The 56,500-nt window shown below is 32.2% G+C and overlaps 7 protein-coding genes across 9 annotated transcripts; 2 read left to right on the top strand and 5 right to left on the bottom strand.

The window, feature by feature from the left end:
* Positions 1 to 6,084: 6,084 nt before the first annotated feature.
* On the top strand, positions 6,085 to 9,176 carry LOC105161670 (protein MANNAN SYNTHESIS-RELATED 1). Its single transcript, XM_011079443.3, has 6 exons — positions 6,085 to 6,524; positions 7,221 to 7,365; positions 7,640 to 7,710; positions 7,824 to 7,909; positions 8,110 to 8,686; positions 8,787 to 9,176. The coding sequence occupies exons 1-6, from the start codon at positions 6,423 to 6,425 to the stop codon at positions 9,057 to 9,059; spliced, it is 1,254 nt and encodes a 417-aa protein (XP_011077745.1). The 5' UTR covers positions 6,085 to 6,422; the 3' UTR covers positions 9,060 to 9,176.
* Positions 9,177 to 12,260: 3,084 nt separating this feature from the next.
* LOC105161669 (nucleolar/coiled-body phosphoprotein) lies at positions 12,261 to 17,214 on the bottom strand. 2 transcript variants are annotated; one of them, XM_011079442.3, is made up of 7 exons: positions 16,773 to 17,205; positions 16,334 to 16,398; positions 15,344 to 15,384; positions 14,429 to 15,243; positions 13,623 to 13,712; positions 13,307 to 13,368; positions 12,261 to 12,585 (listed from the first exon to the last, which is right to left on the bottom strand). In XM_011079442.3, the coding sequence occupies exons 1-7, from the start codon at positions 17,010 to 17,012 to the stop codon at positions 12,480 to 12,482; spliced, it is 1,419 nt and encodes a 472-aa protein (XP_011077744.1). In that variant the 5' UTR covers positions 17,013 to 17,205; the 3' UTR covers positions 12,261 to 12,479. The 2 variants fall into 2 exon arrangements, 1 of the variants encoding a protein (XP_011077744.1); XR_016065595.1 differs by having other exon boundaries at positions 12,508 to 12,585; positions 13,623 to 13,737; positions 16,773 to 17,214.
* A 4,339-nt stretch (positions 17,215 to 21,553) lies between these two features.
* LOC105161667 (large ribosomal subunit protein uL30y) lies at positions 21,554 to 23,823 on the top strand. Of its 2 annotated transcripts, none has more exons than XM_011079439.3 (7): positions 21,554 to 21,709; positions 22,380 to 22,566; positions 22,650 to 22,747; positions 22,832 to 22,889; positions 23,073 to 23,152; positions 23,229 to 23,331; positions 23,419 to 23,823. In XM_011079439.3, exons 2-7 carry the CDS (start codon positions 22,384 to 22,386, stop codon positions 23,632 to 23,634), a joined length of 738 nt encoding a protein of 245 aa, XP_011077741.1. In that variant the 5' UTR covers positions 21,554 to 21,709; positions 22,380 to 22,383; the 3' UTR covers positions 23,635 to 23,823. The 2 variants fall into 2 exon arrangements, with proteins under 2 accessions (XP_011077741.1, XP_011077742.1); XM_011079440.3 differs by having other exon boundaries at positions 21,646 to 21,695.
* A 5,890-nt stretch (positions 23,824 to 29,713) lies between these two features.
* LOC148788201 (uncharacterized) lies at positions 29,714 to 30,114 on the bottom strand. Its single transcript, XM_088880810.1, has one exon. The coding sequence runs from the start codon at positions 30,007 to 30,009 to the stop codon at positions 29,824 to 29,826; it is 186 nt and encodes a 61-aa protein (XP_088736936.1). The 5' UTR covers positions 30,010 to 30,114; the 3' UTR covers positions 29,714 to 29,823.
* A 3,081-nt stretch (positions 30,115 to 33,195) lies between these two features.
* On the bottom strand, positions 33,196 to 33,832 carry LOC105161666 (uncharacterized). The gene has a single exon (XM_011079438.3). The coding sequence runs from the start codon at positions 33,649 to 33,651 to the stop codon at positions 33,451 to 33,453; it is 201 nt and encodes a 66-aa protein (XP_011077740.1). The 5' UTR covers positions 33,652 to 33,832; the 3' UTR covers positions 33,196 to 33,450.
* Positions 33,833 to 39,908: 6,076 nt separating this feature from the next.
* Positions 39,909 to 40,614, bottom strand: LOC105161792 (uncharacterized). The gene has a single exon (XM_011079606.3). It carries the CDS (start codon positions 40,510 to 40,512, stop codon positions 40,303 to 40,305), a length of 210 nt encoding a protein of 69 aa, XP_011077908.1. The 5' UTR covers positions 40,513 to 40,614; the 3' UTR covers positions 39,909 to 40,302.
* Positions 40,615 to 44,997: 4,383 nt separating this feature from the next.
* On the bottom strand, positions 44,998 to 48,998 carry LOC105161665 (protein SMAX1-LIKE 4). The gene is made up of 3 exons (XM_011079437.3): positions 47,339 to 48,998; positions 46,703 to 46,946; positions 44,998 to 46,611 (listed from the first exon to the last, which is right to left on the bottom strand). The coding sequence occupies exons 1-3, from the start codon at positions 48,589 to 48,591 to the stop codon at positions 45,082 to 45,084; spliced, it is 3,027 nt and encodes a 1,008-aa protein (XP_011077739.1). The 5' UTR covers positions 48,592 to 48,998; the 3' UTR covers positions 44,998 to 45,081.
* Positions 48,999 to 56,500: the final 7,502 nt, after the last annotated feature.

Below are 56,500 nucleotides of genomic sequence, written 5' to 3'. Positions count from 1 at the left end.
GTATGTGTGTTGGGAGGGGATGTGTGTGTGTGGAGGGGGGGGGTGTGTGGTGTGTGGGTGTGTGTGTGTGTGGTGTGTGGGTGTATGTATTGTGGGGGGGGGGGGTTGTGTGTGTGTGTGGGGGGTGTGGGTGCGTGGGTTGGTGTGTGTGTGTTCGCGTGTGGGGTGTGTGTGTGTGTGTGTGTGTGTGTGTGGTGTGTGAGTATATGTGTGTGTGTGGGTAAGTGTGTGTGTTTATGTGTGTGTGTGTGAGTGTGTGTGTGCGAGTGTGGGGTGTGTGTGTCACTATAGAACATATTTTACTTCCATTTTGAACATAGAAGAAGTGAGATGTTGCTTTTATCTTCTGCACCAACGAATGTCATCTGCGTCTTGTTACATTTGTCACTCTTCTTCAATTTATAAGTCTTCATTTCTATCTTCACAATCGTTTTTCTCGTGTAAGATGTCACCATAGTTTCATAATATTTTATGCTCATTATGGGTATTGTGTGTCTTTGTGGTCTATTTATGTCATTTGTAATATTTTTGTGTGCTTGCATAGATGTGTATTCTCATTTTTGTTTACTTAATATGAAAGAGTATTTATTAAAACGAACTGTAATAACAGGATGGGAGAGAGTGCATTGTCCCTTTTTCTTTTTCCTTTCAATATATCTCGTTAGCAAGAGTGGTCCTGGGTTGATTTACTTAATAGAGGGGATAAGATTTGGTGAATGATGCCCCCTCCTTATTTCGGCTTTTTCATTTACTTGTTTGTGCGTCTTTTTTTTTGTGTGTTTGTGTGTGTTGTGTGGGTGTATGTGTGTGGGGGGGGGGGGGGATATGTGTGTGTGTGGGGGGGGAGGGGTGTGTGCGTGGGTGTATGTGTGTGGGGTGTGTGTGTGTGTGTGTGTGTGTGTGGTGTGTGGGTGTACGTGTGTGTGGGGGGAATGTGTGTGTGTGTGTGGTGTGTGAGGGGGGTGTGTATATCACGGTAAAACATGTTTTACTTCCATTTTGAACATAGAAGAAGTGACGTGTTGCTTTTATCTTCTGCGCCAACGAATGCCATCTGCGTCTTGTTACATTTGCCATTCTTCTTTAATTTATAAGTCTTCATTTCTATCTTCACAACCCTTTTTCTCATGTAGGATGGTCCCCATAGCTTCACAATATTTTATGCTTATTACAGTTATGTGTGTTTATGGGGTGTGTGTGTGTGTGTGTGTGGTGTGGGTGTATGTGTGTGTGGGGGGGGGGGGGGGGATGTGTGTGTGTGTGTGTGTGCGTGTGGGGTATGTGTGCATGGGTGTGTGTGTGTGTGTGTGGGATGGGTGTGTGTGTGTGTGTGTGCGCGCGTGTGGGGTGTGTGTGTGGGGGGGGTGTGTGTCACGGTAGAACATGTTTTACTTCCATTTTAAACATAGAAGAAGTGAGATGTTGCTTTTATCTTCTGCGCCAACAAATGTCATCTGCGTCTTGTTACACAACCTTTTTTCTCGTGTAGGATGTGACCATAGTTTCACAATATTTTATGCTCATTATGGGTATTGTGTCTTTGTGGTCTATTTATGTCATTTGTAATATTTTTGTTTGCTTGCATAGATGTGTATTCTCATTTTTGTTTACCTGATATGAAAGAGTATTTATTGAAACGAACAATAATAACAGGACAGGAGAGAGTGCATTATCCCTTTTTCTTTTTCCTTTCAATATATCTCGTTAGCAAGAGTGGTCTTGGATTGATTTACTTAATAGAGGGGATATAGTGAGAGAAAAAGAGTGGAGGATTAATAAAATCTGATAACTGCCTTGGGTGGTTATGATATGAGGAAAACCACTTTAGCATAGTGGACAATGCATTAGTTTGGTGCATTTGCTGTTTTTCAGTTTGATGTAATGTATCGTTTTAATTGCTTTGTTCTTCTAGTTGTAATAATTTTGATATTTACGGAGTATGCTATGTGTGATTCAAACATGTGATCGACCCTATTAGTTGAAATATTGATGTAATGCTTTGAAATTTTATTAAGTTTATAGTTATTTTAATTGTTGGTTGCTATTCGATGCTTTGGGGGAAGCCTACCTGTAGGCATCAACAAGAGCTTAACTATTGCTGCTCTTTTGAACCCAGTGCTGTTATTGGAGCATAAAAGATTGCATCATTTTTCAGTGTATTTTATATATATAATTGTATTAGAGCAATGATTTTTTGATTAATATTATCTAGTTTCTGGATCAACCTCTCTGAAAATCATGATCTGGTGTAGCAGGTTTCTGTTGAAATCATGATGTCGTGGAATAAATTTTTGTATGTGCTAATCAGCTACTGTGTTTCTTTTTCAATTTCATCGTCTAAAAACTTGATAAGTTTTGTTGAATGATACCCCCTCCTTATTTCGGCTTTTTCATTTCCTTGTTTGTGCGTCTTTTTTTTTGTGTGCGGGGGAGGGGGGGCATTGTGTGTGTGTGTGTGTGTGCAGTGTGTGAGCGTAGGGGGGTGTGTGTGTGCGCGCGCGTGTGTGGGGTGTGTGTGTGTTGGGGGGGGGGTGTCACAATAAAACATGTTTTACTTCCATTTTGAACATAGAAGAAGTGAGATGTTGCTTTTATCTTCTGCGACAACGAATGCCATCTGCGTATTGATGTGTATTCTCATTTTTGTTTACTTGATATAAAAGAGTATTTATTGAAACGAAGAGCAATAACAGGACATGAGAGAGTGCATTGTCCCTTTTCCTTTTTCCTTTCAATATATCTCGTTAGTAAGAGTGGTCTTGAATTGATTTACTTTACTAGAGGGGATATAGTGAAAGAAAAAGAGTGGAGGATTGATAACATCTGATAAATGCCTTGGGTGGTTATAATCTGCTAACCAATTCTTGAATTGGTTACCAGTGACCACTACAAAATATTGTAGTTTTGAACCCTTACATTGGTGTGTTTAGCCAGTTTGATTTTCTTCCTGCTAATAGTGGTCTCTACGATTTTCACCCTTGAATCACATGGTAAATTCTGTAGCATCACCTCAATTTTTGGGTACTCGCATGGAAGAGGGAGAATGGTCCTTTTGCTCAGGAACAATTAATCAGTTATATACGTTGTAGCTGATGTTTGACTCATGCTTGTGCTTACATTTGGCTTACTGTTTATTAGGTAAAGAACTAATTATTCACCTCCCAAGTTTCTGTTATTTTTCTGCCTTCAGATACTTGTGGGCAGTTTCATACATATTTCACTGGTAAGAGTATCCTAGTAATGTGATTTTGGTATTGGAGAAACTAGGATATTAGGCCTATAAGTTGTTGAATTTGTGGTGTTGCTTGATAAATGGCACAGCTGTTCCTGTGGCTGAGACACTGGCTTTAACTTTTTGTAAGAGAGGTAAGTTTAATGAAGTAATCAAAATCCATTACAAGTTTTTATGCTAACTTTGTTAAAGGTTGAGGCGTCTTGTGTGATTTATGTTTTTTTTCGCTTGGGTTTTTGCTGAAATGCCTTAGTAATACAAAGCTAACCCAATGCCAATTGCTTTCTGTTAACCATCTCTTCATAGCATTTTGGATTTTGGTTTAATTTCTGATCTCATGTTGCTTTTGAGCAGTATGGATAGTTGGGTTACCTTGAAGGTACTCTTCTATTTCTTTTTTGTTTTCTTTTTAAGTAATTGAAGACACTTTTCTGAATCAGGAAAATTACAGGTATAAATTGCAGGAATTGAAGCGCAGGCGAAGAAAGAGGAAGAGTAGGAAGGAGAAGAGGAGGAGGAGGCGTCACCATCATTTAGATGATGATTTTTCTAATGATTCTGCTGATCTGCGACATAAAAAGAGGAGCAGGAAGGCATATTCAGACTCTGATTCTGACGTTAGTGCTTAAGATGATTCGCGAGTGGGTAGGGACAAGAAGCGGTCTGAGAAGAAGAGCAGCAAACATCGCCATGAAGAGAACTAGCTTCTACCACAATGATTGTTGTATGTGGTTTTTGCAAATATAGCAAAAACAGTTGTCATGGCTAAAAAATATGATAAAAATATTTGTCATGGTTATAAGTCATGGCAAAAAAGTTTTTATAGTGGATATTTTTATTTAGCTATAAATAATAATCATTATTTATTATGATTTTAGTCCATAGCCAATAAAATTATGGATTAAAGGCAAATTTGGTCCACTGACAATATATAAATTTTATTATAGTCCTTTAACTTTTTAGGATTTCAAAAAGGTTCTCTAACTTTTGAAATTGCTTAATTTTGGGACACCAATCGCCGAATTTTGTCCAAAGTCGCCGAAAAAAGACACCTAAATCAGACATGGCATTTCAAATTGGAGGAAGCGATCCTATTAGCTAATTATGTTTGATGTGGCAATTACATGGCTTTAATTAAAAATAAATAAAATGTGACATATTACTAAATTAAAGTTTTTCTTTTTATTATTTTTATATTGTCTAAAGATTAATCATTTTACTTTATTTTTTTAAATTTTATTTAAAATATACTTTGATAATGTTTATTATAAAATATATTAATTATGTATCAAATAGAAAAAGTAGATTAACTATATATTAAATTATATTATTTAATATAAATAATATTTACCTTATAAGTATTTAAGATAATTTTTTCACGAATTTTAGATTTTAAAATAATTAAATACTTTTATATAAGTTTTAAGAAAATAAAAATTATTATATATAATTGTATATACATAATTACATATATATACTGTATATATATATACATAATTGTATTTATTGCAATTATAAAACTATGAGATTATTAATATTGTAATAGAAACACAAAATAGTTTAAAATCATATGTTAATTTAATGATAATGCATAACAATAGTGATGGATTAGGATGATGTATGAGTAACAATATTATTTATAAAGTATAAAGACTAATTCAAATTGATTCTAAGATCATTTTTGGTAAGAAAGTGCAAACTTTACTAGATATTTCTAAATTAATTTAATTCAAGATCAAGCTCAAAAACTTTCAAAGATTCAACCCATTTTTGTACCCTTAACCCCATATGTTCAATATTAATTTCAATGATAACAATAAAACAAAAATAATAAATAAGATTCGTTTGTTGGCCGTTGCATTTATTTTGGCGGTATATTTACTGTTCATTTAAGATGAAAGAAAAAAATCATTGTGCGAAAAATGACGTGTCATGTTCATGCAGGAAATATAAAATATAGATGACATGCGTCCACCAGACCACAGTTCCGTTCGAATGTATATTACTCTGAGGGGAGTTGCTAAAGACTTCCGAGTGTGCGATACAGATGTGACAGACCACTTATTCTACAAACGCGTGTTCTGTTTATCGAAAAGGTAAGATCAGTTAATCATCTTAATTAGTAGTTGTTAAGAACAACAACAAATTAATTATGTGCATAATGTCAAATATACATTTCTCATAAACCCTAATATTATGCAACTTGCTAGACCTACTTTTGTGTATTCCAATGATTGTTAGAAAATGCTAGTAAAACCAAATTAATATAGTACCACATGATACTTTTTCTTTCATTTATATTTAGTACTATATATATATGTGTGTGTGTTCATTTTCAAAAATGATTACAAAACACAAAACATGTAAACAATAAGGACATGATGAATATTTAAAAAGTATAAATAAATTTATGTACATGACAGTGAAACTTAAATACAATAATAAAACAAACCAAGTCAAAATCCAAATTCATATGATTTTGTGAAAATACATGCTGTGAACAAATACATTCACAAAATGTTTGAAAACTTATAAACACGTCTAATAATACAAGCATATATACACACAATTAAGAACAAGAATCGCCAACTTACCAAAAATAGCTTAAACCATTATATCTATTGCAGAAGTTTTCATTCTCATAAATCAACCAAAGAAAACAGTAAAAAGTAACAGTCCTATGAATGTGCATAATCTGATTAATAAGTATGACATCATGCATAAACAAACACATGGAATTACAAAACTAAGTAAGCAACTACGTAGGTAGATAGGGTGCGCAAGTGAGAGTAGCATTTCCCTCAAAAAGACCAAAGCTTCCAATGAACATATATACCCAAACCGCTCAGAAATTAAGCGGCTAAATCATCAAGAAAAGGAAAAACAAAAAGAAAAGGAAAAAGGGTTTTAGTGCATCATGGTGCAGCTGGCTTTTGGCTGTCACTTTACTCAAAATTAAGCCAATTTCTGGTGTTTTCTGCACTCCCTCATACTCTCTCAGTCGGTGTGGTGTTGCGCTTTTGTAATATTGGCTGATGTCCGGACAAAGATCGAGTTGAAAGAGAGCCAAAGCTGTTGGTGTGTGTATTTATATAGAGTCTGAGGATACTATACTGCTACTATTACTATATGCAATAATAAGCTTGAGAAGTTAAGAGAGAGAAGAGCTAGTACTGAGGTAGAGAGAAGAATGGCTGTTGATCTGAGGCAAGTAATGGCTGCTGTTCTTACATTCTCCATGTTCATAATGCTCGGAAACATGATCAAGAGAGACCACATCGATCCATTTCTGGTAAGGTTTCCGTTTTTTAAGGTTTTACTAGCTCGAGTTTGATTTTATGTCAATTGTTCTATTTTAGGTTTGTGTTTGTAACAATTGTTTCAAATTGTTGAAACAAATTTTGTAGAGTGAGTGACGACATATGGTTCAAGTTCTAGAAATGGAAAATGGAGAGTAACAGTTGAAAGACAAAGATGTGTTAATGATCATCTTAATCATCACAATTTATATGATGATTTCTAAGTTTCTACTTATTAAGTTTACAAATTACTTATTTTCAATTAATAATTCCATGGAGTAATAAATTTGAGGAAGCAAAGAGGGCATTTAATGTTTTTTTGCGACTCAAAGTAAATGTCTATTTTCTTCGCTAGTATGTTTTAATTTTTTTTTTTTTTGGTAGTTTATATATTCTAAAAATTCATTTTTATTAAGAAACTTTTACCATAAAATACAAAGAAAATCACAAAATTTAACTAGCAAAAATAAAATATCATGTTCTGGTAAGTTGTTATTATATGCTATATAATTTCGCGTCCTAATTATTCAAGCTGCAGAAAGAATTTTACATCCAAATAAATTGTTTGCTTGTGTGTATGTGCATGCATACATCATAACTTGATCTCACCTAATTATGACGATAGCACAGTAAATGCATATTCCTGATAGTAAGTTTTGATCATTTTTCATTCTTACTTTTTTCCCAAGGAACCGTTGCCGGTATCACCTGATGTCCAATACCATGCTCTCAAGGTCTCAAAACCAGGCATGGTGAAATTAATTGAAACCAGATATGGTCCTTGGATGGAAAACAACGATTCCATGAATCCTTGCTGGACAACCCCCTTATCAAGTAAGTTTTTCAATTCAGTCGCTTATAAGTCTCAAGATCTCATTTTCCTAGCAAAGCGTCTTTTCAGGCCAAAACCCTCAAGGTTCTTATGAAGTCAAAAGAGGACATATCTCACGCAATGGGGCACCATTTGAATATCAAGCCGCATCAATATATATATATATATAGAGAGAGAGAGAGAGAGAGGGAGAGAGATGTTGATATTAAGCCTTATTAAAAAAACAAGATTCTTGTGCTTCATTAATTCTTGGTCATTTTGTTTTCTTTGTTGCAGAAGGGAAGGTGCAGTCCAATGGTTACATCTTTTTCTCATTGACTCATGGCCCTGAATATCATGCTTCACAGGTTACTTATACTTGAATTTTCCTTGATCTAATTAGTACTAATACTACTTCAAAACCATATACTCCAATTAATTTGATCATGGAGATAAAATCCTTCATTTTATGTCATCTCAGTTGGCTAATGCTGTGGCGGTAGCCAAGCATCTTGGAGCAACACTTGCACTTCCAGATATTCGAGGAAGCAAACTGGGAGAGAAAAGGTGATTATTACATCTCAACATAGTATAAAACCAAACTGTGTTCTCAACAGTTAATTGCTTGCCAGAGATTCTTGGATTTTCTTCTGCTATCTCCTTCAAGAAAACTCAAGAATCTCCCAAATTCTGTTATACTGGAACCCTTCTCCTTGGGAATTCGGATAACAAATGACATCTTGAAATTCATCGCGGATTATTTTCAGACGCTTTGGAGAAATATATGACGTCAACAACTTCATAAGAAGCCTGAATGGAGTAGTCCAAGTCGACAAGAATCCACCTGCTGAATTATCAAATGGGAGGCTCCCAATTGTGAGGGTGCCCAACAGAGTTTCTGAGGACTTCATAGCTTCGAAAGTTGAGCCCGTGTTTAAGAGCAAACGAAATTTGAAGATCGTTACTTATTTCAATCCATCAGCTGTGACTAAAGCGAAAGTAGACAAGTCGCAAAATGCATATCAGTGCCTGGCAATGTTTGAAAGCCTCAAGTTGCAGACAGACTTACAGGAACTGGCTGATTCAATGGTCGGGACGCTGAGAAGCATGAGCCAGAGCTCACGTGGCCGTTTTATTGCAGTGGACTTGAGGGTTGAGATGTTGGGGAAAAAGAGCTGCAGAGAGACTGATGAAACGAGTAAACAGTGTCAGAACGCTGAAGAAATCGGCGTGTTTCTTGAGAAGATCGGGTTTCATACAGACACAACTATATATTTAACTCAGACGGGGTGGCATAGCAGTCTGAATGCACTGAGAGATGTTTTCCCCAACACTTTTACTAAGGTAACATTTCCTACAACTTAAATATTTCAACATACAATTCAATTGATATATTCGTCCTATGCATACAGAAGATCACTAAATTATGCAATTATGCTACCAGGAAGCAATAATACCTGCTGATGAGAAGGCGAAATTTATGGACTCAGAAAGTCATGAATATGAAAAATTCATTGACTTCTACATGTGCACAGTGGGAGATGTCTTTGTTCCAGCCTTCAGGAGCAGATTTTATGCCAGCATTGTCGGGAAGAGAATTGGTGATGGCAACACACAGATACTTCTCCCAGCAATGAACACTACTACTTCTGCAGCAGACTATATATCCCCTTATATAGCTAAGAAAAGCCACTTTGCGTACTCATGCTTCTGCTGAAATCTTAAATGAACTCTAAACTGTATGTATAAGGTTGTTGGCTGGGATCCTCTGTCTAAGTATAAATATTTTATTTTCGCACTATAAATAAAACGCTCCAGAAGTTTCGTCTATAAATCCACTCTTCCAACAGTAAATTGTTTATCCATTATCTGCTCAAACTTGTTTCTATTCACCTTTTCTCAATTGTGACGGTTCGAAAATGCTTGATGTTAATAATTAAAGAATAGAATGTATCCAAAAAGCACATCCAAGGTATCATTTTATAGATTGCGATTATTCAAATTTCAACTTATGGGACAAATAATATAAAAAATCTAATTACTTGAACAAAGTGACTTTTAACAAAGTGTTGGCTCAGCTACGGAACAAATTTGAATTATCACTAGAATATTGGGATAGACAATGTCCTTGCTAGGGGTGTGCGTCAGGTTGGGTTAATCGGGTTCGGGTACCTAGGGTAGTATATAATACTATCCGATCCTGAACCCAAGTAGGGTAGGTACCCGACTGTTGGGTCCAGGTAATTTCTGCAAGTTTGAATTTTTCTTTTCTATTATTATTTTTATTATAAAGCAATGGAATTTTATTCATAAAATAAATTACAATGGCAAAGAATCACAAGAGACATTCAATTTTTGCAAACAACATCAACAAAATAATCTATGAACAATTTTTTTGCATTAGCAAACAACATTAACAAAATAATCCATCAAGACATTACATTCTAATCATCAATTTACAATTACAAATAGTCCAGTCAAATATCAATGATGGTCGAATCAACTCCGAATTTTGTCAACTCTACAAGAAATCAAAAAAAAAATTGAGATTGATATAAATAAAAATATAAAGAATTTAAAATAAAACAAAAGAAAAGAAAAATAAAAAGTACCTTGCTTAAACATTTCAATTTCACTTAAATCTTTTTCTACGCTTATTGGCTTGGAATCTTTACGGATCCAATTTGAGTACAAATAATGGCTTGAACAACTTTAGGAGATAGTGAGCTCCTAAATGCATCAAGAACACGACCACCAGTGCTAAATGCGGCCTCTGAAGCAACAGTTGAGATAGGAATTGTCAATATATCTCGAGCCATCTTTGAGAGAATCGAAAATCTCTGAGTGCTCAGTTTCCCCTATTTTAATATATCAAACTTTTGCATATACTTTTCGACATCCTTATTGAGATACTTCTCTAACTCTGATTTCATGTGATCTTTTCCCCCTGTCATGTACATTATGTACTCTTATTGTAAAGAAAACCCGCGAGTCTCGTTCTTTTCATCATGCATAAACATTTCCAAGTATATGTAGTAATACAAACCCTTTGCGCATGATTTTTAATAAATAACTTCAACTTTGCTCTTTAACATACATATAAAAAATGACTTTTGTTATTGTCCTTTTTGATGGAATAGCAAACATTGGACAAGTATCGTCTTCATTAATATTTAGTATCACATGTGACGGTCTAATGACAATAAATAGTTATTACTACTGTATTTGCATCGACAACATAATGGCCACTTTTAATACGGGAAGGTTGTTCCCATATGAATTGTAGTACTGCTAATAGTATGTTGTTAAGACGCTTCAAAAACTTATTTAACTCTTAATTCTTATAAACTCCAAAACATATCACATGATTATAAGCTCAGCCAAACACCCCCATAGACAACTAATCCGAAGTCTGCGGAAATGGCCTGCGCATGCCCACTGTGTAAGTCTCAAACTGCTTCCACCGGGAAACATCCCTGCATTCAAATGGAGCGGTGCCAACACTGAAGGACGCAGCAGCCACCACATTTGTTCAGCCGCTAAAACGTTTCCAATAAATGGTATGTTATCAGGACAAAAACCCTCTCCTCATAATCAATGTTAACAGCATCATTCTTCTTTACACAAGCAATAAAGCAGTTGGCTATTACAGACGTCCACTGCCTGGAAAAACTACTCATTTATTCCCAATCTGAGCAGTGAGAACCGTATCACCGATCAACTGAAGCACAGTGCAAAGAGACGGACAAAATAAACTTCAACAGCTGAAGCTCCGGTGCCGTCTGATCAATTCTTCCATTTTCACTGGAGTTTCAGATCGAACGATGTGTGGGTTTCACAGGGGAGAGGGCATGGGCAAACAGCATCCAAGAAACTTTGTTTTGGAAGATGGAAGATGAAGGATGAGAGAAGGGAAACAAGAATTTGGGTTTTTGGAATAGGAATTGGATGAGTGCTGAAATGGTTTTTCCATCCATAGTGCGTTATATAGGACGCTTGGACACAGTATGGATTCATGCATACTGGGAGAAGCCTGCCTGCTTGTTTCGTATAATATGAGTGCTCTCTTTCGGCGCTCCTCTTGTCCGTTTACACAAAGCTGCAGCCTTAACAGCACAGAAGCTACAAGTTGTAAAGGTGCTTCCTTACCCATGGATCACATATCAACTTAGTGATGCAAGTAAATAAATCAGAATTTTTATGTCCACCCGCCTGAGAGGTGCTATTAGTCATTCCATTTGTGTGTAAACCATATTATAAACCGAAATACCAACATCATCATGCATATAACCCTATTATTAAGTGTACAGCGTCCCCAAATCAAAAGCTCAAGTACAATTGATCAAGTCAGTTTTGATACAGAATTTGATGTTTAGTTTCAAGTGATCTTTGCAAATTTTAAGACTATGATACAGAATTTGATGTTTAGTTTCAAGTGATCTTTGCAAATTTTAAGACTATGCTACTGTTATCGTCAATAGCACCTTCTAATCGTTCGCCACATGCATGCAACACAGGATCTTAAGGAAACGCTGATGACCTCTTTTCTAGTTAATTCCCACTCAATACTTCAACTGCTTCCAAAGGTAAATTAAGGCATTTCGTTTACTGACACCCAGAATCCAAACAATAGATGATACGTGATGCTAATAGTAATGCTTCACATACGAGTTTCTTTTCTTTTCCGCACTCACCCATGTTCGAGACTTCAGCGGAAAGTACATTTCTTTGTTATTTCTTTTCCTTAATAGGAGTCACCCATGGTAACAAATAAACCGTTTTCTAGCGACATAACAAAAAAAAAAAAAAAAAAAACAGAGAATCAGCTTGACATGCAAACTCAGTGGCATGAGATACGTTGAAAACTCTAGTAAGTGACTGCAGGTAGCATAAGAAAAGAAACAAGACGGCACCAGCAGACAATAATCGTAACCAAGCATATCCAAGAATGGTCCATACAGAAAATTGACTAATTTTGAATCAGGGATGTAGTTCATCGAGTCGCATTAATGATATAGGACAAAAATTATACCAAAACTTTATAATCTCAGAGCCATTGTTGCAGAAAGCAGAAGCAGGCATCCAGACGCATCCTTGCAGAAAGCAGTGAGGTATGTTTCTAATTTGTAAGTTTCCATCACTCATCATCTGAATAGTTAAACTTTACAGAGTGGGATTGCAGGTCAATTTGTCCTCCTCTATAGCTACCGCGCTTTTTCTTTGTTTTTTCATGTCGGAAATCCCTGCATATGACAGAGAAGGAAAGGCAGGAAAGATAAGAAACCTGGAAAAGTAAATTGCAGGGATCCTTCAAGGCAAAAAGAAAAAACTGAAGGCTGGGCACTATTGCTCAATCCATATTGACCAATTATAAGTTAACAAAGATTGAGGACGAATTTCAACAAGTTTGGCATCATATATAGAGGACAAATATTGCAACCACTCCCTAGGAAAGTACAACAGATTGAGTCAGATCACTTTTCTATAACAAATTGGAACCATCCTTATTCGATACATAAATATGTTAGAAAATTTGAAAATAGTTGGGTAAAGTTTTGATTGCCCTGTGAAATAATGCAATAGGAGAGAAGAAATTCAGTACTTCTGTTTCAGGATTTTGCTACACAATCCGGGAAAATAAATGAAAAACAATTTGCATAGATGATATGCAGAACGGTTTCGAAAGAAAGAAAAAGCAGACACCCAGATCTCTGATGACTGACATCTACATGTGCTATATGATTTAACTGAAAATCATTCATGTCAAGTATGAGGACCAAAGAAAAGTACTTCTCTCACAGATTATATGTTGGTGACTGGAAGCAAGTTCATTCACCAAATTAACTTCTAATTTTAGCATTATAATATATCATTCCTGTAAACTTCTTCTTGTCAATCCAGTTCTTTATTCCAGAACTTCCAAAATTATAGATGGTCAATCTTTAGCAACACACGGAAACAGACCTTCCTTTGACTTGTCCCAAAACTTCTTGAGCTTTTGCGCCATAACCAGTATCTGCACCATCCTGAAACAAACAGAACACCAGAAATAAATATCATACCAGAACCACAACGGATATCAAGCTTAAACTTTTCCAGTGATTAAAAAAAGTCAATTTTGTGACACTTCCTTCTTAAACTACCCTTATTTATTAGAACTTCAGTAACACTCATGTAATGAGAGGTTCTCGCTACTTGCGCTACCATATATAACTCATGTATACATGCACAACCAAATATGAAACCCAAATAGAAAATAAAACAAGGAAAGGCAGCAAACCTTTGCCCAGTAAGAATTATCTTGGAGCCTGTCATCAACAAACTCCACCTCTTCAACTTTCACTCTTTGAAATGCATTCACCGTTTTTGGCTGCAAAAGACCAGCAAAGTTGTCCCTTGAAGAAAAATTTAGCAGTTGATATATTCCCAGCATGACGGAAAAGAAAACATTTTCATCTATTATGGGACGAGACTTATTTTTACATCCTAAACAAAGAATAAAGAAAAAAAAGAATGAACACAACAAGAAGTCATCAGCAAACCTAAAGGACCTGAGAAGAAAGAGAGATTGCACATGCTAAATTCTGAACATGCATGAGCTAATTTGCTCAAAAATACATGTAAAAAGAAGCACATCTACTATTCAGGATTAGGTCAAATGTTATTTTACTAGTTCTACCACAGGCTGCTAAGGATAAATGCCACTTTCCTTTCCTTTCGTCCCTTTTCCAAAATCTAAGAATAAATTAATATGCAAAAATAGTTTTGCATCGTGACAGATAATTTATTGTTAGTATTACTCCAATCTATCATACAACCTTAAACAAAAGGTGATTGAAATGAGCAACCAAAACAAACCTATAATCTAAACCAGCATGACCTTCAATTTAGATTATGCCTAATATGCAAGTTGTATTCACTTGCTTTTAGTACAGGAAACGTAAACCTTTGAATCAAAAATGCAAATGCCTTGCTAATATGAGATCCATTTAGCATAACCAGTAATGCCCACTTTAAGTAGCACAGATCAAGATACAATAAAGGCTGTAAATTACGAGGATACTGATAAACAAAGATACAACATACCTCAGCAGAATTTTTGGGCTGTTTCCTTGCAGATTTCGGCTGATTTGATTTATCCACCCCATTGTTGTTAAGAGTAGATTTAGTGTTTTCATCAGCTTGTTTATCTTTGCAATTCTCGGAACCTGCTTGACCAGCTTGGAACTTTTCCTCTTTATTTTGTCCACCAGCATTTTCATTGGCTCCGGATGGATTAATCTGCTTTAGAACATCTTCGCCTTCTTCCAGACTTTTAGTCTTTTTAGGCTTTGATTCTTCAACAGCTACTTCCTGATCAAGCTTATTTTCATTTTCATCATGAGCCATTCTTTTTCTTTTCTTGGAAGACTTTTTAGATTCATTAACCTCATCTTCTGCAGCTTCAACTGATCGCTTTCTAGATTTCTTATCCACAGTGGTTTCTCTTTTATGTTTCGACTCAGTCACCTCAGGCATTACATCTGTTTGGTTTTCATTGACATCCAATGGCTCTGACATCAACTTGTTTTTCTTTTTCTTCTTGTCTTTCTGTTTCTTAGTTGAAAGATCCATTGTTGTGTCACAAACTTTTTCATCATTAAATTCCTTCGGTACTTTAGATTTCTGGTCACTGAGACTGAGAGCATCAGATGTTTTGTATCTCTGATCCTCATCCTCTTTGCCATTCACATATGATTCATTCACCTTTCCACTCGTGGCTATATCTTCAGGCGTTCTTCCAGTGTCGGTCACTGCCATGTCCCCTTTATTTTTTTTATTCTTCTTCTTACTCCCAATTTCTTCGGATGCTGTACCAATTGTACCTCCATTTGTTCCTCTTGCACTAACCACCTGTACATCTGTCAAAACAAGTCTCCAGTGTTGAATGAAACTCCATCAACCATAACCAGGTAGCACAAGCAGTAAATGATTGGGGGGGGGGGGGGTTATATTGTTTACCTTGCTTCTTTTGGAATTTTAAGTCTTCATGAGCACCAGTACTGCATAAAAGAGGAGGTCAACACCATAAGAATCAAATATGAAATTCAATCATCAAAAATATAAGCACCAAGTCTCACATAGAAACAAGGCCTGGCTATGTTTGTTCTCACATTTTGGATATTCCAGATAGCCAATAACATTCCAAACATTTGTCTATGTCTTTACAAAATGCAAAGTTCAGTGTGTTTTAATTTATTTTTTATTTGCACTACACTAATACAAACATCTCAAAAACTCTAAAATGCACATACATATCTCCATCTTTTTCTCTCAATCCTCCAGAATTATGGAAAAAAGACTTAAAAATAAAGCCAAACAAAGATTTTGGAGGACAGGACGATGAAAGCACAAAAGAGAAAAAAGAGTCAGTTTAACAATCAAAAGGGTCCAGCCACAAACCCCTTGTGGGAACATGGACCTTGTTGAAGTTTCTCTTAAGTCACTTGATATGAAATTCAAGTTTTCATGCGTCAGCACAATCATATGCTGTTCACTGTAAACCAGAAGTAGCAAAGCATCAACCTTGACAGCAAGTATATTTGAAGTACAAAAACATAAACGAGATTTCATATCAATCAAGCATAACATACACCAATCCATTGCCAAATAATTCCATTATAATAGATGTTGCGCACGAGTATCATCCTACACAAGACCTGAGAATGTCTAAATTAATCTCGAACAACTTTCAGTGTAACATAATCTGTAATTACATAAATAGACTCTACACAAGACAGTGTTCTCATATTCAAACTTCAGAATATTACCAGGAACGAACATGAAGAACTATTATCACTCAAACTTCTGGCTCTCTGTTGTTGGAAAAGGAGTCCACACATCAACAAAACACTCAATCACTGAGGAACTGCTTGGTATTAAGCTATACTTTATACTAATATATATTTAATATGCTCGGAATCTAAAATGTAAACTTGCTAAATAGCTTACCAAATTTCCTGATATTTGGAGAAAATCTCATTCAAGTTAAGCGCTCTAGCCTTCCAACTGTCATCCTGAACATACAAAGTATCAACTCAGAACTCTGGCGAAACAAAATTTGCGGGGGGAAAAAAAAGGAAAAGGGGAAAAAAAGCAAACGGGAAAAACAAGCTCGATATCCAAAATTACGCATCAAAGATTTAATTTTTTCTGCTTAATTTTTTAAAATCCTGGAAACAAAAAAAAAAAAAAAAATCGCCAGAGCGTCCGCAACCATTCAACAAGGCACAACCAGCGATGCACTCCGTACAACGTTAGCCTTACTAGCCGCATTTTGCTCAAGGTATCAAATTGAATCTCACTTTTATCATGCTATACCATAACAAACACACGCACACACATAGATGCCCACACATACAAACAGAGACACACGCCACTATATACAGACCTCAATTTGAGCTGCGGTGAGGAAGCGTTTGAGGACTTTGGAAAAGCCCTTATTTTCGAGCCACAGCGCGACGGAACAGACTAGAATTGACTCGTCTTCAGGCTTCAATTCGACCGCTTTCTTCGCCATTGGTTTCTGTACTGCTAGGTTTCTCTGCTGCTGCTCCAAAAGCAGAACTTGACGAGGCTTAAACGCAGTAAGGAAGGACGAGCTAGGGCCTACGTCACTGCTCCCACGCATAAAATACACTTTATATGCACGCCTGGAGAACCCTGAGCCTTCTTCCTTCGAGCAGAGGGGGAAGGGTTTTGGAAATTGGAAGGTTTATAAATTACCACCGTATATAAGTGAGACTTGTTAGGGTTTTGACCTGCATTATATGCTGTTCCCTCTGCTTTGGGTGTGGTACCTTTTCGTTGCAGCCTGTGGCACTGGCGGAGCCGCGGAATTGGGCAAAATTATTTAAATGATATCAAAAAAAGAAAAATACAAAAGTGACGTTGTTTTGAAATTCTTAAAGAATTAGCAAATCGCGGTGCCTGCCATTTTATTAAAAAAAAAAACAAAATGTTTGAGGCACCGCGATTTCACCTTTTTTTATTTTAAAAAACAAAAATTCAGTGCCATTTTCTATATATATAAAAAAAAATTGGATGTTTTTTTCCCAAAAAATTATGTCTATTTCGTTTTCACATTAATAATATACATAGTTTATCAATTAATATAATTAAGATGATATATCAATTTAGATAGTTAATAATATGGGTAAACTACATTAAATTTTTCGAGATTAGATTAAATTACACAAATACCGTTAATAATAATTTTTTACTCGGTATCGTTGCTTCAATTAAGTCACACGATATAATTGCTGTAAGTTTTAATTTTATTTTTTTTAAAATATAAGTTGCGTATAAATTGGCTCTTAAATATTTTAATTGGTTATTTACCTTCTTATTATATTACGTCGTTTTGAATAATAATTTAATTGTGTATGTATATTATCATCTTTCATTTCTTCTTTTGTTTTTTTTAGTAAATTACAACGAATTCCATTAAAATTTGATATAATTATAAATACCCTTTTATTGATTGAAAATTGTCACTAACACCCCCTGATTATAACAGCCGTATAACAATTAGCTTAATTCATTAATTTTCAACCATGTAAATTCCTATTTATATTTTAAAAGAAATAAAATTAAAACTGACAGCAATTATATTGCGTAACTTAATTGGAGTAACGATACCGAACAAAAAATTATTTATTATTATCAGAATATATTTTTAAAGAAAAAAATAATTTTAATTTAATACAAAAATACAAATAGTATTTATGTAATTGGATCTAATCTCGAAAAATATTATTATAGTTTACTCATATTATTAACCATTTAAATTGATAAACTATCTAAATTAATTGATAAATTATGTATATTATTAATTTAAAGATGAAATAGACCCAATTTTTAAGGACAAAAAAATCTAAAAAAAAAATTTATACATAGAAAATGGCAACTGAATTTTTATTTTTTTTTAAATAAAAAAAGGCACCCCGCGATACGAAATCGCGGTGCCTCTAAAATTTTGTGTTATTTTTTTTTTAATAAAATGGCAGGCACCGCGATTCTAATTCTTTAAGAATTTCACAACAACATTAGTTTTGTATTTATTTATTTTTTTGGATATTATTTAAATAATTTTGCCGCGGAATTGCTCTCTCTTGTGCGCAATCCAGCAAATATCATACACGATGGCGCACTCACATGCGCATAGAAATTACAATAAAAATTTCAATATTTATATGCGCGATTTTAATTATATATTTATGAAACAATACAAAATATTAAATAGAACTTTATATTTAAAATAAATTACAACGAGCACCCTCCAGATTTGACATAATCATAAATATTCCTCGTTATTTAAATTAGAGAATATTGATAATTCTCAAAAAACGATGAGGTATTTATAATTATATCAAATCTTGAAGGAGCTCGTTGTAATTTATCCATAAAATTAAAAAATAGCTAAGAATTTTTTGATATTAAATATTAGATTTAATGATGAATGAAAAACAAAATAGATCCACAATAAACTTAGAAAAAGAAACTTGTGAAAGCGTTAGTACTGTATTGGATGCTAGTGAATTGCAGTAAAACGTATTTATTATTAATGAAGCATAATAATGAATGCATTTATAGAGCTAAATTGCATCCACTTGGTTCAAATGGCATCATCTCTAGTTGGGTACTGCACAATCAAATAATCGACGATCCTTGTTCTACGGCCTCCTGATATAGTCGGATCATTGGAGCGGGTAGCACAAATTAATCGAGTCGACTCGACGTCGAGGCACTGATCCTATAACATGATTGGTATTTTCTTTAAATAAAAGGGTATTTATGTTCTTTTTATGAAAAATTATTATTATATCCTTATCACAAATAATTCTCATTTTTGCTTAAAAAGATTACATAAAATGAAAAACACATACATTTCCCGTTCATGCATAAACAAACAAGTATTTGTTTAATTAAATCTAATTTTAAGAAACATCAGTAAAATTTTTGAGGCTGGGTATAACCACATAAACACTTTTGCCTCGTTTACCTATTAAATGAATTGTAGGATTATCCCTTATTAAATAAATGATAAAAGGCCTATATAATTAGTTTGGTGTTTACTTATATGTATTATGGAAACACAATAAATTCTATCAAGTATTTACGTTGATGGATCCACATACTTTTGGTAGGAAAATTGCCTTTAATCCCTTGTTTACAAAATTTAATAGATAACAAAATATTATTATTATTATTATTTTTATTCTTTTACTGTTATTATTATTCAATCAAATTTTGAAGGGTTTAATGGCCATTCACATTTGATGCAATCTTGAGACTAGTTATTCAAGTGTAACAGTAATTAATATAAAATTTTAGTTTAATACCGAATTCCATACAACAAATTAAATACTTTATTAGCTTATACTAATTTTTTCATACAAAATTATTATATCAAAGTAAACGAGACGTTTATGTACATGTAAAATAACAAATACAACTTAAATTTATAATTTGTAATTACAGTACTACTGGTATCCACCAATAGAACTTTTCACAAATACTGCCCGAATTTTATTACACAGTACTCGTACAAAATTACCCTTATCCTAATATCAATCATGTAATAATTTTTCGTGTGCTACATTGTCTACTTTTGATTCGCTACGAGAGATATACCACTCTCTCAAAGCTACGTGTAGCCTAATGCTGATATGCATGTGAACAAGAATACAACAGGTTTCCCTCATTTCAAGCCACGTCTGCGTATATATATGCACATCTACGATAAGCTACAACTTCCCCAAAACAAAGGGTTTGAAGCAAAATGGAAGCCAACAAAGAGAGAAAAGAGCAGACGGAAAAGCAGCGGTGTGAGAAAGATCCAATGGCTAAAGCAAGAGAGGTCGTTCGAGAAGCTGTGATGGGTAAGAGTTGTGATTATGGAGAAGCAGATAATGGGCAGAATCGGGCTTCTGCTAATGCCCAGCAGCCGGAAGACGTTTTAGCTTATTCAAGAACTGTACTCCACACTGATTCTTCGCTTGAGTGATCAGACTTGCCAAATTTTAGGTTTTTATCGGATTAAATAATGAGTTTAGTACTGCACTTGCACTTGGGTCGAATGTTGTTGTCACTAATTATATGGATTTTCTTTGATGTGTTTTACTGTTTTAGTTTAACGTTGTCTGCAGGGTTTTTGATGTTTACCTCTGAGAATTTGTTGTGCTTTCCGGTAGTTGTTTTTGCTTCTTGTTAACTCACTAGTGCGTATTTATCGGGAAATTCTTTAAATTGGAATTTGGTCTGATTTGATTAAATTATTAATCATATATGACAGGTGCAATATATTTATGTTATTTATTGACATAAGGCGTGTTTGCAATAAGTTGTATTGATAATTGTCAATTTAATTATAGTGAAAATTGTGAGATTTGAAAATAAAATAGTGAAAGTTAGAAGTTTGAGTTTGGCGGAAAATTGTTAATTTTATTGATAAACTAAGTACAAAAAGTTGATGGGGAGATAACATTTTTTTTTATTTAAATGGATTTAATTTGAATATTTTAAAATGTTAACCTGTAACTTTTATTATCAAGTATATATATATATATATATATATATATAAAGCTTGTACTAAGTATTTAAAACGAATTTATACTATTGAACAATTTTTAAGTAATAAATTTTGGATCACGATGAATTACGTGAGAATTAGTTCTAATTTTTAATTTTTGCACATTTTACATGGGTGCAGTTGTTATAACAGACACTCAGCTCCACAAATCGAGCTAAGCAAAATTCTACAGTTTAGGGTGGGGTCAAGTGAGACTCATATTTAACGGAATTTTAGATTTAACTTGATGTTTTATTTATAATTTCAAAAAAAGATGAAAATATTGCAAGAAAAAGTTCCATGGAGAAGCCATGTGAAAGTTGCATGCACTTTGGAAAAAATAAAATATGACGATCACTAATTTTTGGTTGGGATGGGTATGTTTGCAACTTTTTAACATAATGAGATTAAATTTAAAATTTTATAAAATATAGGATCAAATTTGAAATGGCTATAAATTATTGGACTAATTTTATAATTTTGCAATCGAACTACAACGATTGATGGTTAGATTGCAATTTGCAAAAATATTGAGAAATGGAATAACCGAGAATTTCATGGACACAATGATATTAGGGGTCCGAAATTGGGCCGAAAGGATGGGCCCAAGTGTCAGACTGTACACATAACGCTTAAGCCCAATTGGAATAAGATCAGACCTCTTACTTCTGGCTATATATCTAAAATCTAGGGTTTATTTGACTTCAGTTTTCCGAGCCACTCACCAGAAACCCTAGCGAGGTAGTAACGATCAGGTAATTTGCTGGTTTTAGATTTATTTTTTGTGTTCTATTTCGTGAATGACTGAAGATTGCTCAATTTTATTATTTGCATTATGGATGGATGCTTAATAGAATCGAGAACGGGCACCTTTCTAGTGATTGCACAAGTAGAAAACAGAGAATGTGGATATGATGATCTTGTGTTCATGTCTCCTCTTTTTTTTTTTTTTTTTTTTTTTTTTTTCTGTTCTGTTATGTATTGTTGGTTATTTTGCGGTAGGAAGGTATGGCCTTTGTTTAGGCGTATATGCATTGAGGTGTTTACTTCAGGATTATGTTCGATTAGTCATTCGGAGATGGTGTAGTTATTGAGTCATTAGATGTTTATCACCCAAGTTTCCTTTTTTTTTTTTGGAAATTTTCTTGGATGCTCTTCATATGTTCCTCCCCAAGTCCTATAAGAGATTCTCTGCATTGGAGGGTAGTTTTCTCCCTCCCCGCATTGACGAAAAAACATCTACTTGGACATATAGATCAGCTGCATTTTGCTTGAGCAGTTTCTCCTGTTCAGAACTAAAAAAAGATTTGTTGAGTGTTTGCTATGTTTGATGTGCTTCTGACTGCAAATACTTTAGCCCAGCTTTTGATATATTGAATGCTGATAATACTTTTGGGTTTTGTTTTCCAAAATTGGTTGTTATAGAGAAATGGGTGAGGAGGTTAAGGGCAGTGTGATAGTTCCAGAGTCGGTTTTAAAGAAGCAGAAGAGGGCTGACGAATGGGCCCTTGTGAAGTCTAAAGAGGTGGAAGTTGCAAAGAAGAAGAAAGTTGAGACCCGAAAGTTGATATGTCAAAAAGCAAGACAGTATGCAAAGGAGTATGAGGAACAGGTATTACTTGAATATTATCTGTTTAAAATTGATTTCTGACATCATCTTCTTCTGAGAGGCCTTTTGTTTATTTTGCTGTTTAGGAGAAGGAGTTGATCCGTTTGAAGCGTGAAGCTAGATTGAAGGGTGGCTTTTATGTTAATCCAGAAGCAAAACTTTTGTTCATTATCAGAATCCGTGGGTAAGGGATTTTGTTGTTGATGGAATTTATGTAGTTCAACGCATGTCAATGGTTCCCAATCATGTTACTGGTTTAATCTTTCAGAATTAATGCCATGCATCCGAGGACCAAGAAAATTCTGCAGCTTCTGAGATTGCGGCAGGTACTTGAATTTTGTATCTGTATTTGAAGAGTGTTTCTCAGATTTGTTGTCTTAAGAGCTGTAGAGTTGCAAAGTGTACATTGCCTTATTGTTATCACTCATTTTTCTCTCCGAAGATTATATCTTTAATGTTTCTACCTCTTCTATGTTCTGATTAGAGGTTTTCATTTGCGACTCTTGTAGATCTTTAACGGGGTCTTTTTGAAAGTTAACAAAGCTACAATGAACATGCTTCACAGAGTTGAGCCTTATGTTACATATGGGTAAGCCTCCACTTACACACCAAACACACCTCCCTGCAATAGCCACAACTTCTCACATGCCTTTTCATTTGTTCAGGTACCCCAACCTTAAAAGTGTGAGAGAGTTGATTTACAAGCGTGGTTATGGGAAAGTAGACAAGCAGAGAATTGCTTTGACTGACAATTCCATCATCGAGCAGGTGATTTATGAACTATTTGTAAGACGATTATCAGTGTCCTATTCTCATCTTCTATTTAAGTGATTGGTTATTGCTGTAATATGACAGGTGTTAGGTAAGCATGGAATAATTTGCATGGAAGATCTAATTCACGAGATCATGACCGTGGGGCCCCATTTCAAGGAAGCGAACAACTTCTTATGGCCATTCCAACTGAAAGCACCTTTGGGTGGATTGAAGAAGAAGAGGAATCATTACGTCGAAGGTGGTGATGCTGGTAACCGTGAGGATTACATCAATGAGCTCATTAGGAGGATGAACTAAGCTTCACACCAGTTTTGTTTTGCTTAAAGTGAGTTACTGTTGAATTTTTCAGACGACTTGGAGAATTAGAACTCAGTTCTATGGTTGGTTTTGTAGTGTTATTTCTTTCTCGATTCATGGGTTGTACACCTTGGACACTGATCCTATTCTGCAACAATGTTGAAAATATTCAGAGCGTTTTTAGTCTTAGTTCCATCCTTTGCATGAGCCATCATTTGGCTTCTTTTATTGACTCCTTTTTGCCTTCTGGTGTGAGATTTGCCTCTTCTAGAGTCCAGTGTCACACAGTAATAGCCGTGTGTGTGGAGAATTATAATTAATTAATTAATCATAATTATCATAGGGCAACAATCAACTATTTAATATTGGGTGCTGGGTAATTGGAATTTGTATTTTTGGTGGGAAATTTAAAATTAATGTTGGATTCTTGGGGTCAAAATTTTGCCGGGTAATATAAATTGATGGTATCTTCCTGCATTGTCGCTCCACAAATGAAGTGTAGGATGTCCTCAAGGAACAATTCAATGATTGATTTGTATGTGTTCTATGTCGGATGTATGTGTGTTCGGTGTGTGAATAAAAGAAAGTATCTTAGGACAGGCTACCCTTGACTTCCTTATGGATGTGTGTTTATATATGTTGGATGTACGAGTGTAAAAGGAAAAAAAAAAAAACACTGTAGACAGGCTCCCCTTGCAGCATGATAAGTGAGATTTATATCCCCTCTCTTGGCATTGATTTTTCTTCCCCCCCCCCCCCCTCTCCTTTCTTATGTTGACAGAAAGTTTATCTACCATTTGGGTATATTTTTTTTATTAATAAAGATAAAAAAATTAAAATGATCCATCTTGATACACTGAGGAGTACCATAATTCAATCAATGTATTAATATTCCTAATAGTGATAACTAAATTACAATAGCAAATATAAACACGTTTAATGAGATTTGAACTTGTTTATGAAATCTCTTTAGTCTTAACCACTCAACTAAGACATCATTGGTCATTTGGGCACATTCAAACATCAAAAGTTAGTAAATACATTGATTGTTCCTAATTTTAAATGAAAGACTATATTCGTGTACAATTAAAAACACTTTGTCTCCTTCGACTGTTCTTGAGCTAGCATTCACTCTTCTAAACTAATAAGTGTAACACTTATCCCTCTTAAATTGATTTGTCGGACAAAATTGTCCTCATGCCATGCATGAATAATTATACAATTCCCAATATATAAAAATATTTTGCATATTAAATTATTATCAAATTATTTTCTAATTAAAATAAATATATTTAATTAAGATATAGAAAGATATTCAGTAAATGAAGAATTTAAATTAGAACTAAAGAAGTAAGTTAATATAATAAATATACAACAAGTATAATATGCCTAACGCCTCTATACTTTTAAGAAGAAATTGACAATATGTTTAGCCAAAAGTTGAAAGCTTTCAGGAGAAAAATGAACAAATATATTTTGTTATATTTAAAAAATAGATATATAATTACTCATTTTTAATAAACATTTACACTCTTAATATCTTAATTTTACTACCAAATTATAAAAAAACATTTTACGTGAAAGTGTTTTTTTTTTTTTTTTTGTATATTTATTGTACTCATTCTTAGCTTTTAGTCTATAAAATTTAAACTACTTAACTTACTAATTATATTTTGCTTTATAGGAGTTAAAATGTATCTATTTTAATTAGAAAATTTTAATTCAATTTAAGATGCAAAAAATGTGACACTACAAATATATATATATACCATATATAAGGGCAAATTTCTAAATATTTAATTATAGGGAATAAGTGTTAGACTTATTAGTTTAGTGGGTAAATCCTATCTCAAGAATTTCACTCTAAATTATTATAAAAGTTGAAATACATCTATATTTGTAGGGCTCGATTTTGAATCTGAAAATACTTGCAACAAAAATTAAAATTCATCATGCTAAAAAATACAATTTCAGACAAATTTAACTCGCGTGGATTTTTTATTACACTTGATACAGCTTCTTCACCTTAATAGATGTCATAATCTTGGTATTATTATGTCATAATAACAGCCAAAATCAGTTATAGCATTAATCTCATCGAGATCTTGTAAACATGATTCAAAATGATTAAAAACAGCCAAAAATATTGATTATATCACAATCAGCATTTACAAAAGAATCCAAAAAATCGGATTCAAATGGTCAACTACTCAATTAACTTAAATCAAATTTCCAACAAAATCCATAAAACTCATATCCTTATATAATTACATTCTATTATGTTGGCAGCTACCTTAAAATCCTCATTCTACACACAAAACCAAAGATCTCAGTGTCGAAAATACAGCATCAGATGCTTAATCTCAATTTACTGAATTAACAAAACAGAATCAACTCATACAACAACATGAAACCTCATCACTCTCTATAGTCTATAAATACGCAACACCATTACTGAGTTTCAACGCAAAAATTTGACAGACGTGGTTAATTAGTCTAACATATAAGATATGGCCACCATCAAGACTCTCTCACTTCTCCTAATTATCGTCGTCTCCGCCCTCTTCTTAGGTTAGCTCTCGTTTTATATGTACATTTTGATTAGACATGCATTCCATATCGATTGCAGATGAGTAACACCATGATGACTTATAAACCCTAAAGCCTCCTAAACAAGAAGCCTTCTTAGTACAAAATCCAGTCGAATAAAAAAAGATTATTCAACTATATAAAGGAATATTGATTAAATTGTAATAATAAAATCGATCATAATTAAATTAAAAAAAAACCCTAATATGTTTGTATGTGTGCGTGTGATTTATTTTGGTTTACTTGAATTTTAATATATTAAATTTGATTGCATGATTAAATAATATTAATAATTGAATTTCAGGTGGAAAGAATGTGGCAGGGCAAGGAAAATGCTGTAAAGAATGGCCAAGTCTTGGAAACTGCAAGGCAGGAGTGGATGATAATCCTGACAACGATGGAAAATGTTGGGTTTTCTGTGTCAGTGATTGCACCAGAGGAGGTGTTTGCAAATTTAGAGGTGGCAAAAATGTTTGCCATTGCTACTGCTAATTAATTATTATCCCATTCTCTACATTTTTCAGAATTAGTTCTGCCCACATATACTTCAAACAAACATTATTAATGATGTTCGTTTGAAGTGATTTTATTATTACATGCATGTAAGAGATCATGGCCGTGGTTGAAATGATAATAAAGAGAAATGTTCATTTGCTTTATTATATAACAAAGTTTTTGTGTTCAATAAAGATTAAAAGTCGATCACACAGTAAAAGACGGCATAGGTGTTGGATCTTATAAAAAAATTATTAAAAATATTTATTTTAATAATTTCTCTTTTTTTTTTTTTTTTAATTTGCAGTTCGGTCCCCCTCTCATAAATTTAGAAAAATATAATCGTATTCATTGGAAAATTTTATCATTGGACAATTATTTAGATAATAACTTTATATATGACTATAAAAATAATTGTTTTGAATTTAATAAACTTCTCGAGTTTTTTTTTTTAAAAAAGCACTTAATAAATAAGTTGGAGAAAATAGTTCAAATAATAAAATATGGGCAAAAATATTTAAAAAGATTCTTCGAAAATTAGAAAATAAATAAAAATTAAATATGTCAATTAAAATATTGAAGAATGGAGTGTAAATTAACCGTCTTACAATAGAGTGCCTACTCGAATTATATGGTATGAATTTTACTTTAAAAAATAATTGTATGCAAGGGCCTAATCGATCCAAGATAACACAAATTTTTAATTTTAAATTAATAATATTTTAGCTTTTGAATGTTTTTGCTTGACAAAAACATAATTTCAAAAGCTTCTTTGTTTAAGAACTTTTGTATTAATTTTAATTTTTGTTTCAATTTATTTATTCCAAGTGTTTTTTATTTAAAAAGTGCAAAAAGTTCTTACATTTACAGAAATTATGTTTGTCTATATATATATATATATCATTGATCCAATTATTATTTATCTATAAACACTTCTGATAAAACATGGTTATATTTTTTAAAATACATGTATGAGGGACCAAATTGCAATTAACAATAAAAAGTGAGGGACTAAACTATTTTTTTACAAAAAAAAATAAAAGTTTTATAAGATAAATATGACAGAAAAATCACCGATCGAAAGAACTAATTTGAAGTGAACTAAAAAGACAATGACTATGTTAAAATTAAACTCAAATGTTAGGAAATAAAATGAATTTTACTATTAAAAAAATGGGTTCGGTATACTTAAACTTTTTCTGAAAATACAAAATTATTGTTTCAAAAAAAAATTTAAAATTACCTTACACTCTTTTAGAAGATTCACTGTTTACATATCCTTTTGTTATGATTCGGACAAAAAATAATGACATTATCAAAAACTTAAATAAATTTCTAATGTTACTCTTCATTTAACATTTTCATGTAATAATTTTGCATTTATAAGGGAAAATATAATTATTTAACCTTACTCCATATATATATATATATTACATCATCTCTTTATAAGTACAAAATATACTTGAAAATATTAAACGAGGAGCAAAATTAAAAATTTATATAAATTCTTTTTTGTTAACGTCAATATTTTTCATCCAAACCCTAAAGGAAGATGGTCAAGTGTAAATGAAATTTTTTTAAAAAAGATGTAAATATAGTTTTAAAATTTACATTTAAAAAAAATATAATTTTACATTTTCAACGAAAATGTAAATATAAAAAAATAAAAATAAAAATAAACTGGATGCAGTACAATCACAACCATCCAGTGTACTGGTTGTGAACCTCTGATCATGTATGGGACCCTTGAGGATGTGAACTCTGATGAAAGTTCAACTTTAAACAAACTCAAGATAGGATATAAAGTTGTCACCTAACCAAAGGGCTATGAATAAGGGAAGGGCCAATGGTACTTTTTTGTTTCTAGTGCCCCAACAAAATTCTACTCAAATCAAGTAATTAAATTTAAATTAATTATATGATAAATATAATATATATTATAATTAATATATAATTTTATAAAATAATAAATTACATGATAAATATATCATTTTACTAATTATATTATTAATTAAATTTAATTAATCTGATTTAGATAAAATTTTTACTTTTAATTAGGTATATAGTATAGAAAATTTCCGTATACTCAAATATGTGTGTAAAAAAATTATATATAATATTTAAAACAAAAATAAATATAAAAGAAAAAAATATAGAGAAAGAAACGAATTTATATTGGGAAGAGAAAAAACATAAATTATAAAGTGATACTTATTGTACCACTTTTATAATAATCTCCAACTATTTAAATAATTTATTTAATCTAATTTAATTATTGGAGGGTTTTCGTTGAACTTTCTGGTGAGTACCCTAACTCAATCTCTGTTGTAGTATATATATATATAGGGAGAGAGAGGATATCGATGAATTTAAATACTATTTTTTGATTGAATTTTCTTTTTAATTTGTTTGAATGTACTTAATATAAGTAAATCAGGAATAAATAATAGAAATTTAGTCTAGCAATTATGTATATTAAGACATTGGTCCTTAATTATTTTATTTTTCCAGCTCTTTTACACACTTACAAATAAATTTAATATATTGATGCATTCTAAATCAATAGGAGCTTAATTAATTAAAGACAACAGAACTCTTAATTCTTGACATATAATACTAGCAGTGAATTTTTCTAAAAATTTAGGACTCGGGTTGTTATTATTATTATTATAATGACAAAATTATACTTTTAAGATTGACGATTTCAATATTTTTAGTTCTCAAACTATACAATTTTGAAAATGATAAAAAAAATTGAGACATTTAATCCTATATTTTACGTGATTTTCAAATTGATTCAAAAATTTAGAAAACTCGATACATTTGGTTCCATAAATTCCATAGGCAGAGGAGTAATAATGTGTCAAATTTTCTCAATTTTGGGACTATTTTGAAAATTTCATAAAGTAGAGGACTAAATTTGTCGAACGCCTATTGCGTCGGACTAAAAAAGTATAATTTCGGCTATTCTTTCAATAAATTTTTGTGGCAGTCATTGATATTTTAAGAGGAGGTAAAATGCAATTAATTTCTAGAGCTGAATCTGATATACATAGTCAATGAGGTGAGCAAATTTGAGAAACAGAAAATGAAGCAAGAAAATGTCTAGGAATACAAGACGAGGCGCCTGGAGCAGTTGGTGCAGATATATTTCCTCTTGAGTACAAAGGCGAGTGGGAGGAAGCAGAGGCTCCACCGCCGCTCCACGTCCACCGCCGCCACCTTTCCGCCGCAAGAGGGGCAGGCCCCCGTCGCTTCTTGTCGCCCCACCTCTCTCTCCTTACTTTTCATCACAAATCTTCATTCTCTCTCTCTTTGTGTTCGTTTTTTGGGGTCAGGTCACTGCTCTTTTATATAGGTAAGATATTTGATGGGAATACCAATCGGAGTACGTTGGTTTTTAAAGCATGTGAACGTGTAAGAAATGCCTTAATTTTTGAAGTATATATGTAGTTATTATATTTTGGATTGTTCCACTTTAATGATGTCTTGTTTTCCTGCAGGAATGTCCTTTCCTCACTCTGCCAACAATACTAGGGGCGGCATGCCCGTGCTGGACCCTCTAAATTCCATCTATATTTATCATAATTTTATGTGTAAATTACAATAAAAACTCCATCCCACAAATATTTGTAAAATATTGTAAATTTATTATTTTAATCATAATAACATATTAATGTTCGGACTGTTTCGAGTCTAGTTATTCGTATCTCGGAAAGTCCGTGTTTGTATTTAATGTAATAACACAGTTATTAACACGTGTATTTCTAATGTACAACTGACTTATTACAAAGTCTAAACTAAAATTTCTACTTAGCAAATTGTTCTTCTATAACCAATCTCAAGTTTCATGTCAAAGGCAACGTGTTCCTTTTACAAAAGTTTGCTGACATATTGCTCCATTTATTCACTGTAGTTCCACACTAAGTGTAAGGGCAACCCAATTTTTGTTAATTGGATATTTGGCCAGACACAAATCAATTATACGAAAAATATAATATATTTATTGTAATATATAATTTGAAAAAATAATTAATCATATGATAAGTATATCTCACTTTTTATGTGATTGATTTGATTTGATCAAACTTCATCTGGTAAAAAAAATTTCAATATTATATTGGTCGGTCACCAACATTCCTTAGTACATCTGTACTATTAATTAAGTAGGAAGAGCTTATAGTAACGGTAGATAATAGACAAAACCTGTGTGTACTAAAATATCCTTTAACTATACTTATTTTACTAACATCTCTTAAAGTTAATTTATTACCAGTAATTCTTCTATCCACGATTCTGATTAACGATCCATTTTATGTTCATTATTTTTTATTTAATTAAATATAATAAGAATAAAATTATGCACACACACAAGGTGTAATTTATTTACTTACACGGATAAGATATTGATGGGACATGGGCCCACAAAATTGGGCCTATGAGATCAATGATTCACACACTTTTTCCCTTTTTGGGAAAATTTCTCATAATTTTCGAAATTTCAAATTTTGGGATGAATATAATTTTTGATATATTAATTTGTAGATGCATAGGTCCATTAGGGCCCTAGACATATATAAAACGACACGGCTTGTGATATTGCAAGAGCAGGATATGTTGGTATGGTACACGTTAAAACAAAACAGCTACCTTCCTTTTTTAGTACTTGAGATATACATATTTTTGAGTGAAATGGAACTAAGTTCAAGCATCCAAAAAGTAATATAATTATGCAGTTTTGAACACAACACACTTTCGATTTTGTGTCCGACACTCTAAAGTAACGTGTTCATAGTCAAATAAATTCCGATAAGAGATCTTGCCTCCGAATCTGAGTGAATTCGTGTGTTGAACAAAAAACTAACTTTACGAATTTCAACATGGTTGAGAGTTGTATTTTGAATAGTTTTTCATAGTCAGTGAAATATTTTTGGAATGATTATATTTACATTCCTTGATTTATAATTTATTTATATAAATTATTATTTTTTTAGCATAATTATAGAAACCACCACTAATAGTAGAAAAATAAAGATAATTTGTATAATGTGTCGATATTTTTTGAGGTGTATGTATGTGTAATTTTTTAAAAAATATAGGTAGTTTGTATAAATAATGCTGGCATTTCTGATGGGTGTATGTATAATTTTTCATTTATAAATAGACTACATATTAGGAATGCACAAATAATTATCCCGTTACATTAAAAAATATATGTAATTAGAAAATTAATAGAATATCATGCAGAATTTTATAAAATATTCTAAATTAGTTCCGCCAAACACCCTCATAGCCCGACATAATTGTCCTTGTGAAACACCCGAAACCATAATTTAAAAATCAGACACTTCTAGACTTGCCACGAATTTTATTAAAAAAAAAAATACATTTGAAAATCAGAATATTGTGTTAGTTGTGAATGGTCAGTATCAACATAAATAATGGTGAAGCGAAAAAAATAAAAATGATGAGTAGGAGAAATTTGTGTACAAATTTGGTTGTGATGGAAATAAATTGGAAGCTTATGATTGATTGCTAGGAATGGACCACATCTCTCATCTCTGTGGTAGGAGGGAGCTGCTCTCATACTCATACCTTTAGATATGTTAGCCCTAATATTTGATAACTGGGACCACTTTCCAGCTTTGCTTTTCAACTTTTCCATTATTCTAGGGGCCCCATGATTTATGAGAGAGGAGGTTATTTATTTTAAGGGCTAATTTTACTGTCGTTTCTTCGAAATTTAGTGTAATTATAAAGAAAATTTATATAATTTAAAAAATTATTTTTAGTAATTTTGAAGTTTGCTTCTTTTTAATAAATAAATTGTCTTTTTAGTTAAAATCCACAAAATTTGTCGATATTAACAAAAGAATAGAATAAAAATTCATATTTATCTTTGATCGACTTATTACTGATTTATTACAGATCAAATAAATTTTTTTATAATCAAATTTTTTATCCCATAGGATAAAAAGTTACAACATTTTGATCTCAAATAGTATAATTTTTTAGCGTATTAAACCAAATATGGTAAATCTATAAACTATCATATCAGATTGCAACACCATCTATTATATAAAAACAAAAGTGTAATTTTTCATTAATAATATATATATTACCACGCATACACTCTCACTCATATACAGTATCAATAAATTTGAACCCAATAGCTCCACAATGAAATATTGAGCTTCTAACAATTTAGGTGTTCATTGAGACGAATATATAATTGAATTAACCGTAAAGTAGAACTTTATTAGATTATATGTTTGGTATATATATATGTTTATTTTCAATACTTCTCACTTTATGCACTTTTAACATTTCGTTGTCGAAAAAAATGCAAGTAATTCTCATATTGTAAATGAGTAAATTATCCTTTCATAAAAAAGAATTAGTAATTTATCCCTGTATATTAATTAAAATCTCCCATATGTTTTTCAAAAGGTAAATTATATAATATTAAAAAATAGATAGGGGTAAGTTAGAGATTTTTATTTATAGGCCAGTAATTTGCTCGTTTACAATATGAAATGAAGTAAATTACGTTAAACCCTCTCGTTCTCATTTCCCTTTCTCAAAATCAAAGTCCAATTGATCCAAATACAAGCCTGCAATTTGGGGAAAACACGCGAGATTTGAATGACCAGAAGAAAACGTATAATGTGCAGAAACGAGAGACGAAAGCATAATGAAATTTACAAGTGGGGATGATGGATCGATGAGTAATCAGTACAAAAGCAAACGTTTGGAACAGAAAGTGCAGAAATATTTGCGCTTGAGTCTGAAGCAAACAGGTAAGTAGCAGAACCTGCCTTTGGCTTCAACGTCCACCGCCTGCACTTTGCCTCCGCAGCGCGGGCATCTCCCCGGCGCCTGATGCCTCCCGACTTCCCTCTCTTCCTCTTCACACACGTACACAATCCGCATTCTGATCTCACTCTCTCTCTCTAATTTCTCTCTCTAATTTCTCTCTCTCTCTCTATAAATTTGAAGGGAGATTTGTGTATACATGTACATATATATGTTGTAATGATATTATGGATAATGGGGACCCAAGTGAGAAACAAGAACTTTTGTATGTGTGTGTGGGGATGGGGAGATTGTGGAAAGTGGAAAGTGTGGAGAAGAGGTTTGGTCCTTATATATATATATTTTGTTTGTCCATCTATATCTCTATTTTATTCCAATTATAGAATTATAATCAACAAACTCATACATGTTGATAAAATACCTTTCCAATTATCCAAATTGCTAAAACTGATTTTAACAGGACAAAAATGTAACCCTTATATTTCAACCACTAAAATCACAATTTTTTTTAGTATTACTTAATTACGATTAGGGATAATTACGTCATTTTTCTTTGAGATTTGCTGTAATTACATATAAAATTCATCATTTTTTTTTTTTGAAGTTTGTTGTAATTACATATAGAATTTATGTGGTTTGAAAAGTAATATCTAATACTCATAATTTTTTCTTTTTGTGTAACTAATAGATCATTTCGTTAGTTAAAATCCACGTGATTTATTGATATTAATAAAAAAATTTGAATAAAAAATCGTATTTACCCCAAATTTAGTTAGTACTCATTAATTACAAGCTAAATCAAATTATCCATGTAGGGTTAAAATATACTTCCTCACATTAATTAGCGTACGAATATGTATAAGGGTAGTTTGGTTAAAAAATTATTTCTTTAATCAATATTAAATCAACAATAAGTTAATAGGAAGTATATATAAATTTTCATTCAATTTTTTTATTAATATTATCAAATTTAATAATTTTTAATAAAAATAATTATTTATTAAATACAAAAGTATTCAGAATATCAAATATAATTTTTAAATTATAAAAAATTATATAGAATTACACCAGCCCCACCCCCATACCGACGTGCTCATTTAACGACAATGTGAGCATTCCATCATTGGGCCCTTCAGCACGTGGCTATCCATCTTCATTAAGCGATTTCTGTTTTGCCTTTTTCAGGGATACGTCAGTATGTATATTCCAACACACACACATATATATACACCATACGTGGTTTTTGTAAGTATATAAAAAAAGTTAGTGTAAAATAATAATAAAATAATTATGTAAATAATAAATTATAATAAATATAAAGAAGTATTAAGTGAGAGAGAAAATTGGAGAAATGGGTATTTAAGAGAAAAAAATATAATTATGAAATTATTAAAAAATATTAAAATAAAGGATAAATTTGAATTTTCAAAAATTGATACACTAAAATGTTTTCTTTTATAATAATATACAAGTATAGATATATACACATTCAAATTCTTAAATTCATCAACACGCTCTCCTAATCATGAAGACTTAGAGTGTTTGGCTAAGTTTATTTGGAACATTTTATAAGACGTTTTAAGAATTTAAACATATTGAATTTTATTTTAAATATAAGCTCGGCAAGTGTTTGAATGTATAAGATGTTAAAATTTGTAAGATAGTAAGGTGTTTGATATAATAAATTCTTCGTATTGCAATAATGCCCAAAAAAGTTATCCATCGTCAAACTATTAGAATTAAAAATCATATAAACACATATTTTTGCTTTGGGAGGAAAAAGATCAATTATATAAAAGGTAAAAATGAAATCTAACAAACTGTAAAAGAATTATTGTCCGTGTTAAGATTAAATAGCTTAAAAAATCTTATAAAGTGATGATACCAAAAATAGTTACTCAAGGGAAAGAATGGCAAACAAAGAGAATGATGTGATATATATGACTCTCCTCCTTCCCTTGGAGTTGGTTTATGGTGGCCTATTTATAGATGACTTCAAAAGAGAGCAACTCGTATGTGTATCTTTTACGAGAATGATTGTTTCTGACATTCCTCAATTTGCATAAAGAGGATGTTATTCGAGTTCTTAGAGGTTATCTCCATCGACCTCCTTAACTTGATAGTTTCTCGTTGGTTCCTCTTGATGCCATATTTCGTCCTTTCCAATCGTAGGCTTTGGTCTGTCACTTACCTTCTTTCTTTGATTGTGTGTAAGGGCGAGGTCTCTTTTGCTCAGGTCGTAGGTTTTCACCTCGGTTATTTGTCCTCTCAAATCTTTTCTATTAGCTCATATCTTCCTCCGCCTCCTACCTTGTTTGTATTCCGTCCTTCTTTTACTTGGTATCGTGGGGGGGGCTTTCATCTCGTAGCTCTTCCAAGGGCCTTCACTTCGTAGCCTTCTAGGAGCCTGCACCCCGTAGTCCTTGTAGAAAATTTTTGGCTGTTGTAATACTGGCGTGTATAAAAGGTTTTCATAATCTACTATGTTCTTCTACAGTAGTTTGTTGGGATTCATAGTTTTGGGCTCATCATTGATAGGATAAATTCCTAGCAATGCAAATTAAATCAATAGTATTATAAATAAACTAATCCGAAGATATATTATATATAAATCCGACAATGTGTAGCTGGTCTTCATTCTTTTCTTTTGCTTTTCGTATATTATAATTTTTTCGGGTCCCCCTGAAAATCATTAAAGTTTTATTTGATAATTATGCAATCTCCGACATATATACCTAAATTTAATTGAGTTGTTTCTCTTATCTTCTCAAAAAATTATTTTAATACTTGACGGTGTCTCAATAGGTACGTATATACATAGGGTACGTTGTAAGTGATTTTTGTGAGATTGGGCTTAATTATTGATATTTAATTATTATTTAAAAAATTATAAATATTTATAATTTTTTAAATAATAAGGGGTACTTATGTTTTATAATTATGACAAATTTCAAAAGAGTTTCTTGTAATTTCATATATATAAAAGATATAACTGAAAAATTAAGAAAAATCTTAAATATGTTATAAAAACACTACATCAACAACAGATGATGGTCTGATGGTTAAGTTATAGATTTCTATTTGAATATCACGAGTTCAAACCTTATAAAACATGCAAAACTCATTGTTTTACGTAGATGTTGTATGAGAGCTTGCGTTGGTGGTGATTGGCTTATAATGTTTGATTTGATCAATACTACACGCGCTTTCATGTCTAGTGTATTGATCGACTCATTGAGAATATAAAACTAATTATTTTATATGAGTGTATTATGAGTTGGCAGTGACTATATAGTTCAATATCGTGGTATTAGTGAGAATATTACGATTCACTTTGGTGAAAAGAGCCTGAGGCAACTATAACAAATTTAACTCAATTTTTATTTATTAAAAAAAATAGGTTTAGCGAGCCCATAGATTTTAAAGAGGACACTAAGAAAGTGTTCGCAACGGCTTGCAATAAGCGCTTATCAACTTATTACTGAAAATAAGTTGCAGATAGTATTTTTATTTTACATAGATCTCCTACTTTTAACCTATTTAGATTTAATTAGGACTTGTGCAATATATTACTAAAATTCGAAATATTAAGTTATTTTTCTAAATACCCCAACTTTCACTTTTTTTTTTCTTCACTTTAAACTTTTATTTTCAAACACTTTCAACTTTTACAACTGTTTAAAGTTACGATTTCTTTTACAACTTATTTTTATAATAAAAGTAAAATCTATTGCAAACTGCCCGAAAATCAATCGACGTCCGACATCCTAGGTACGGATGCATTCTTTATCAAAATGGACTTTATCATCCATCCCAATTAAAGATTACTAAAGAATAGATCAAGTGGTGAAGGCCCAACCAAAACTGAGAAAGATCAACCGGTGAAGGTAAGTGTTGACGTCCCTTTCAGCAATGAGACATGCATGTTTCTGGGTTTGATAACGTTTTTGGTCGCTGTCCCTGCGCGCAGGCTTTTTTGCCATTTGAAGCAAACGATGATGACCTCATTATATATATATATATATAAATAGGTCACTTCAGCAAATAAAGTCTATGTCTGTATATACGAATTTAATTTGAAGATCATACTGAAAATTCGCTGATATCTTCTTCTCTACGGTTGGTTATAGATGTGACTGCGCGGTGAAGTGCTTGTGGAATTTTGAGCTGTAAACTAATAAGGGAAATCCACATGTTCGTCTATCACTTCAAAAAGAAAAAATTGATTATTCCTTATAATATAAATCACTGCTGCTTCAAAGTCATAGTGAATTATTATTATCTACCTAATTAGTTAGACAAAATCGATACAAAAACTTAAACTTTTACTACGCTATATATATGATTTTCTCTATGGGTAAAATACTTGTCCCAATGTTTAGCTGTATCAAATGTGTTGGTCTTGTTTGTAAAAATAATGACTAGTAGCTGTTGTACTGTCGTTGTTAATTTGTATCCGTCATAATTTTTTGCTTTTAACCATGGTAATTATCTATAATGAAAAATCATATTTCTCTTAGTGTATGTTAATCAAGAAAGACTTTTCTCGTGATTTATACACAAGTAATTCTTGGATGTAACTTACCATTTGAGGGTTTATAAAATTTAATTAGGGGAAAAATTGCAATTTTGGTCGACTAACTATTTGGTGGTGGCACTTTTAATTGTGTCCCATTTAGAAATTGCAATTATTAACGGTAATTAAGAAATAACAATACATAATTTATATCTCATTGTAAAAGACTTATTTAGCTGTAAATTATCACATACTCTGTACGTGATATAGTTAATTGGGGGGGGGGGGGTGTTAAAATTTTTCCATCAACTCCTAATGTGGCACGAGGAAGTTAACATGCATAAGGAAAAACTGCAATATCGATCCTATAACTATTGGGGGATGAGGGCACATTTAGTCCAAATATCACCACAATAGAAATATCAAATTAGTGATGGATTTAGCATTTTGTGACGATATATTCACTCAATATGCTGTCTTTTTTAATTATAATCGTCAATTATAAATTCAAAAATAAAAAATAAGCAAAAGTGTTATCCCTTATAATTTTAGTACCAAAATTACGTTTTTCTTCTCCTTCCATTGACTAAACTATTTCGAAGAAGAAAAACGTTTGGATTACGACAGATTTTGTGTTAGCGCGTCTTTGGATACTCATGTCGGAACAAAGGTCACGAAATTGATTTGACTTGTAAGTTTAAAACATGGGCTTTGTTATGGAATTTTAATACTTACAATTTGGTGTCCTCTCTCTCTCTCTTCTTGTATGTGTGTGTGTGTTTGGTTCAACCAGTCAGTGACAGACCTAAATCTTACCCGAAAACGTGCAATTTGTGGCATTTGCAAGTCTTTGATTTATTTGTTCTACATTTGTTGTAAGCAAGAAAGCGTGTTCGTGCACCTAATTGTTTCTCTTAGGTTTCTGATGAAAAATAGGACTTAACTTTTAGGCCATCGATCATTCATTTGAAGAAACCCAGTTCAAACTTTGTCAATTCTCTTATATTTGATCGGTTCTTGATGATGCTATACCCACATGCCAGCTAATATTGTTGGTTAATTAGTTTCTTTTTTGTTCGACCAAAGAATAAGAGAATCCAGTTGAAGTTTTTATTTAAAATCCTATTAAAATTTTCTATTATATACATATATATCAATTAATATATACACTAGTGTATAACGATGACATTATTTATTTTAAGAATAATTACACTCTTCTTCCCTAAAGTTTGCTGTAATTGCACGTAAATTCCTTGTAGTTTGAAAGATTATGTCTGATAGCTTTGAAGTTTGCTTTTCTCGAATAAATAAGTTCCCCCATTAGTTAAAATTCATTGAATTTGTAACAAAAAATAAGGATATAAAAATTTATACTTACCCCGATTGACTTATTACTGATTAATTGCAGGTCAAATAAATATTTTATGATCAATTTATACTTATATATCTTCATATTTTAATGCATGTGATAAGATACGTATATTTTTACTATTATAATGACAGTTTAGTCATATAAATTTATTTGATTTTCAATAAATCAATAATAAGTGATCAATCAGGAACAAACATCGATTTTAATTTAGTTTTTTTGTTAATATCAATAAATTTAAAAAAAAAATGGTGACTAATTGAAGGACCTATTTGTTACATGTGTACTAAATGTAATTTTTTAAATTAATTATAAAGAGTTTACGTATAATTACACCGGAAAAAGAGTGTAATTATTCTTTTATTTTATTTAAGAAAGATCTTATACAAACGTCAAATTCAATTGAAAATTTTTCAAAATTTAGAAATAGAAAATTCAATCCAACGGACAATCAACTCATATTTCTGCACAACTTGATCAAAACCAATATTCATCCTCAGAAACATTTTTCTAACATTAACACTCGAAACAAACATCATAACTCCTGAAAATCTGCTGCAACTTACAATTACTGATTAAAATGAAGTAGAACGGATCAATTTTAAATTTCAGAGAGTAAGTGAGAAACAAAATTACTTTCCCGTTGTCGACAATCTAAAGCCTTTCCCAAGATTGTCTCGACGGATGTAAACCTATACATACACTGTACATACACAATAATTAATCATCAAGAGACAAAACAGAGCAGCTGTGAACATCTGTCCTAAAACTGCATGCTGAATTCTGATCTTCAACGTTTCTCATCCACCAAATGACGGCTCAAACTCATGGCAAAAAATTAAGAAAGAAATAATGAGTTGTTTCTATTGAATTGGGATGAAATCTACGACCACGAATCGTACAAAACCAGACGCCTGCAGCAGAGCGAGCACAAGTACTTGCGCTTGAATCGGAAGCAAACTGGGATAAAGCAGAACCGCCACCGGGTGCCGACGTCCACCGCATGCACCTTCCCGCCGCAGTAGGGGCACGAACCCGGCGCCTGCTGCCGCCCCACCTCCGTCTCCTCCTTGTCGCAGACCAAGAAACACATAGTTTCACCTCCCACTGTGTGTGTTCTTTTGTCTGAGATTTTGAAGGTTAGGTATGTAATGTAAGAGGATATTTTTGTTTGGAATGTCAGGTGAACTTTCAGACGGACATATATAAATATATGCATATTTGGGCTGGTGGGAGGCGCATCTCGAGAAGATTCGGCGCAGGCGTCGTGGTTTTTCCAGAAACGTCAGGCTAACATGCGCTCATGGCGTAGATTAAAGGACCACGTGTTCAATTTGTGGGGCCGTGTTGGTGAGTACGTGGAAACTCTTCTACATTATTTTGTCCAACAATTGAGGAGGCATTTTCTTCTCTCTCTCTCTCTTTTGTTTTAATTTAAATAATTGGGGTCCAATTAAATAAAAATAGAGAAGAAATTCTAATCCAAATTCGGATAAACACAAAAGCAAATTTAATAATACCATACATATAATAATTGACTATGATTAAATCAAGATCGAATTATTTTAATATTTCTTCTAAGTTTTTTCTTCATAACTAAAATAATTCATTACATTATTTAGTAAAACAAAATCAAAGAATAATAAAATATATTAGTAGCCCCAAATCAAATTCTAGATCCGCAAGGATGAGAAGTTTATCAAAAAGTGGAACTAAGCAATAGATTATCACGAAAATGACATACGTGCAGAGTTTTTTCTGGGCTTGCAACTTCTTAATTATGAGACCTAAATTTTTCTGTTAGGATAATGCATCGTTGTTCAAATCAAATTTTCTATTTTAAATTCTATTACATTATATGTTCTATTTGCTGCGTCCATGTCACATTTGCAAAGAGTGTATCTTCAGTTTTGTTGTACTGAAAATTCGAGTTAAAAGTCTTTTAGAGTGAACTTAGAAATTTAATAATTACAAGAAATATGCCTTGAACATCTTAGTTATAAATCCTACAAAACAAATCACTATCATAACCCTATTGGGAAGGCCTTGGTTGTAACCTCCTGATAGTTAAGTTAGGTAGATCATAAAAATAAGATAAATGAAGTCGTAAAAAATGCTAGGGATGCAAAAGTTAAACATGCTGCACGAAAAACGACTATTTATAAATTTACCCCAATTATACCATTTTACGTGAACCACAAACACAAAAATAACCAAATACTCATGATGAGTCCATACATTATAAATTTTGGATGTAACAAGATTGATTCGTATAGAATTTGAAGTAATAAAATAAATTTAGAGCTTGTCCGAAGATTGCAATCATACTATGAGGAAGTCTAGAGGTGATCATCCTAAGATGTAATAAACATCAATTTTATTTAAGGAAAACAGTTGTACATGTATCATGTATATATATATATATATCAAATATTACTAATTATCGTGGCACACTGTCCTTACGTGTATATTAATATTATTTTTTTAATATTTAAAAATATATTATAAATAAGAACAAAACTATATAAACCAATAAATTACATTTAAAAAAAAACAACTTAAGGTATTATCGGTGCACCAAAAGAATTGGTGTAGTGTATGTGGTGTTAAAATGATGTCGAGTTTACGTAATAATAATAATAATAATAACAATAATTTTAATTATTTTTTAAAATTATCTAAGTAAGGATATACTTATCATAATTAAATATAACTGTATCATTAATCGTTGTTTATGAGTATAAAAAATTTTTTTTATATTAATACTAGTCGTTATGACATGTCGTCCCTGCGTGTATATAATAAATAATTTTTTATACTTTAAAATATATTATACATAAGAATAAAATATATAACCGACATATCACATTCACAAAAAAGAGATAAATATGTAAATAAAATAAATTAACTTAACAACATCATTGGGATAAAAATTTTGATGCCACAGTATCACAAATTATTATTTATGAGTGAAAATAATCTATATATATATATATATTAGTATAAATAAATCATATAGATATATAGATGAGAATAAAAATTTGAATAGAGGGGGTTGAAAAATACATAAAGCATACTTTTAGTAATTTAAAAAATTAATATAGCGTTATAAGTCACTGCTCTTTGTAAGTAAAATTAAAATTTTTTTTTTATTAATATAGATAAATAAGAGATACAACAGGATTTAGAATAGAAAATTCAATTCCTACCATGCTATGTTTATGGCGCCTACACTTGAAAATAGCATTGACTAAATGTTTAGGTACTAATTATATCCATGTCCATCTCCCAATGTTGATTCGCACACACTACGACTAGGCCGCCTTATATGAATTTACTCATAAATCATTATCAATATTCTAAAACACACTTAATTTACTATTTGTTTGACTTGAAATTCGATTTGATACTCGTTCACAAAATAGTGCGGAAATTCCATCAAATTAAAATTCTTGGATGGATGAGTTAACGAGTTTTAGTTTTAATTCACGAAATTGAATTTTGAATATTATTAACTTATTATAATATTAGTTACTAATTAATTATATATATGAAGAAAAACATTACAAGCAATTTCTTTCGATATGGCATATGTGCAAAACATTCCACCGTGAAAATAAATAAATTATTTTTTTATATTTTTTAAAATAAAGCGATGTACATTCTTTATAAGGATGGATGCAATGGGAGCGCCTCTATTGTGTTTTTTAATTAAATTTAAATTTAAAAAATATTAATTTGTATAATTATATATTATTATTTATTTATATTTAATATAAACAAATAATTTATTAATAATTATATATAAAATATTAATATTTAAAATAATGTATATATAAAAGCCCACCGCTAGTTTCCCCCTCCGCCTCTGCCCTCCGATCCCCTTCCCTCCAGTTTCCATGCTTTCCCTTCCCCCCTCCTTCGTTGGCACCTCCCCTCTCCCCTCGCCACTTCCGCTCCCCTCTCTCCTTCTCCTTCCCTTTCCCCTTTCACTTCTGGTCATCGGCCCCCTCCCCCTCCCCCTCCCCCCCCCGTTGCTACTTCCCATCCCATGCCCCTCCCCCATTGTCGCCGTTTTCCTTCTCTCCTCCCCCATTAATTGTAACTGTAATTGATTGTAATTGTAATCGATTCAATAAAAAAAAACATCAATTTATCTCCTCAATTTTCTAAAATATGGAAAGTACCCCTTCACACGAGTGGTGTATTACACGAGCAAATTTTTCTTTTTTTTTTTTTAAGTTTTATTTTACAATCGTTGAATTCCATCTAATATAAATCAATTGTTCATATTCTTTTGTAATAATCTATAATCTAGATAAAATCTTACTTAAATTTATGACAATATTTTATTTTTTCAAATCAATGGTTCAAAAATATATATGATTTATATAAAAAAATTAAAGGATATGAACAATAAAAATAAATAGAAAATATATTGTCTTCCTCTTCTCAGCTGCATGTTCCTTTGCACCGCCTCCCCGCTCTGCTACCCCTTTTTCTCCTCCCATACCTGCACTGCACCTCATTTCCATATTCCCCATTTCTGTCGCCTCCCCTTTACCCTCCCCCCTCCTATATTGGCGGCCGCCTCTCCCCCACCTGGTCGCGTGCACCATGCCACCCTCCCTAGTTTTTTTGTGTATTGTTTTTATTTTTTTTATCAATATTGTATATATGTGTATACTACATATATGTATGTATGTATACTTTAGACATTATTTAGTGTATAGATTTATTTTTATAATTTTTATAAATTTATTTTCTTATCTTGTATAATTTTAGTATTATTTTGCATATTAAAATACAGATCGTTAATCTAAATCAGAAAAAATATAGTCTATTGATTTATTTTTACAATTTGAACTGTTGATATATATATATATATATATAAATATAACTAGATCTAATGATTCATAATCAAAAAAATTATAATAAGGGAGTTGTTTGTCGGTTGTCTATATGTAATACAGATAGATTGTAATTTATCCTTTTAACATATGACTTTTTGTGTATAAAATAAAACACAAAATGAAGTACCTTAGAGCAGGTAGTGGCTTAGAGTGAGTAGGCAGGCCTGAGAGCCTGCCAATCATGATTTCCCTATCATGACAAAGCTTTCATCAAATTTTGATAGGTATCAGTGAGAACTCCTTTTGCACAAGTGCATCATTAAGGTATAATTGTCCAAATATGAGCTCACGACATTCCTCCATCACATGCAGACACATCCCACCTCCGCCGCTTCATGTAATAATTTCTTGGAAAAATTTTGTTCCAATCAGATTTGATTAATCGAATTAATCACAGAATAAGTGTATATTGTATTTACAATATAATTATTCATTTTTTTGAATTATATAATAATTACACTAATTATCATATAATTGATTCAAATTTGATCGAATCGGATCCAAACTAAAATTCAGTATGAAAATGGCTGAACGATATAAAAATATTGTACTTAAACTATAGCTATTATTCAAACGGCAAATTTGCCATCGTAATTCCCTAACATCTTCTTGATCTTGCAAAGATGAACATAAGGCTTATGTAGAAGTGAAGGAAACTTATAAGCTGTGGAAAACAAGCTAGGCATTGTATTTGAAAACCCTAATTACAGCCTAATTAGAATTACAGGAATATGTTACAAGGTTAAGTCTTAACCTATGAAAGAAAGTGGGATTCTTCTGGGAAGACATGTTCCCATGAATCCATCCTTCGGACATGAACTCTCTCCTTTCCATCCTAAACATGGCCTAATGCTAACCTTCTCCTTCTCCCCTGTATCAATCATCCGTAAACTCGTCTCAAAAACGTCTTTCAGCCATTGATCAAACAGGCTGTTAAGATAGAATCCCGAACCTTGGAAAACTTCCTCCAACACCGTCTCGTCTATGTTGAAACTGCTTATGTTGGCCTCCTGAAAAGACCTTCTGAATTTGGACATGAACATCTCTCTTGCCTGCTTGTCTTGCTCCGAATTCCTATTCAGAACAAAGCAGTTCTTGATCTTTTTCAGGAAGCTCAGTGAACTCTGCTGCTCGATGATTGTCGTTTCACGTGTCAAGTCGCTTGAAATTGGGCTGAACGTGCCTAGTTTGCCTTCGTCCGCCTCATCATCTTCAGCTTTGACATTGAGATCGAGAGCATTTGAGCTCAACTGCCTTGCATTCTCGACAGCATTGGAGGAGACCTCGTCCATCTCATTGCTCCTTCGGCTCTTCCCTCTGATTGGGAAATCCCACTCTGCTTTCCGCTTGTGCACAACATTAGGCATCACAGCGACGAATTTGGACTCATTGACAAGCAGCTTCATCTGAATTACAGAATTTACGTTATCCCTTGCCATACAGTAGCCGCTGTCTCCGTCCATTGTTAAGATAAATACTGCTTGGCTAGAATCTCTAGTGTGCCTTCTCCAGGAGCCCTGTTTTCCAGCCTCAAGAAAGGCATCAGCAAGAAACTTTGAAAATTCAGGATCAGCATAATCGACATCTTCAACTAGAACAACGAGTTTTTCATGATCTCTCAAGGCTTTCTCCAGTATTTCACGATTCTCAGCTACCGTATTTGCATCGCTCCTCATGTTCATGCAAAAGAGCAAGTCAGAAGAACCAAACATAGACTTTGCTACTGCAGCGGCTATTCGTTGTTTCCCCACAACGTCTTTCCCCTGAATCAACAAAAACTTATCTTGACTGGTCCCTTCAGAATCCATCAATGCCTCTAGAATCAAAGGAATGGTTTCTGATTGCCATGGCACATTTTCTTGAAATATGCCAAGCAAATCCTTGTCCACTCCAATTTTGTCATGTGCGCGTGCGTCCGCATAAATGGAGTTCCCAAGGGCAAGGGTGATCTTTACTTCGGAATCCAAATTCGGCTCCACTGTTTGAAGTTTGGAATTGCCATTGCTAAAACTGAACTCGATATGGCATGTTTCCTTTCGTCTGAACCGAGGCAGAGAGCCGATGGTCTGATTAGGCTTCATTGTAGGATAAGCGAATGAAACTGTTTCAGAATTAGCAAGGATGTTGTTCTTGTTTGGCCCACATGAGTACGATGAAGTGTAGTCATAGTTCCTCCCAAGACCGCAAACGACGGAGCTTGAATTACGCAGATTTTGGCTATGTTGGTGGAGACTTTGACAGAATTTGTTATATTTTTCCCTCAATTCACTTAAAGCTTCCTGAATTTGAGTGAAATAATGAATCTAGATTAGAGATTTGAACAAGGATAGCAATAAACTGAATAACAAATTCATACTCTATCGTTAGTACCTCTTCGACTGCCTCGTCGCTGTGTTGTTTGAGCAAGTAGGGAAAATGGGCCGAGCCATTTTCTTCATCCTTGTTGATTGGAAAAGATTTGTGGTGGATTGATTTGAAGCTAGCTTCTTTCTCATAATTGGATTTGCAATCTGGACAACATGTGAGAACATCTTGGTCCTCCTTGAGACAGAATAGCTTTCTGTCAGTAACTTGAGATGGACTTTGTGGGAAGCTGGTTCTTGAATCCCGGCCACTGCAGAGAAATAATAAGACAAATGAATATGCAAAAAATGAGTAGAAGATGCACAACTTTGACTAAAATCAACCAGGAAAATAAAAGGACAGGAAAAAAATAAAGGAGAGATGCATGCTCTCCCATTTATACAGACAACCCTCCTACATTTTGGAGCCAAAAATTTTCGAAGTTATGTCCTTGTCTGAGGTAGTCAAAAAGAAATTGTTATGGAAAATCTAGTAAAGTTCTTGCACTACATCTTACTATAATTGTAATGCTTCAGATTTAACCAAAACTTTACAGTTTTCAGTCTAATGATGCACATTGATAAGCTAAATTCTGAATCGCTCCTCCTAAACACCATCTTACTAACATTCTTGAAAACAGAAAAACAAAAAATTTTAACTCACCTTAGGCTTAATCCTAGTCCACCTGATGGAACAGAAACAGCTTGAAGAGCCCATTGAACATCCAGAGGGGGTTGTCTCATCTGACACTTCATATAAGTCCGGTAATTGGCGGTGGCCATCAACCAAACCCTCATGTAACTTGAGCTGTAATTAAACCAAGAAACCAACTTTCCGATCTCCGCAATTAAATAGTCAACACGGCTGTAAACATTGGATTCATTACCAGCAGAAATCTCATCATCATCACCAACTCTCTCAACCGTCCATTTTAGATCACCAATGTAGATGATGACTCCCCCACATGATGTAAGAGACTCCACCTTCCTTTTCAGATCAGCTACATTCATATCTACTTCGTCCCTCTTCATGAACATGAGGGGTACTGATGAAAGCTGAAACTTGACGATTTTTACTGATTTCAACTCGTCTGGAACTTCTCCTTTCTCAAGATTTCTCATCAGTTCGGCAACAACCACTTCAGCCATGGATAATGAGTCACCAACTATAACAGTGTTTTTTCTCTTCTTCCCCAACAAAACCTCCAATACCACCTTGATGTCTTCCTTCAAAAAGAATTCATCAGTGCTCACAGGCTTCTTCTGAGGCGAAAACAGATGAGGGTTTTGCCAGAAACTGTTAGGGTTTATTGTAAACTCCCTCTGATGATGGGCTTCAGTGGGAGAAGAACTGGGAGTGGAGAAAATCCCACCAGGGGTACTGTTATAACACTGGAAAACAGAAGAAACTGAATTGGACTCCTCCAAGTTGTTCTTGACTGAGGTGCTAGAGAAACCAGCTTCCCTCATAACCCTACTCACACTAGGGTCATCCAAAATAGACAAAATCAGCTGCTCCAACTCGACTTTGATAGCTATAAGCGGTTGTTGCTGGTTTTGCTCTATGGAGCCTCGTCTCTGATGGGCCTGAGCCCTCTTGAGGGCTGCGACGAGTGCATTAGATAAAGCAGGCTGCGCATGGAGGAGCGGTCCCGGGGAGGCCGGAAGCCGATTAAGGGCGACGTTGAAGCAAAGCTCAAGGGCCCTGGATTGAAGAGGATGAGAGGGTTGATGATGAGGCTGAGATTTGAGGCAAGCCCTTTTGAGAAGGCTGGGTCTTGAGCTCAGCAAAGTGGCGGCGACATGTAACGGAGTGAGCTGAGCGTGGCCACGGCGCCTGGCCAGGCTGAGAGAGTGCTTCAGGACGGAAGCAGCCTCCGGTGAGAGGGTCTGTGCTGCACAAGCTCCTGCACGCATAACTTAGCCCACACCCCACCCCAAAACCCCCCCTCTTTGAGAGATAACTCTCTCTTATCTTCTCAAATAACCACGAACCGAGAACTAGCTACGTCTTCTTTATGAATTCTCTTGATTTCACCTCCCCCTTGAAACCACCCGTCCCACTTGAATGTGTGTGTGTGTGTATGTTTCTACTGTGCTGGTTGGGGTTTTCTTGTTTGGAAATTATGAGGTCGAAAGCTGGACGGGTTTTTGAAATGGTAGCAGTATGACACTTGCATCAAATGGAAATAAATAGCGACTTCTTTTAACTCCGTTATTATAAAATAAACGGGTGACTGGTTGGGAAACTAAAAGGTGGTGAAGGAGGCAGCTTGAGAGTATAATGTAAGCGGAGATGTAGAGAGATAAAAAGCGAAAGTTGATATATATATATTTTAACCTTTTTCATGTTTATCATTTGTTCTCTGCATCTGCATGCATATAAATGTGTGCATGCTACCTCCTTTTTCACCCCCTTTAATCTATCTTTCTTCTTTTAATTAGTTTTTCCCATTTGTTTCTCCAAAGAGTAAATTACAAATTCTTTTAAAATTATTATAATTATAAATATTTTTTATTAATTAAAATATTAAAAATATCTTATTAAAATTAATGAAAGTTTAATAAATACCCCTCATGATGGATGGTATTCGTTAAACAATAATTAATTTTAAGAAAATAAATATAAATTTTTAAATAATACAAAATATTTATAATTATAATAAATTTTAAACAATTCATAATTTACGATTCTGATGTTTATGACATGTATGTTCACGCCAACCAGATCCTCGTAGATAGCTAGACTATACAGTGTGTTTTATTCCCACAGGTACACAAAAGCAACTCTCTGTCTCCTCTCCTACATCCCCATTATTATTGCCTCTTTTTCATACTCTCCCTCTCTCTCTCTCTCTCTCTCTCTCTCTCTCTCTCTCTAGACAATTTTGAATATGGATTTTAATTTCTTCAACAACCCACTTAGCAAACTTTTTCACAAACCAAGAGATCATAGATATCTTCTCTTGAATACTGAATTGCATGCCACCTTTTCTCATTCATGCTCATGTTTAATTAATATTTATATGTGATCCCATTTGAAATCGTACTTTAGTTCTTGGGTCGTTTGCCGGAATTTATCTCCATCATCAATTAATTTAATTAGGACCTAAATCGATTATAAAAGTGTCACGGATCAGGTATATATGTAATGGAAAAATTGTATTTTGGGTCTCGTTTTTTTTCACTATTTGTTACGATTTTCTCAAATTATATTCTATCAGTGAACAATTTTCTCAATTTTAGTCACAAAGTGTATTTTTTATCTAATAATTAATAAAAATATATTGAAATGCGGGTGAGACTGCTAACGGCTCCATTAATTATAAAAAAAAAATGCACGTACTAACTAAAATTAAAAAAAATTCAATTTATAGATTGCAATGTGGGAAAATCGTAACTAATAATACCAAATCGAAAAAGACCTAACAAATGATCAGTGATTGATATTAGTTGTGATTGTCTGATCCAACTTTGGTTAAGTAATGACTCGAAGAAAAAGACACAAATTCTTGTCTTATTTAAATACTTTTAACCTTATAGAAGATACTTTTGTTCTTTAACCACTATTAATATGCAATATATAATCAATCATATATTTTCAAAATATATTGAACTATAGTAATAAATTGAACCGCATTTAAAAAAAAAAAAAAGACAAGAATAACAAGTCCTATAAGTTTTAAGGCAAAGTGATAAATAGCGTCTAGATTATCATCTCATGTCATGTCAGGTCTTAAAAAACGAACAGAAACGAAAGAGTTCAGAAAGGAGAAAAAGGTATTAATTAATCATTATTCATTAGGTGGGACAGTTTTGTAAAAGAGAAAGAGAATTAATGCCTTCATATCATTGAGAAATTATCTTTGATGATTTGATTAAAGTCATGATAAAGATGAAGAAATATTAATTGATCAATTTGTGTTTGCTCTTCTTGCAAGAAAAGTATCCCTTTTTGAGGAAATTTTTAGTTGCAATAAAGTGTTTGAATTATTTAATTTTTGATATAATTGGTGTATAAAAAAGTAATTAATTTCATTATAATAAATATATTTTATATTATTATAATGTGTCTGTTGATCGATTATTGTAACTTGAATAAAAAAATTCCACATTTCTGAATGAGTCTTTAAATGATTTTTTTCTTAGTTCTTTTACAGTTAAAATTATGATGTGGAGATATTTTTACAAAAGTCATCTTACAATGTTTCAGATAAATACCTTCGATTTTCAAACAAATTTTGTATTCATTTCTTTAATTCAAGGTCTTTATGATCTTGCCCGTCGGTATCTTAAAAAAAATCCTAACATGTACCGACTCACTGTTACTATTAGATCATTCTGACATTTGTGGCTCACGTGTAACCGTATAATTGAAAATTTTCAGTAAATAATTCTTCTTACGATCTTCATTATCCTCTCAAACTATCTACTAATTTGAGTATCGGATGACCATATCAAGATTTTCATGATGTGGTTCCCACGATCGTTGTTTATTTAGATAATCAAAGCATAGCCAATGCATTCAAACTACCATCACTATGTTGGTTTTCATTTTCAAGTTATCTTCGGGACAAATCAAAACATACCCAATGTTTGTCATAATTCAAAAACACCTTATCTAGGTGTTTTAAACTGTTTTAACATAAATACATATATATATACACACATACATATACATAAATATATATAAAACAGACATTATTTGACAATGAATAGTAATTTTTGTCTCTCAAAACACAACATTAAACATACAATACTTATTTTAAATTATCTCCAAAAACAAATTCAAACATACATACTATCTCTAACACACACTTATTTATCTCTATTTTTCTCTCTCTATCTCCACAAAACATAACAAAACAGTTAGAAAACGAATCCAAACATTATGCATATATCTTGTTTTATTTTTTATAAGAATAAATTACGTTATATATAATTGTTTTAAAAAATTAATTATAATTACATCATAAATTTTGGACAGTAAAAGCACGCAATTTTTCTTCATTTTGGATGAGCTCTGAAATGATTTGGTTGGGGTGTTCCGGGACAAATATTCAAAAAAGCATCATTGTAAAACATCACAAGCTGTGAAAAAAATAAACATTTGGGCCCACAAAGCAGAACACAAGCTAGACCGAAATATATTTTGGAATTCATTTTTCAAAAATATATAACAAAATTGATGAATTATATTTTTATTATATATATAAAACCAAGTATTTAAATATACATGAGACTGTTCTCTCTTAATTAATATTCCATCAAATTCTAAATAGATCAAGGATTATTAAATTTTTATTTTTCTTTTTAAGTGAGGCGATCAAATATATTATAATTGCATCTTAATTACTAATTAATATATATAGAGAGAGAGAAAGAGACACACAATCATCACAGTATAGTAATTACTAATTAGCTTCGGTAAAAACAGGTAATTATTAATTAATATTCACAGTTTCACATAGATTCAATTATCAATCAACAATTAATATATATCAATAATAAATAAATAATTTTTATAATCAGGCTTCTTTTTTTTCTATATTACAAAAGGCTTAAATGCGTTTTTGTCTCGTAATTAGTGTTTTTATTTTTTAATTTTCTAAAATAGCATGTTGATTCTATATATTTTTAATTTTGGAGATTCCAATTCTTTACTTTCGACAGAATTCACCTTTCTCGTTAAAAGATACATTTGCATTTCATGTGACGATTGTTCCGATTGTTCATTTTTGTCAGCATTTTATCCTTTAACCTTTTAAGCTAACATTTTGGTCCTATATTTTTTAAACTTTGTAGTTTCAGTCATTTTTTTTGTCAGAGACGGAGTTCAGTATCCTTGTTATTTTTTAAAAAAATTAAAGAACGAAAATGCCAAATAATCTAGATTAAGAAATCGAAAATGCATTTAAGTTTATTAGAAAAAATAAAGAGAAATAAAGTAATATTTAGCTTTCTCAAAATATTTTTCTCATTTTCCATTTCCTCTATAAAAGCCTAGAACGAGACGAAAACCCTAATTAATATTTCTTTTTTTGTCTCCTAATTTCCCCTCTTTTGGGGCGATGGATTATGTCCAAAGTAGGTCATGATGAGGGTGAGAACTTATGAGGACCATTTCATGTAGGTCTGGTTATCATGTTACAATAATTGATGAGTAATAAATTAAATATATATATATATATATATATATCAATTTTAGATAATAGCACACAATTCTAGAACCACATCGTACGTACATACATGTATATATATATAGTTAAGATTTTGTGAAATAAGTCCATCATAAAATCCATATGAAGGTAATTACTAAAGAAAGTGTACATTATTCCACAAATTTATGGTGATTTTTTCGATTCCCATAAAAATTTGAGCCAAATATTATTGTATATTTACTACATTCTTTTTGGAATTTATATCAATTATTTGGTAATGAAATAACACTAACTTAGTTGAGAAAATGTTAGAGAAGAAATTTAAAAATGAAAAACCTTAACTTTTCCAAATGAATATTTGAGTGACTGTATTTACATGTCATCAATGAATTAACATATATAGATACATATTAATTTTCAAGTATCATTAATTCAGCTTTAATTCTCAAATAGAGAAACAAATTAAAATTTATTAATCTAGCATACTATTATTATTATTATTATTATAGTTCTATAATTTTAAAATTTTAGCAATTTTATTCTTTTCCAGCCAAATTGACTGAAAAACTGCATGTGACTTGCATACAACCAAATTAAATTATAATTTTAGTCCTGTAACTTAGAAGCGTTGGCATTTTTAGTTCTATAACTTAGGGGAGTTCACATTTTTGGTCTTGTATGAACTGATTTACAGGACGAAAATTATAATGTAATTAAAAGATAGGTAAGTGATCACATTCAATTTTACAACCAAATTAGCTGAAAAAAGAGTAAAATTATGAGAAAATATAGGAATAGAAAACCAATTCTTATAGAATTAAAATACCATCATTCTACATTACAGTAGTAAAATGATATTTTTGGAAAAAGAATGAAAATGTAGATAAGAGTAGTAGTGAGTGGGGAGCAAAGTGTAAACAAAGGAAAGCGTGGATGGGCACCTCTCCAATCTTATCATAGTGATGTGTTTTTTTGTTGAGCAGCAGCAGCAGCAGCAGCAACAGCTCCCCACTCATCATCATCTTCATCTTTTGCTTTATTTCATCACTTTAAATTTTTACGTACTCATCATCACATATTATTCCATCCCCTTTTCCTGTCCTCGGGATTCATAAACAATTTGTCTTAATCTCCCATCCCAAATTAATTCAAATCTCTCTCTCTCTCTGTGTGTGTGTGTGTGAGAGAGAGAGAGAAAAGAGAGAGAGAGAGAGAGAGAGAGAGAGAGAGAGAGAGAGAGAGAGAGAGAGAGAGAGGAAAAGCTTTAATTATTGGTACTGAAATCAAAGAGGGTTAGTGATTAAAGGTGGTGAGCGGAAAGCTTTGAGAAAGAGAGAGTGAGAAAAGGGAAATTAAAGAGAGAGAAAGAGAGTTGTTTTCATGTCTTCTTTCTTTCTCCATTTTACATTTTGCATGCATAAAAGATTACATGCTCTTTAATTCCCCCCCTCCCCCCCCATCATTACTGCCACCTCTCTTTCTGCTCCGATCCCTATAAATCTATAACCCCCCACCCCGCCACCCCCCCATACATTACAACTTTTTGGAATCAATTCTTTTCATAGAATACCACTTTTGGTGGGAATGGACTGGTTATCATGCGTTTTGAATACTTGAAATTTACACTTGTACTAAAAATATTTATCGTCAAGTAAAAAGTTTATCTAAGTTAATGTTTTTTATATAATTATTACATGAATCAATAATTTATACTATAAAAAAAATTAAATTTGCGCTACACTACAAATAACCACAGTTTAAATATTATGGTAAATCGTTACTATTAATCACAATTAAATAAAATCAAAGCAAAACTTAAATTTTTACTAGATAATTTATTCAATATTCTTCATAATTTTTAGCAATTGCCAAAATATTTATCATGATTTCAATCATAAATAATATTTTTTACCACATATACAGAAACGATCACTAATGGTAATTGTGAAATCATAGTTAATTTATATTTATTATAATTTTTTTTTTTATATTGTATGTTTTTATTATATCATGATTTAAAAAAATTATATAGTGATCGAATTCTTACAAGATAAAATACTATGAAGTCATGATAACTATAAGCATCAATCATTGTGTTGTATTATGAGCCCAATCATACATTGCTGGAATCGGGATATTATGCCTAAATGATCAGTATAATTAAAACTTCCAAATATATATATACTCCTATGATTGATGTAATTAATGCATCGCTTTTGTCTTTCATTGTTATGGAACTTTTTAATCCAAGTGTTTACAAAAATATATATGAAAGACTTTATATATATATACATATATGAAGAAAAAACAGACTAGAGAAACATGCTTAAATGTTTAAATAATATTTAGGATAATTACACCACATTCTTCTAAAATTTTGGTGTAATTTCACATAGATACTCTAGAATTCGAAAAAATTATATATCATTGATGTTTGTTTCCATATGTTAATCAAAAATTTATCGAATTTCACTACAAGAAAATGGTTGAATAGCTACGAAAAAATTTGATGCTAAAATAGTCGTCGAGCTAATTAGCAAGTAAAATTCTCGTTACTAATCTACATTATTTGCTATATATTTTAAATAATTTGTTTCTAAATTTATGAGCAAGTATATTTTTCGTTAAATTTATTAGCAAGTAATTTTCTTGTACTAAATGATGTAAATCAACAATGAGAATTTTTACTTACCAATTAGCTCAAGTTGATTTGTTTGTAGCTATTAATTAAGTTATTTTCTTGTAGTGTTTGCTGCTATTGGCACGAAAAAAAAAAAATTTAAAATTTATATTTACCCAAAATTGACTTATTTCTGTCTTATATAATGAAGGTCAAACAAATTTTTTCTTATCAAACGACCCTTATTACATCTTCACATGCTATACGAGATAAACTTCTGTAATATGAGGTACGTAATTAATTAGATGAATATAAATATCATTAAGCAGAAAATACATACGAAACCAAAAGGTTGAAAAAAGACATATTTCATCATGAATGTGACCTAAATATTCTCTTTTCGACATTCTTATTCTCCGCTTTGCTGTGACAGAACAGAATTGTCACGTTATCACTGATGGAACACAGAATTCTGATGATCTGATGTATATATATATATATCCCTATTCCATAGACAAAAGCTTCCCAAAAACTGAACTCAACATCGACAACATGTAGACATATATAATGTAAGCAAATTACGCTTCAACTTGTTCCATCTGCATGCTGATGTCTGTTTATTACAGACCACCAAAAGTACAAACATACGATAATGATAGTGTTATGTGTACTGTATCTATCAATCTATCTGTATATATACGAACACGTATAAACTCGTCCAAGTGTGTGTATATGTGTGTCTTCTGAGATGTGAACACATGAACCATTTTTATACATCTACTCCGTGAAAAACCAGATTGGCTTTTTTCCCAGCCATTATTGTGTTTCTGACTTTTAGATGTTTATTTGTCCCTTTACATTCACCGCAACTTCTAATTAATTGTTATGGTTAAAAATAAAATATCATAATAAATAATGACGTAGCAATCATAACTTCGCCAGGGGCGGCTATTGGGCATTAATGTTTACTTAGCAAGCAAAGTTAAGATGATAAATATTTTAATCATGTATAGCTTATAAATACCATGATAAGTTTGATTATAAC

The sequence above is a fragment of the Sesamum indicum genome, linkage group LG5, assembly GCF_026168435.1.
Source record: "Sesamum indicum cultivar Baizhima isolate 11 linkage group LG5, ASM2616843v1, whole genome shotgun sequence".
Taxonomy (NCBI): domain Eukaryota; kingdom Viridiplantae; phylum Streptophyta; class Magnoliopsida; order Lamiales; family Pedaliaceae; genus Sesamum; species Sesamum indicum.
Note: the sequence above shows the minus strand (reverse complement) of the source record. Positions and strands in the feature narration are given on the sequence as shown.

Bases quoted from the DNA above. Each gene is read 5' to 3' on its own strand.
- LOC105161670 (XM_011079443.3), top strand. From the start codon at position 6,423: ATGGCTGTTGATCTGAGGCAAGTAATGGCTGCTGTTCTTACATTCTCC. The intron at 6,525-7,220 runs GTAAGGTTTCCG...TTTTTTCCCAAG, and splicing joins ACCACATCGATCCATTTCTG to GAACCGTTGCCGGTATCACC. The intron at 7,366-7,639 runs GTAAGTTTTTCA...TCTTTGTTGCAG, and splicing joins CTGGACAACCCCCTTATCAA to AAGGGAAGGTGCAGTCCAAT.
- LOC105161669 (XM_011079442.3), bottom strand. From the start codon at position 17,012: ATGCGTGGGAGCAGTGACGTAGGCCCTAGCTCGTCCTTCCTTACTGCG. The intron at 15,244-15,343 runs GTAAACAATATA...TTGTTTTGACAG, and splicing joins AAAATTCCAAAAGAAGCAAG to ATGTACAGGTGGTTAGTGCA. The intron at 13,713-14,428 runs GTATGTTGTATC...GGTCTTTTGCAG, and splicing joins AGCCCAAAAATTCTGCTGAG to CCAAAAACGGTGAATGCATT.
- LOC105161667 (XM_011079439.3), top strand. From the start codon at position 22,384: ATGGGTGAGGAGGTTAAGGGCAGTGTGATAGTTCCAGAGTCGGTTTTA. The intron at 22,567-22,649 runs GTATTACTTGAA...TTTGCTGTTTAG, and splicing joins CAAAGGAGTATGAGGAACAG to GAGAAGGAGTTGATCCGTTT. The intron at 22,890-23,072 runs GTACTTGAATTT...CGACTCTTGTAG, and splicing joins AGCTTCTGAGATTGCGGCAG to ATCTTTAACGGGGTCTTTTT.
- LOC148788201 (XM_088880810.1), bottom strand. From the start codon at position 30,009: ATGAAAAGTAAGGAGAGAGAGGTGGGGCGACAAGAAGCGACGGGGGCC.
- LOC105161666 (XM_011079438.3), bottom strand. From the start codon at position 33,651: ATGCGGATTGTGTACGTGTGTGAAGAGGAAGAGAGGGAAGTCGGGAGG.
- LOC105161792 (XM_011079606.3), bottom strand. From the start codon at position 40,512: ATGTGTTTCTTGGTCTGCGACAAGGAGGAGACGGAGGTGGGGCGGCAG.
- LOC105161665 (XM_011079437.3), bottom strand. From the start codon at position 48,591: ATGCGTGCAGGAGCTTGTGCAGCACAGACCCTCTCACCGGAGGCTGCT. The intron at 46,947-47,338 runs GTGAGTTAAAAT...ATTTCTCTGCAG, and splicing joins GGACTAGGATTAAGCCTAAG to TGGCCGGGATTCAAGAACCA. The intron at 46,612-46,702 runs GTACTAACGATA...ACTCAAATTCAG, and splicing joins GCGACGAGGCAGTCGAAGAG to GAAGCTTTAAGTGAATTGAG.